At 49.9% G+C, this 72,089-nt stretch overlaps 3 protein-coding genes across 6 annotated transcripts in view; all 3 read right to left on the bottom strand.

Moving 5' to 3' along the window:
- Positions 1-17,798, bottom strand: part of mapk8ip1b (mitogen-activated protein kinase 8 interacting protein 1b) — a 25,221-nt gene extending 7,423 nt beyond the window's left edge. For 2 of the 3 annotated variants that reach the window (XM_068314691.1, XM_068314680.1), the window contains exons 1-11: positions 17,599-17,798; positions 14,136-14,247; positions 11,057-11,314; positions 6,510-6,591; positions 4,380-5,483; positions 1,265-1,340; positions 1,018-1,190; positions 806-909; positions 604-720; positions 296-366; positions 1-88 (exon numbers count right to left, since the gene is read on the bottom strand). The exon at positions 1-88 is cut by the window's left edge and continues 11 nt beyond it. In XM_068314691.1, the coding sequence (XP_068170792.1) occupies positions 1-88; positions 296-366; positions 604-720; positions 806-909; positions 1,018-1,190; positions 1,265-1,340; positions 4,380-5,483; positions 6,510-6,591; positions 11,057-11,314; positions 14,136-14,247; positions 17,599-17,675 (2,262 nt within the window). In that variant the 5' untranslated portion in view covers positions 17,676-17,798. Of the gene's footprint in view, positions 89-295; positions 367-603; positions 721-805; positions 910-1,017; positions 1,191-1,264; positions 1,341-4,379; positions 5,484-6,509; positions 6,592-11,056; positions 11,315-14,135; positions 14,248-16,103; positions 16,157-17,598 lie in introns of those variants that run through there. The other variant, XM_068314699.1, reaches the window with a different exon arrangement.
- A 916-nt stretch (positions 17,799-18,714) lies between these two features.
- On the bottom strand, positions 18,715-20,309 carry LOC137595004 (guanylyl cyclase-activating protein 2-like). Its single transcript, XM_068314752.1, has 4 exons — positions 20,109-20,309; positions 19,877-20,026; positions 19,029-19,140; positions 18,715-18,941 (listed from the first exon to the last, which is right to left on the bottom strand). Exons 1-4 carry the CDS (start codon positions 20,307-20,309, stop codon positions 18,790-18,792), a joined length of 615 nt encoding a protein of 204 aa, XP_068170853.1. The 3' UTR covers positions 18,715-18,789.
- Positions 20,310-33,276: 12,967 nt separating this feature from the next.
- On the bottom strand, positions 33,277-59,274 carry mpped2a (metallophosphoesterase domain containing 2a). Of its 2 annotated transcripts, none has more exons than XM_068312450.1 (7): positions 58,871-59,274; positions 57,060-57,290; positions 49,977-50,158; positions 48,221-48,446; positions 38,279-38,394; positions 37,332-37,445; positions 33,277-33,534 (listed from the first exon to the last, which is right to left on the bottom strand). In XM_068312450.1, the coding sequence occupies exons 2-7, from the start codon at positions 57,203-57,205 to the stop codon at positions 33,416-33,418; spliced, it is 903 nt and encodes a 300-aa protein (XP_068168551.1). In that variant the 5' UTR covers positions 57,206-57,290; positions 58,871-59,274; the 3' UTR covers positions 33,277-33,415. The 2 variants fall into 2 exon arrangements, with proteins under 2 accessions (XP_068168551.1, XP_068168561.1); XM_068312460.1 differs by lacking the exon at positions 58,871-59,274 and adding an exon at positions 57,836-58,762.
- Between the last annotated feature and the right edge of the window lie 12,815 nt (positions 59,275-72,089).

Here is a 72,089-nt window from a genome sequence, read left to right as displayed (position 1 = left end):
GGCTACAGGTTTGGTGGAGTTTTCAGACACGAACACATGGCAAGCAAATCTGTGGTCGGCTGGATGCTTCGTGATGAAACCGAAGTATCTGTAAACACACAGAGAAGCGTCAACATCGTCTGAACGTGTCCCGAACCGGTTTGTTCCAGTTTGTTCTGGAGGATCCTGGGTGGATCTCCAGCCTCATGTTGACTTGGACTCAAGTTGGAACCAAGAGGGATCACCGGTTGTCAGGAACCCCCACTTTACACCACCTCCCCCCCTACAGGAAGTTATTAACTCCAGTGTTACTCACTTGCTATTTTTGGGATGGTAGCCGCAGAAGGAGACGTTCTTTAACTGGAAGAAGTGGTTGCACTCGTTACTCTGAACAGAAGAGAGAAGACATTACAACAATGAATCAAGGATGTAGGAAACCACTGGGAGCACAAGGTCCAGACGTGTCCTACAGACAGACCAGTCACCACTGGGGTAAACCATGAAACTACACCAGGTGACCTCCACCACCTAAACATCTGCCTGTAGTTCCCACCTCCGGCCACAGGATGGCAACAGGCTGCAGTGAACGTCCTCCCATCAGATGAGGGACGTTCTGGTTCTTACTCTGTCGAAGGAGAAGTAGTCCTCTTGGACCGACAGCTTGATGCCTTTGACGCTGATCTCCAGGACGCAGGAGGACGGCGGGTTGTACTTCACCGTCATCCGTCGGTTGGTGGCGATCTGCGAAACAGCTCAGTTTGAACCTCACCTCACTTCTCTCTGTTACCATGACAACCTGGTAGCGACTGGGTGAGGAATGTGTTACCTTCTGCATGGCTGCACACAGAACGTCATTTCCTTTGTGGAAGGGAACCTGGACGGACCCCAGGAACTTCAGCCGGTATCGGTCCATCCACTCGCTGGTCTTCACTGGACAGGGAAGAACCGACCAAACGAAGAAACGCTTGAACACCAGAGACGTGAAGAACCCTTCAGGTTCAGGTTCTCCTCGTCTCACTGATGGTGGCGTGGCGTTACCTGACTGGACCTCCAGGTCCTTGGTCACCTCCACCGCGTAGTACGCTGGGAAGATCCCGTGGGCGCCGGTTCGCATGTTGTAGCCCTCGTACCAGAAGTCCTCCGACTGGACCTCCACCAGCAGAGGGTCGTCCACCTCCAGCTCCAGCTCGTCGTCATGGCGAGGGACGAACCTGTCCAGACAAAAGCTTATCTGTAAGAGACCTGAAGTGTCTCCTACAGAGTCGACACCCGACCTGCAGCTCACCTGTAGACGGCCCGGTGGCTCTGGTCCTTCTCCTCGCCGTTGATGATGCAAGAAAACAAGCCGAAGGACTCGGCACCTGGAGAAGCAGACATACGTCAGGGAGAAGCTCCAGGAGCCCCCAGAAACAGTGTGACCAGACAAAACCGACGGGGACTGAGTCTCTGGAAACCCTGAGACGCCACGCCCTCCATCAGGGGCCACGCCCACATACAGGACGATACAAGTAGTCCTCAAGATACCAACATCCATAGGTATGGACAAATGTGCTACCGTCCTGCAGTTCCCCTCTCTGCCATTGACATTACTTTAGCATTTAGAGCAGTAATGACTACTTCTTCCTCTCCTCTGGGCTTTTCCCTTCAGGGTCTCCACAGCCAATCAGTGTCCTCCATCTAACCCTGTCTTCTGCATCCTCTTCTCTCACACCAACTACCTTCATGTCCTCTTTCACTGCATCCATAAACCTCCTCTTTGGTCTTCCTCTAGGCCTCCTGCCTGGCAGTTCAGAACTCAGCATCCTTCTACCAATATATTCACTATCTCTCCTCTGGACATGTCCAAACCATCTCAGTCTGGCCTCTCTGACTTTATCTCCAGAACCTCTAACATGTGCTGTCCCTCTGATGTACTCATTCCTGATCCTATCCATCCTGGTCACTCCCAGAGAGAACCTCAGCATCTTCATCTCTGCTACCTCCAGCTCTGTCTCCTGTCTTTTCCTCAGTGACACTGTCTCTAGACCAAACAACATCGCTGGTCTCACCACAGTTTTGTACACCTTTCCTTTCATTTTAGCTGAAACTCTTCTATCACACATCACACCTGACACTTTCCTCCACCCGTTCCATCCTGCCTGGACACGCTTCTTCACCTCTTTTCCACACTCTCCATCGCTCTGGACTGTTGACCCTAAGTACTTCACACCTACACACACCTCACCACTGTCTTACAGTCCTCATACATGTCCTGCACCGCTCTAACATACTTCTCTGCCACTCCAGACTTCCTCATACAATACCACAGTTCCTCTCTGGACACCCTGTCATCAGCTTTCTCCAGATCTACAAAAACACAATGCAGCTCCCTCTGGCCTTCTCTGTACTTCTCTATCAACATCCTCAAAGCAAATACTGCATCTGTAGTACTCTTTTTTGGCATGAAACCATACTGCTGCTCACAAATGTTCACTTCTGCCCTTAGTCTAGCTTCCACTACTCTCTCCCATAACTTCATTGTATGGCTCATCAGCTTTATTCCTCTGTAGTTGCCACAACTCTGCACATCTCCCTTGTTCTTAAAAATGGGCACCAGCACACTTCTCCTCCATTCCTCAGGCATCTTCTCACTATCTAAGATCCTGTTGAACAACCCAGTCAGAAACTCTACTGCCACCTCTCCTAGACACTTCCATACCTCTACAGGTATATCATCAGGACCGACTGCCTTTCCACTCTTCATCCTCTTCAATGCCCTCCTCACTTCATCCTGACTAATCTTTGCTACATCCTGGTCCACAACAGTCACCTCTTCTAGTCTTTGTTCTCTCTCATTTTCCACGTTCATCAACTCTTCAAAGTACTCTTTCCATCTTCCCATCACACTACTGGCACCTGTCAATAGACTTCCATCCCTATCCTTAATCACCCTAACCTGCTGCACGTCCTTCCCATCTCTGTCTCTCTGTCTTGCCAACCTGTATAGATCAGTCTCTCCCTCCTTACTGTCCAACCTAGCATACAAGTCATCATAAGCTTCTTGTTTGGCCTTTGCTACCTCTACCTTCACCTTACGCTGCATCTCCCTGTACTCCTGTCTACTCTCCTCAGTCCTCTCAGTGTCCCACTTCCTCTTGGCTAACCTCTTTCTCTGTATACACTCCTGTACCTCCTCATTCCACCACCAAGTCTCCTTATCTACTTTCCTTCCAGATGACACACCAAGTACTCTCCTACCTGTCTCCCTGATCACATTAGCTGTAGTTGTCCAGTCATCTGGAAGCACCTCCTGACCACCCAGAGCCTGTCTTAACTCCTTCCTAAAAGTCCTGCAACACTCTTCCTTTTTCAGCTTCCACCATTTCGTCTTCTGCTCTGCCTTTGTCCTCTTCATCTTCCTCACCACCAGAGTCATCCTACACACCACCATCCTATGCTGTTTGGCTACACTCTCACCTACCACTACTTTACAGTCACTGATCTCCTTCAGGTTACACCGTCTACACCAGATGTAGTCTACCTGTGTGCTCCTACCGCCACTCTTATAGGTCACTCTATGTTCCTGCCTCTTCTGGAAGAAAGTATTCACTACAGCCATTTCCATCCTTTTTGCAAAGTCAACCACCATCTGTCCTTCTGCGTTCCTCTCCTGGATACCAAACCTGCCCATCACCTCCTCATCACCTCTGTTTCCTGCACCAACATGTCCATTGAAGTCTGCTCCAATGACAACTCTCTCACTTCTAGGTATGCTCTGCATCACTTCATCAAAGTCCAACCAGAATTTCTCCTTCTCCTCCAGCTCACATCCTACCTGTGGAGCATACCCACTAACAACATTGAACATCACACCTTCTATTTCTAGCTTCAGACTCATCACTCTATCTGACACTCTTTTTACCTCCAGGACATTCCTAACAAACTCCTCCTTCAAGATAACTCCTCCTCCATTTCTCTTCCCATCTACACCATGATAGAACAACTTGAACCCTGCTCCTAAACTTTGGCAAATGATTTGGCAAAAGTTTTACGCCGGATGCCCTTCCTGACGCAACCCTCTTTATTTATCCGGGCTTGGGACCGGCACAATAAGACACTGGCTTGTGTCCTCTTGCGGCTACATTTTACAGTAGTAATTACATTACTGTAGTACTTAGAGTACTGATGACCTTACTGTAGTACTTAGAGTACTGATGACATTACTGTAGTACTTAGAGTACTGATGACATTACTGTAGTATTTAGAGTACTGATGACATTACTGTAGTACTTAGAGTACTGATGACATTACTGTAGTACTTAGAGTACTGATACATGTATACGTCCTCAGATGGAGTTTACAGATTGAATTTTAACAGCTCGCGTCTGATTGGTGGAGCTGCCCCCCCGGCGGTGACTCACTGGTGGACCTGGAGCGTCCGTTCATGAAGACGTTGAGGAACTTCTTGGAGAAGTGGGGGTCGGCGTCGGGGGTGGAGTCTCCAGAGAGACACGCCGTAGCTTCTCTCCTGACTCCGCCCACCCGCGTGCCCTCCTCCTCCTCCTCCTCTTCCTCGTCAAACTCCTCCCCCGCGGCGGAGGCGTAGGGCGAGGAGACGCAGTTGTCGTAGAGGGTGGGGGAGTCGCTGTCGCTGGTGGGGGGGTAGCAGCGCCTGAGGCTGACCAGCTCCAGCTGGGCGTGTTCGTCCACCACCAGCGTGTACTTCACCGCGTCGTACGAGAGCCCGCTGGCGTCCGCGCTAGCCGACGTCCTGAGTGGCGCTCTGGCTCCGCCCCCCTTCCCTCCGCCCTTCCTCATCCGCCCCCCCGTCGGGAAACGCTCCACGTCCTCGTCCTCCCCGCAGTAGTTGTCATCCGTGGCGTCCACGTACTCCACCGACGACCCCGCCCTCAGCGTGGCTCCGCCCCCCGACCCCTCCCCTTTCAGGCTGAGGTCCAATGCGAGGGCGGGGCGGGCTGAGAGCGACACGCCCGGCGGCGTGATGAGGGACTCCACGCAGGAGGCGTAGGATGGCGGGGGGGCGTAGACCTCATCCTCCTCGCAGATGGAGGGGTTCGTCCGGTCTGGGAGGGGCTGGTAAGGGGGCGGGGCCTCGGTGTCCGAGCTGATGGACATGCGGCCCTGCTCCGTCTGCTGGGACAGGAAGGGGCGGTCCTGGGCGCTGGGGGGCCCCGGGGGGTCGAGGGGGCGCTGCACGGGGGTCAGGTAGATCTCCTCGGTGGGCTCCAGGTGCACGTCGGTGTGGTAGCGGATCCTCTCCCGGTGGGGGGCCACGCCGTCCGCCTTCCCGGGGGGGTACAGGGGGGCCGGCGTGTAATTCTGTGGGGGCGGCGGCGCAGGAGGCTTCTCTTGAGGTCTGGATTGGGACGCGGCCCCAGTGGACGAGTGGGCGTGTCTGCAGGGGGCGTCGGTCGACGTCCCCCGGTCTTTGGTCTGAGCGCCGCCCCCCTGCCCCTTGTCCTCGTCGCTGAGGCAACGGTGTTCCCGTGGGGGCGTGAGCTCACCTGGACACGGACAGGAACACGCAGACACGCAAAGGTGCGTTAGCATAAGACCTCAGGGTTAGCATAAAACCTTAGTGTTAGCATAAAATATTTGGGTTAGCATAAAACCTTTGGGTTAGCATAAAATCTGAACTACAGCCAACGTTACAGCTAATGCAACAGCTAATGCGACAGTTAACGCTACAGCTAACAATACAGTTCATGCTACAGCTAATACTACAGCTGACACTACAGCTAATACTACAGCTAATACTACAGCTAACGCTACAGCTAATACTACAGCTAACGCTACAGGTACCGCTACAGCTTATGCTACAGTTAATGTACAGCTAATGCTACAGCTAACGCTACAGCTAATACTACAACTAATTTTACAGCTAACACTACAGCTAATGCGACAGCTAATGGTACAGCTAACTACAGTTTACTCTACAGCTAATTCTATAGCTAACGCTACAGCTAACGCTACAGCTAACGCTACAGCTAACTATAGTTTATTCTACAGCTAACGCAGCAGCTAACACTACAGCTAACTATGGTTCATTCTATAGCTAATGCTACAGCTAACGCTACAGCTAACTATAGTTTATTCTACAGGTAACGCTACAGCTAACGCTACAGCTAACTATAGTTTATTCTACAGGTAACGCTACAGCTAACGCTACAGCTAACGCTACAGCTAACTATAGTTTATTCTACAGCTAATGCTACAGCTAAATATAGTTTATTCTACAACTAATGCTACAGCTAACTATAGTTTATTCTACAGTTAATGCTACAGCTAACTATAGTTTATTCTACAGCTAATGCTACAGCTAATGCTACAGCTAATGCTACAGCTACCCTACACTAAGCTGTCACGCTGCCCCAGAATGCATCCTGTCACCCTCAAATCCCTCTGATGTTAGATCAGCTGCGTGGGTTCAGAGACGACAGGCCGGCCTGGACCAGTTTCACTGAGATTCCGATCCAGATCCAGACCCGGATCCAGATCCAGATCCAGATCCGGTCTGGAGGTGGACTCACCCGTCTTCAGGGGCGACGACGATCCAGAGACCTTCTCCTGCCAGCTGAACTTCTTCCCAAAGGAGTTGTTGTTCAGTGTGTCCTGTTGGAACGAGAGGACAGAACAGAGAGATGGGAAAGATGACACACACACACACACACACACACACACACACACACACACACACACAGACACACACACACACACACACACACACACACAGAGCTTTCATTCTGTTCAATGAGCTGGGATTCTTTTGTCTGGACACCCGGGTGGGAATTTAAAGGGAACCAGACCTCTGGGCACTGGGAACACACACACACACACACACACACACACACACACACACACACACACACACACACACACACACACACACACACACACACACACACACACACACACACACACACACACACACACACACACACACACACACACACACACACACACACACACACACACACACACTTGTGTATTTTACACTTTTAAAGTCATTTTTAGGTCTTTTTAAGTCTGCAGCGACCTCAAACTCTTTTGGTCACACGGGGCGGTCACATGACTCATCCAGTCATGCCCCCTCCCACCCCCCCCAGGGCAGCAGACCAGAGGAGATCTGAACTGATGGGGGGGGGGCTTAGGAACTCCTGTCGTGACTCGTAGATTATCATCAGACTTCCCCGTCTCTATGACTCCAGGCAGAGACGGGCTGTTGCCGTGGCGACAGGGAATCAGCTGATGGTGAACAGATGCTCACACTGCCCCCGGTGGAGGAAGGGAGTCGGGTCTGAGCGTCTTCATCACGAGGATGATCTGCCGTCCAGCTGACGTCCCTCGTGTCAGACGGCAGCTCATTGGTTCACAGAACCCACTGAGGGGAGAACCTGTTACCATGACAACCACGTGGGACCGGCTGCAGAAGAGGACCCCCCCACCCGGCATTGGGGTGGAACCCGACCTGATATCAGTAGAACCCAACATGGAGGAAACGGACCAGAATACAAAGCTGTGAAGATCCCTCATCAGGATCTGAATCCATCCAGCAGCTTCAGGGACACTTGAGAGATCATTTACCAGACCAGACTAATCCAACCCAGACCAATCCAACCCAGACCAGACCAATCCCACCCAGACCAATCCAACCCAGACCAGACCAATCCAACCCAGACCGATCCAACCCAGACCAGACCAATCCAACCCAGATCAATCCAACCCAGACCAGACCAATCCAACCCAGACCAATCCAACCCAGACCAGGCCAGACCAATCCCAGACCAATCCAACCCAGACCAGACTAATCCAACCAAGACCAATCCAACCCAGACCAGACCAATCCAACCCAGACCAGTCAAACCCAACCCAGACCAATCCAACCCAGACCAGACCAATCCAACCCAGACCAATCCAATCCAACCCAGACCAGACCAATCCAACCCAGACCAGACCAGATCAATCTATCCCAGACCAGACCAATACAACCCAGACCAGACCAGACTAATCCAACTAAGACCAATCCAACCCAGACCAGACCAGACCGATCCAACCCAGACCAGACCAATCCAACCCAGACCAATCCAACCCAGACCAGACCAATCCAACCCAGACCAATCCAACCCAGACCAGACCAGACTAATCCAACCCAGACCGATCCAACCCAGACCAGACCAATCCAACCCAGACCAATCCAACCCAGACCAGACCAGACCAATCAAACCCAGATCAATCCAACCCAACCCAGACCAATCCAACCCAGACCAGACCAATCCAACCCAGACCAGACCAATCCAACCCAGACCAGATCAATCCATCCCAGACCAGACCAATCCAACCCAGACCAGACCATACTAATCCAACCAAGACCAGACCAATCCAACCAAGACCAGACCAATCCAACCAAGACCAGACCAATCCAACCCAGACCAGACCAATCCAACCCAGACCAGACCAATCCAACCCAGACCAATCCAACCCAGACCAGACCAGACTAATCCAACCCAGACCGATCCAACCCAGACCAGACCAATCCAACCCAGACCAATCCAACCCAGACGAGACCAGACTAATCCAACCAAGACCAATCCAACCCAGACCAGACCAGACCAATCTAACCCAGATCAATCCAACCCAACCCAGACCAATCCAACCCAGACCAGACCAATCCAACCCAGACCAATCCAATCCAACCCAGACCAGACCAATCCAACCCAGACCAGATCAATCCATCCCAGACCAGACCAATCCAACCCAGACCAGACCATACTAATCCAACCAAGACCAGACCAATCCAACCAAGACCAGACCAATCCAACCCAGACCAGACCAATCCAGATCAATCCATCCCAGACCAGATCAATCCATCCCAGACCAGATCAATCCATCCCAGACCAGATCAATCCATCCCAGACCAATACAACCCAGACTAGACCAATCCTACCCAGACCAGAACAATCCAGAACAAACCAAGTCGGACCAGACCAATACAATCCAGACCAATCCAACACCAGACCAGACCAATCCAACCCAGACCAATCCAACCCAGACCAATCCAATCCAACCCAGACCAGACCAATCCAACCCAGACCAGATCAATCCATCCCAGACCAATACAACCCAGACCAGACCAATACAACCCAGACCAGACCAATACAACCCAGACCAGATCAATCCAGAACAAACCAGACCAATCCAACCCAGATCAATCCACACCAGACCAATCCAACCCAGACCAGACCATCCATCCCAGACCAGACCAGACCCATTAACACCAATCCAACCCAGACAAAACCAATCTGGTCTGGTCAGATCAAACCAGACCAGACCAATCCAACACAGACCAGACCAATCCAACACAGACCAGATCAATCCATCCCAGACCAGATCAATCCATCCCAGACCAGACCAGACCAATACAACCCAGACCAGACCAATCCACACCAATCCAACCCAGACCAGACAAGACCAATCTGGTCTGGTCAGATCAAACCAGACCAGACCAATCCAATCCAGACCAGACCAATCCAATCCAGACCATTCCAACCCAGACCAGACCAGACTAATCCAACCCAGACCAGACCAGACTAATCCAACCCAGACCAATCCAACCCAGACCAGACCAAACTAATCCAACCCCAACCAGACCAATCCAACCCAGACCAAACCACACCAGACCAATCCAACCCAGACCAGACCAATCCAGACCAGACCAATCCAGACCAGATCAGACCAATCCAGACTAGCTCAAACCACACCAGATCAATACAACCCATACCAAAACAGACCAGATTGAACTAGAACAGACCAATCCAACCCAGACCAGATCAAACCAAACCAGACTGAAATAGACCAGAGCAATCTAAACCAAACTAGACCAGATCTATCCAGGCCAAACAGCTGAATAATTTTCACAGCTCAAACAGCCTTCATTAAAGTGCTGACTGAGTTGAAACTGGGTTTCGGTTCCGTACTGTTTGGTTTTGTTGCTTCACGTGTTTCACAGTTCAAAGGAGACTGGAGGAAATCTTGACGGGTTAATATTAGAATTTCTTTTTCTGGATGAAAAACATCCACAGAGACAGAAACACATCAACAACACAAAGGTTTGCAGCAATTATGTCCTTTATACGTCTAGTTCTGACAGCTCTCACACACACACACACACACACACACACACACACACACACACACACACACACACACACACACTAGAACAAGGCTTGTTTCCACCTCACAGGAGCTGTGGATAAAGATAGCGCTGCTCGACTGATCACGTCGACAGCTCCCACTGGGAGTGTGTGTGTGTGTGTGTGTGTGTGTGTGTGTGTGTGTGTGTGTGTGTGTGTGTGAGAGCTGTCAGAACTAGACGTATAAAGGACATAATTGCTGTATGTGTGTATAACAGGCGTGTCACAGACGTGTTCCTCTGCTCAGCCTAGAAAACACACCAACACGTGTAATTCAGACCAAACCTTTTCAGCAGTGTGAACAGGTCCGATCTGGTTTGATTCTGGATTCGGTGGTCACATGTTTCACCAGCCAATCAGCTCACAGCAGAGTCAGCTGTTCAGACTCTAGCTCTAGTGATCCACACGATGTCACACACGTTAACTCTGACCTCGTCCATCTGATAAAAACAAGTAGGGAGTCGTCGCCATGGACACAACATCCCATCCCAGCCCCTCGGATGTGGAAACCCCCCCCCCCCCCAACGTGAATCTGGATTCTGACGTATCAGTGCCGTCGTGACACTTGATCACAGGATGTTCACACGACTGTTACCATGACAACACAGACGGCTGCCTCCCACGGTGATGAATCAGAATCAGATCAGAACACACACACACACACACACACACACACACACACACACACACACACACACACACACCCGCCCCGCAGGGCGTCGACAATACAGCTACTGTCCTCTAGAGACAAGGTGATGTCACGCGGCGGCGGTGATGTCACGCGGCGGCAGTGATGTCACGCGGCGGCGGTGATGATGTCATGTTTACGTGTCAAAGCGTGACGACATCAGAACGCCGTGGGGCGAGGTCGGAGGTCATCCGTCTACCTGTGTGCGCGGCACGATGGGGAAGAGGTTAAGGGTCGTGGGTCTCTTGGGCCTGTAGGTATCCATGGTAACAGGGGCAGCGGGGTCCTTCAGCAGCGGCGGCGTAGCGACGGCGGACGCCTTGCAGGACTCTCTGTCGCCGCGGTAACTGTCAGCTCCGTCAATGAGTTCCAAATGCAGCATCTCCGCCCGCAGCTGGCCCACGGCACCAAGCTCCGCCCTCCCTGACACGCCATTGGTTCCCCGTCTCACATGGGCCTGTAAGGATTGGAGGAGACGCAGCATCAGATGAGGCAGAGAAAGAGTGTGTGTGTGTGTGTGTGTGTGTGTGTGTGTGTGTGTGTGTGTGTGTGTGTGTGTGTGTGTGTGTGTGTGTGTGTGTGTGTGTGTGTGTGTGTGTGTGTGAGATGTGGAGAGCCAGCCAGCCAATCAGAGGAGGAAGAGGAGGAGGATGAAGCTGAGAGCCAAATGTTGTCGGATGTTGTCTGGTTGGATGTTTTTTTAGTTCTGTTGGATGTTTACTTCTGTTGGATGTTGTGCAGTTCCGTCGGATGTTGCGTAGTTCCGTTGGATGTTGTGTAGTTTCGTCGAATGTTGTCTGGTTCTGTCGGATGTTGTGCAGTTCCGTTGGATGTAGTCTCATTCTGTCGGATGTTGTTGAGTTCCGTCGGATGTTGTCTGGTTCTGTCGGATGTTGTCTGGTTCTGTCGGATGTTGTCTGGTTATGTCGGATGTAGTGTAGTTCTGTCGGATGTTGCGTAGTTCTGTCGGATGTTGCGTAGTTCTGTCGGATGTTTTCTGATTCCGTCGGATGTTGTCTGATTCCATCGGATGTTGTCTGATTCCGTCGGATGTTGTCTGATTCCGTCGGATGTTGTCTGATTCCGTCGGATGTTGTCTGATTCCGTCGGATGTTGTCTAATTCCGTCGGATGTTGTCTAATTCCGTCGGATGTTGTCTGGTTCCGTCGGATGTTGTCTGATTCCGTCAGATGTTGTCTGATTCCGTCGGATGTTGAGTTCCATCGGATTTTGTCTGGTTCCGTCGGATGTTGTGCAGTTCTGTCGGATGTTGCCTGGTTCTGTCCGATGTTTTTTAGTTCTGTTGGATGTTTACTTCTGTTGGATGTTTACTTCTGTTGGATGTTTACTTCTGTCGGATGTTTACTTCTGTCGGATGTTGTCTAGTTGCGTCGGATGTTGTCTAGTTCCATCGGATGTTGCGCAGTTCTGTCGGATGTCGCGTAATTCCGTCGGATGTTGCGTAATTCTGTCGGAAGTTGTCTAGTTCCGTCGGATGTTGTCTAGTTCCGTCCTATGTCTTTCTAGTTCTGTCGGATGTTGTCTGGTTTTGTTGGATGTTGCATAGTCTTGTAGGATGTTTCGCAGTTCTGTCGGATGTTGCGCAGTTCTGTCGGATGTTGCGTAATTTTGTCGGATGTTGTCTAGTTCCGTAAGATGTTGTCTAGTTCTGTTGGATGTTCTCTAGTTCCGTCGGATGTTCTATAGTTCCGTCGGATGTTTTCTAGTTCTGTCGGATGTTGTCTGGTTCAGTCAGATGTTGTCTGGTTTTGTTGGATGTTATTTACTTCTATTGGATGTTTACTTCTGTCGGATGTTTATTTCTGTTGGATGTTTACTTCTGTCGGATGTTTACTTCTGTCGGATGTTATTCACTTCGTTCGGATCTTTACTTCTGTCGGATGTTGTCTGGTTTTGTCGGATGTTGTCTGGGTCTGTTGGATGTTTTTTAGTTCTGTTGGATGTCTACTTCCTTCGGATGTTGTCTACTTCCGTCGGATGTTGTCTACTTCCGTTGGATGTTGTCTACTTCCGTCGGATGTTGTCTAGTTCCGTCGGATGTTGTCTAGTTCCGTCGGATGTTGTCTAGCTCCGTCGGATGTTGTCTTGTTCTGTCGGCTGTTGTCTGGTTTTGTTGGATGTTTTTTAGTTCTGTCGGATGTTGTGCTTCTGTGGGATGTTTACTTCTGTCGGATGTCTACTTCTGTCGGATGTCTACTTCCGTCGGATGTTGTCTAGTTCCGTCGGATGTTGTCTAGTTCCGTCGGATGTTGTCTAGCTCCGTCGGATGTTGTCTTGTTCTGTCGGCTGTTGTCTGGTTTTGTTGGATGTTTTTTAGTTCTGTCGGATGTTGTGCTTCTTTGGGATGTTTACTTCTGTGGGATGTTTACTTCTGTCGGATGTCTACTTCTGTCGGATGTCTACTTCTGTCAGATGTTGTTTAATCCTGTCGGATGTTGTCTAGTTCCGTCGGATGATGTGTAGTACTGTTGGATGTTGTTTAGTCCTGTCGGATGTTGTTTAATCCTGTCGGATGTTGTCTAATTCCGTCGAATTATGTCTACTTCCGTCGGATGATGTCTACTTCCGTCGGATGTTCTCTAGTTCCGTCGGATGTGTTCTAGTTCCGTCGAATGATGTCTAGTTCCGTCGGATGATGTGTAGTACTGTTGGATGTTGTTTAGTCCTGTCGGATGTTGTTTAATCCTGTCGGATGTTGTCTAGTTCCGTCGGATGATGTCTAGTTCCATCGGATGATGTCTAGTTCCGTCGGATGTTCTCTAGTTCCGTCGGATGATGTGTAGTACTGTCGGATGATGTGTAGTACTGTCGGATGATGTGTAGTACTGTCGGATGATGTGTAGTACTGTCGGATGATGTGTAGTACTGTCGGATGTTGTTTAATCCTGTCGGATGTTGTTTAATCCTGTCGGATGTTGTTTAGTTCTGTCGGATGTTGTTTAGTTCTGTCGGATGTTGTTTAGTTCTGTCGGATGTTGTTTAATCCTGTCGGATGTTGTTTAGTTCTGTCGGATGTTGTTTAGTTCTGTCGGATGTTGTTTAGTTCTGTCGGATGTTGTTTAGTTCTGTCGGATGTTGTTTAGTACTGTCGGATGTTGTTTAGTACTGTCGGATGTTGTTTAGTACTGTCGGATGTTGTTTAGTTCTGTCGGACGCTCCTACAGCGTGGGCGTGGCCCTTGACTTGATTAGTTTAGCGTTAGTGTTAGCGTTAGCATCCAGAACAGGAAGTCCTGATCCTGACGACGCGGCGCTCACCTTCAGGTCCGGCCCGTTGCAGTTGAGGCTCCGCCCATGCTCGTCGGTGATCTCTGTGACCTCTGATAGGTCGTCGTCCTCAAACCCGTCCAGGCTGATGTCGTGGGTCAACCTGGAGGAAGAGGAGGATTGTGGGAAAAGAGAAGGAAGAGGTTATTCCCTCAGAAGCCAGCAGGGGGCGACCAGCGACGGGATAGGTGGGGCTCTTGTCCTACTGGGGGGTGTGGTCAAACGTTAATGCTCCGCCTCCTGACAGTTGATACATGATGATCATGTTGTTAGCAGTGCTAGCATCCTCCTGTTGATGCATCACCACGGTAACGCTCAGCCTGTCCGTGTTAGCATCACATGACAGAGGATGCTAACAGGACGCTAATGTAAACAAGAAACGAACAAAGATCGTATTCCTGGTTGTATGGATGTCAGATGCACACACACACACACACACACACACACACACACACACACACACACACACACACACACACACACAGATGTGCTGACTCAGCAGACCCCCAGGGTCAGCCTGACCTCGACCCTGGGGGCCGGACAACAGCCAGACGTGTCCACGGGGGCGGGGCCATCATCATCATCATCATCACCGGGGGCGCTGACCCCACCCAGTCGGGACAAGGCCCTCCCCTTTTTGCACTATCAAGATGGCAGCCACAGCCCACCTTTGGGTCGTTTTGGCACCGCCTTCTGACCACGCCCCCCAAGACACACAGGCTTTTACTTCTGCATTGATGTCATGCATCACATGACCAACAAGATCACATGACCTGATCACAAGTTTTATGTTTGAAGCCAACCTCCAACCCATGACATCACTGGTGAATGCTGCACTCTCATTGGTCAAGGGTTCCACCAATAACACCTGTCGGACCCCCCACAAACGCATCACAAGTCTGACCCCCCCAAAATAATTCTGGAGGAAAGTTCAATTGTTAGGGTAGGGGGGGTTAGGATGATGGATGATGGATGATGGATGAATGATGGATGGATGATTGATAGATGGATGAAGGATGGATGATGGATGGATGGACAGATGGATGAAGGATGGATGATGGATGGATGAATGGACAGATGAAGGATGGATGATGGATGGATGATTGATAGATGGATGAAGGATGGATGATGGATGGATGAATGGACAGATGAAGGATGGATGATGGATGGATGATTGATGTTTCATGAAAACTCACATTGCTTCTGTTCAAACTTCTGCTTCTGCTAACACGCTTAGCTACACGCTTAGCTACACGCTTAGCTAACACGCTTAGCTACACGCTTAGCTACACGCTTAGCTAACACGCTTAGCTAACACGCTTAGCTACACGCTTAGCTACACGCTTAGCTACACGCTTAGCTACACGCTTAGCTAACACGCTTAGCTACACGCTTAGCTACACGCTTAGCTAACACGCTTAGCTACACGCTTAGCTACACGCTTAGCTAACACGCTTAGCTTTTATTAGCATGTGTGCTAACAAGTCGTTTACAGGAAACAGGAAGTGTGAAGGTGAACCCACAATAAATTCAACAGACAATCAGCAGGATTCAGACTCCGCCCCCAACCCCAGTGTCCCCACCCACCACACGTCTCTGACTCCACCCCCAACTCCAATGTCCACACCTCTGACTCCGCCCTCCAACACCAGCAAGGACGGGACCAGGTCCAGGACGGGACCGGGTCCAGGACGGGACCGGGTCCAGGACGGGACCTCCCCCCCCCTGCTGTCCCTGGGTTGTCGTCGTCATGGAAACCAGCCTGAAGGACCACTAACGTCCTCCAGAAACCTTGGTCTGTCTTCACTGGAACAAACAACCCCCCCCTGTGAAGGGCATCGTCCCCCCCCAGAGCCGGTAGACACACGGACACAGATGTAGCGTGAAACATGTAGCATGTAGCGTGTAGCATGTAGCGTTAGCCGCTAAGCGAAGACAAGGTCAGGAGAGAGAACATACCATCGCTCCCACTGGTCCTCCATCCAGCCCTGCGCCTCCCCTCCAGACTCCATCCTGACAGGAAGGAGCAGAGAGGAGGAGGAGGGAGGGGGCAGAGGGGGAGGAGCCAGCAGGAGAGGGAGGGAGGGGGCAGAGGGGGAGGAGCCAGCAGGAGGAGGGAAGCATCGACCAAGAAGGAGGCATCTGATTCGCCGCTGCTCATCCAACGGAGGGGGGGGGGTCGGATGTAGGGGGAAGGGAGGGGTGTGATTCAGAGCGAGTGGGACACTGAGGCGGGGGGGTTGTAGGATCAATTCCCCCCCCCCTGATGTTTACTACGCCCTGTAGGCATCAGATTCATCACGCCGCCGCAGGAAGTGTGGAGTTAGCAAAACGCCACGGCGTCCCCACGGGGGTGGGGGTGGGGACAGGGGACTCCTCCCCCCTCCAGCTCCGATCGATTGGCTGAAACTCAACCTTCTTGTTTTGGATGAGGTTTGATTTCCAAATAAGATTCGAATGATCATAAATAATTAATAGATGATAGAACAGAAAAACAAATGATTTTGTCTCTGGTGTAGTTCACTGGTGCTGCCACAGGGGGCGCTACCACCACTGGTTCCGGTCTGCTCGAGTCTCTGGTGGAGAATAAACACTAAATAATCCTGTGGTTTCTGTTTGAATAGAGAAAGATGGAGGCAGCACGCCCCCCCCCCCAGTGATTGATTATTGATTTTTCACTGATCGATCATAAATATGGCTGAATGCAGGAAGACATCAAATCAATAAAGAAACTGTTAAGAAACACATAAAACTGTTGTTTCCTGCTGTCCTGAATGCAGCCGTTGCTTCCAGACTACATTTCCCACAATGCACCGCAGGATTACTGCAATCCCACATCGTGCAAAACACAAACCTGTGACTCCAGCAAAGGGGATCTCCCGCCCCCTGGCGGCGCTGGGGGGTAATGCAGTTTAAGAGACCGAAGCGACATGACATGACGTAGAGCCAGCAACATGTATGACGACATGACGTCACAACACCTCGAACCAACAGGAACGACTTTAACCCCTGAACCACACAGAGGGGAAGACCTGATCCTGATCCTGGTTCTTGTCCCGGTCAGGTCCCTGCCCCCCCCCCCCACTCCACTGGAGATAAAGGAGATGAGTGTGTGACGTCACAGCGGGGGGGCGAGAGGAAAAAAGCTCTTCCGTGGATTCCTGTTAATAACAAGACCCGGTCCGGTCCGACCAGACCCGACCCGGTCCGACCAGACCCGACCCGGTCCGACCAGACCCGGTCCGGTCCGACCAGACCCGACCCGGTCCGGGGCTGATGGTCGTTGATGGCGCGCGACATGCCCCCCCCCGGACCGGACACACCCAAACACCGGAGGCTCGGCGCTGCGCGGCGGCAGCGCCGGTGTCCCGGAGCGGCTTCACCGGCCGCCTCCGAGCGGGGGGAGGGGTGGGGGGAGGCCGGGGAAACACCGGACGAACACCGGAGCTCTTACCGGAAGCCGGCCGGGGGCTTCACCTGGACGCGGCGGCCGCGGGGGGGGCTGGCTTTCCGCTTCTCTCTGTCCGCCATGCCGCCGTTAAACCTCCGCCACCGGCTGCGAACCGACACCTGCCGGTCCACCGATGGCGCGACGGGGCGGTGCCTTCACGGGCGGTGGGAAATGTGGGGATCCTGCACCCGTTACCGGACAGTCTCCATCACGGTTCGTTTAGAACCGGAAGTGGTGTTTGAATAAAGCTTTATTTGTTTTAACAAACTGACGTTTAAATAAAGGTTGGTTTAAATCTGAGGATGACGTCATGACCGTTACCATAACAACATGGACACCCAGAGACGCACAGGTTTTATTGTCGTTCCATGAATGGGACTTCCTGTTCGTGTGACCCCGCCCCTTCGAGCTTTGACGTCATCGAGTCCCATTAACACGTAAATACACATAAACCTCATTGGCTGGTCCAGGCCCCCCCCCCCCCATCAGCAGCACCTGTGAGGGGAGGGGGGGGTCCGAGGGGAGCCTGAAGGCAGCAGCGCCCCCCCCTCCCCCAGGGAGGAAAGTGTTGTTAAAGCTGTCAGGTCACGTGTTCAACATGAGTCAGCTGTCACTTCATTTCCTGAAGGAACCACTAGAGGGCGACTCGTCCCCTACAGGCTCCGCCCCCGCCAGCTCCGGTCACGTGACGACTCGTTCAGGTCAAACATGTAAAAAAAAAACTAGCATGTTGACGTTCATCCATCATTTAGCATCGGTTACGTAGCAGATTAGCACGATGCTAACGCTGAGTAGATTTTGTTTGTTCTAATTTCACTTCAGAAAAAATAAAAATCATATTTATACAAACAGATAATTGTTTTAGCTGTTAGCTCATCGCTAAACCCAACAGCGCCCCCTAGGGGTCTCCACAGAGACTCAGTTCTTCAGAGCACCATATGAGGAGGACCATCAGACATGGATCATCATACAGGTGGGGGGGCCGTGATCCCCCTGACTCCCCTGGACCTGAAACCCGACACCTGTGGAGTCTGATAGGCTCCGCCTCCAGATTCATGACTTTTTATTAAAAAATAAATATTTTGACAACTTTTATAAAAGCGTTCATGAGGCGCCACAGGTCGAGTCCCGGTGAGGAGTTCTGACGCCGGCTTTCTGCAGGTCCGTCTGGTTCTGCTCTGGTCCTGGGGGGCCTCAGCTCCCCCAGGGGTCTCTGGGGCCCATCAGCTTCCTGTCACACAGGTACTTCTGGACCCACCTGCTGGGGTTGACGTCCAGGCGGAGGAAGCTCTGCAGCCAGGGGCTCTTCTGGGCCCCCTGGACGAACTCCTCCAGCGTGATCTGACCTGCAGAGGGGGAGCGGGAGGGGCCCGTTATCGGGGGCCACGGCTCGACCAATCAGACGGTCTGGACGACGTGACTGGTTAGCTTACCGTCGCTGTTTAAGTCCACCTCCTGAAAGATGCGGTCACACACCTCGTCGGTGGAGAGGCTCCTCACCCCCGAGTCGTCGTTGATGTTTCCTCTCTTTATCCTGTGGATGATCTGAAGGACAGGGCGACGCCCAGTGACCCCGCTGTGACCCCGCTGTGACCCGGTGTGACCCGGTGTGACCTCCTGCAGGCCGAAATGGCTCCAAGACCATCACTTCCTGCGTTTGTTCAAGTCTTAACATTCAATCTAACATTACCCCGTTAGCATGCTAACATGCTAATCTCAGATACTCAACATAGCAGATTATTCCAGTAGCATTTGAACATTATAAGCTTGAATTTGCAGTCAATGCTAATGTTAGCATTACAGCAATAGCATGTTAACATGTTAAACTCAACATAGCAAATTATTCAAACAAGTACGAGCATTTGAACATTATGAGCTTGAAAGTGCAGTCAAGCTAATGTTAGCACTACAACGTTAGCATGCTAACATGCTTAACTCAGATACTCAACATACCAGATTACCACACACTGGTAGTGGCATTTTAAGATTAGCTTGAATGTGCAGTCAAGCTAATGTTAGCATTACCGCATTAGCGTGCTAACATGCTATACTCAGATACACAACATAGCAGATTGTTCCAGCAGCATTTGAACATTATAAGCTTGAATGTGAAGTCAAGCTAATGCTAGCATTTAGCTCAAACTCCACTCTGCATAAGACAGAGCTGCTATCTTAGAGCTGCTAGCTTAGATTTACATATTCTAATGCTTCATCGTTAGAGTGCGACCTTTAACCTTCTCGAACAGCCGTTCCAGCGCGTGGAGAACCAAACCCTGGTTACCTTGACGATCTTCAGGAGTTCCTGTCGGTCCAGACGTCCGTTGTCGTCGCTGTCAAACACCTTGAAGGACCACCGCAGCTTGTCCTCCAGTCGTCCTCTCAGGACCAGGTTGATGGCAGCGACGTACTCCAGGAAGTCCATGGTGTTGTCCTGGAACGGGACGCCGTCACAGACCCACAGGGTGAACCAGGACCAACACAAGCAGACGGGTTGGACTGGTTCTGGAGCTCACCTGGTTCATGTCGAAGGCCCTGAAGATGCAGTCCATGTACTGGGACTCGGGCGTGTCGCCCTGGACGCCGAACATCCTCTTGAACTCGTGGAGGTAGAGCGACCCGCTGGGACACTCGGTGATGAAGGACCTGTAGAGGTCCTGGATGCTGTCCATCTCCAGCTCCTCCTCCTGGGCTTGAACCTGCTGGTTCTGACCCATCCTAGACCTGACGACTCCCCCCACCGGAGCAACCCCCCAGGCAGAAAAGACTAAACTCGTGATTCTGACTGAGATCAGGTGAAATCCTCATTCTGCCCTGGAGTCACGTCCTGAACGCCGTTGGGACGCCGTCGCTCTGCCTGGTCTTCACGGTTGCCGTGGACGCTCTGAGGTCGGGTCAGGGGTCTGCAGCCGAGCGGAGGGGAATAACCGACTCATGTGACCCAAAGCCAGAAGGTTATTTCAGGAGGAAATCCTCAGACCTGAGCCCGTAATCTACGCACCTGATCCCACCCTGAACCCTCGGTGACCCGGGGTCGCTCCTGACAGGAGAGCCTGCCCTCACGGGGCAGAGGTCATCGCTCCGGTCAGAGCTAATCCCCTTATTCAACTGAAGCGGCTAACGCTAACCAGCAGGTGAGTCCTGGTTCAGTTACCTGATTTAACACCTGAACCGAACCTTTTGTTTCACGTCTTTAAAAAAGAACATCAACCGTTTCTAAAATCCGTTTCTGACATCATCGGTTTCTTTATTTGGACCCCCACCCCAACCCCCCAGGTTGGTTTGATGGATCCTGGTCCTTTGGATCAAATCACTGGTACAAATGATGTGATCATCACTGGAATCAAACCAAGCTTTGTACCAACACACATGTTGTCCAGAGGACAGGGAACACCAGGACTCTGGAGCAACAAGGGAGTTCTCTGAGGGACCTGGAGATAACTATGGGTCAGACCAGATGGAGACATGGACACCTGGACCAACACCTGGACCAACACCTGGACCAACACCTGGACCAACACCTGGACCAACACCTGGACCAACACCTGGACCAACACCCAGACCAACACCTTGGCCAACACCTGGACCAACACCTGGACCAACACCTGGACCAACACCTGGACCAACACCTGGGCCAACACCTGGACCAACACCTGGACCAACACCCAGACCAACACCTGGACCAACACCCGGACCAACACCTGGACCAACACCTGGTCCAACACCTGGACCAACACCTGGACCAACACCTGGACCAACACCTGGACCAACACCTGCAGGATCTTCATCAGAACAAAGGGGCTTTCTCCAGACCAGATGAAAACAATGGTGATCAGGAGTGCAGAGGAGTTGGTGAAATACGATCAATAAAGGTGTAGTTACTACAGCACAGATCAATACAACAGAATCACTTCAGTAGTGGAGCTCTACACCGATCAATGATTCTATAGAACGGTTGAAAAAAATCAACATCATCAATGTCAGAAACATGGATTAATGAAGGAAAACATGATTTGTGATTGGAGGGGTAACATCAGACCGTACCGATCCTGTCGATATGTGTTCATATAATGGAACGTGTAACTGTTGGAGGGACCGACAAACGTTCTATCGTGGACACTCCGAGGTGCACCTTCAATGAATGGCCTACTTCAAAACGTTTTCACATATGAGGTGTTTTTGAGACAATGAAAAGCTTTCCGGTGTAGAAAACATAGTCATTCTGCTGAGGTCAATCAATCAATCAATCAATCAAGTTTTATTTATATAGCGCTTAATCATGACAGCAGAGGTGAACGTGATCATTATATTCTGGTGGAGAACGCTGTGAGGTCACCTTCCTGTTTGACCTGTTAACACACCTTGTTGTTCCAGGAAGAAATGTAGCCGCAAGAGGACACAAGCCAGTGTCTTATTGTGCCGGTCCCAAGCCTGGATAAATACCGAGGGTTGCGTCAGGAAGGGCATCCGGTGTAAAACTTTTGCCAAATCAAAGATGTGAATCAAACCTATGACTTCCATACCGGATCGGTCGAGGCCCGGGTTAACAACGACCGCCATCGGCGCTGTTGACCTACAGGACGCCGGTGGAAATTGGATTACTATTGGTCGAAGAAAGAGAAGAGGAACACCAAGAGTATAGGACTGAGAGTAGGGACGATGAATGTTGGAACTATGACAGGAAAAGGTAGAGAGTTGGTTGACATGATGCAGAGAAGGAAGGTAGACATACTGTGTGTCCAGGAGACCAGGTGGAAAGGTAGCAAGGCTAGAAGTTTAGGAGCAGAGTTCAAGTTGTTCTATCATGGTGTAGATGGGAAGAGAAATGGAGGAGGAGTTATCTTGAAGGAGGAGTTTGTTAGGAATGTCCTGGAGGTAAAAAGAGTGTCAGATAGAGTGATGAGTCTGAAGCTAGAAATAGAAGGTGTGATGTTCAATGTTGTTAGTGGGTATGCTCCACAGGTAGGATGTGAGCTGGAGGAGAAGGAGAAATTCTGGTCGGACCTTGATGAAGTGATGCAGAGCATGCCTAGAAGAGAGAGAGTTGTCATTGGAGCAGACTTCAATGGACATGTTGGTGCAGGAAACAGAGGTGATGAAGAGGTGATGGGCAGGTTTGGTATCCAGGAGAGGAACGCAGAAGGACAGATGGTAGTTGACTTTGTAAAAAGGATGGAAATGGCTGTAGTGAATACTTTCTTCCAGAAGAGGCAGGAACATAGGGTGACCTATAAGAGTGGAGGTAGGAGCACACAGGTAGACTACATCTGGTGTAGACGGTGTAACCTGAAGGAGATCAGTGACTGTAAAGTAGTGGTAGGTGAGAGTGTAGCCAAACAGCATAGGATGGTGGTGTGTAGGATGACTCTGGTGGTGAGGAAGATCAAGAGGACAAAGGCAGAGCAGAAGACGAAATGGTGGAAGCTGAAAAAGGAAGAGTGTTGCATGACTTTTAGGAAGGAGTTCAGACAGGATCTGGGTGGTCAGGAGGTGCTTCCAGATGACTGGACAACTACAGCTAATGTGATCAGGGAGACAGGTAGGAGAGTACTTGGTGTGTCATCTGGAAGGAAAGTAGATAAGGAGACTTGGTGGTGGAATGAGGAGGTACAGGAGTGTATACAGAGAAAGAGGTTAGCTAAGAGGAAGTGGGACACTGAGAGGACTGAGGAGAGTAGACAGGAGTACAGGGAGATGCAGCGTAAGGTGAAGGTAGAGGTAGCAAAGGCCAATCAAGAAGCTTATGATGACTTGTATGCTAGGTTGGACAGTAAGGAGGGAGAGACTGATCTATACCGGTTGGCAAGACAGAGAGACAGAGATGGGAAGGACGTGCAGCAGGTTAGGGTGATTAAGGATAGGGATGGAAGTCTATTGACAGGTGCCAGTAGTGTGATGGGAAGATGGAAAGAGTACTTTGAAGAGTTGATGAACGTGGAAAATGAGAGAGAACAAAGACTAGAAGAGGTGACTGTTGTGGACCAGGAAGTAGCAAAGATTAGTCAGGATGAAGTGAGGAGGGCATTGAAGAGGATGAAGAGTGGAAAGGCAGTCGGTCCTGATGATATACCTGTAGAGGTATGGAGTGTCTAGGAGAGGTGGCAGTAGAGTTTCTGACTGGGTTGTTCAACAGGATCTTAGATAGTGAGAAGATGCCTGAGGAATGGAGGAGAAGTGTGCTGGTGCCCATTTTTAAGAACAAGGGAGATGTGCAGAGTTGTGGCAACTACAGAGGAATAAAGCTGATGAGCCATACAATGAAGTTATGGGAAAGAGTAGTTGGAGCTAGACTAAGGGCAGAAGTGAACATCTGTGAGCAGCAGTATGGTTTCATGTCAAAACAGAGTACCACAGATGTAGTATTTGCTTTGAGGATGTTGATAGAGAAGTACAGAGAAGGTCAGAGGGAGCTGCATTGTGTTTTTGTAGATCTGGAGAAAGCTGATGACAGGGTGTCCAGAGAGGAACTGTGGTATTGTATGAGGAAGTCTGGAGTGGCAGAGAAGTATGTTAGAGCGGTGCAGGACATGTATGAGGACTGTAAGACAGTGGTGAGGTGTGTGTAGGTGTGACAGAGGAGTTCAAGGTGGAGGTGGGACTGCATCAGGGACCAGGTCTGAGTCCCTTCTTGTTGCTATGGTGATGGACAGGCTGACAGACGAGGTTAGACAGGAATCTCCATGGACTATGACGTTTGCAGATGACATTGTGATCTGATGGGAGAGCAGGGAACAGGTGGAGGAGAAGCTAGAGAGGTGGAGGTTTGTCCTGGAAAGGAGAGGAATGAAGGTTAGCCGCAGTAAGACAGAGTACATGTGTGTGAATGAGAGGGACCCAAGTGGAAGAGTGAGGTTACAGGGAGAAGAGATCAAGAAGGTGGAGGATTTGAAGTACTTAGGCTCAACAGTCCAGAGCAATGGAGAGTGTGGAAAAGAGGTGAAGAAGCGTGTCCAGGCAGGATGGAACGGGTGGAGGAAAGTGTCAGGTGTGATGTGTGATAGAAGAGTTTCAGCTAAAATGAAAGGAAAGGTGTACAAAACTGTGGTGAGACCAGCGATGTTGTTTGGTCTAGAGACAGTGTCACTGAGGAAAAGACAGGAGACAGAGCTGGAGGTAGCAGAGATGAAGATGCTGAGGTTCTCTCTGGGAGTGACCAGGATGGATAGGATCAGGAATGAGTACATCAGAGGGACAGCACATGTTAGAGGTTGTGGAGATAAAGTCAGAGAGGCCAGACTGAGATGGTTTGGACATGTCCAGAGGAGAGATAGTGAATATATTGGTAGAAGGATGCTGAGTTCTGAACTGCCAGGCAGGAGGCCTAGAGGAAGACCAAAGAGGAGGTTTATGGATGTAGTGAAAGAGGACATGAAGGTAGTTGGTGTGAGAGAAGAGGATGAGAAGACAGGGTTAGATGGAGGACACTGATTGGCTGTGGAGAAGTTGTTCCAGGAAGAATGTAAACATGGTTATGCTAATGATGCTATGCTAATATCTGGACGTGGATCAGAGTATGAACGTCTGTCAGAATGTCAGAACTGCTTGAGAACATTTAACGTCTGAGTTGTCTGACAACACAACAAGAGATGTTCGTTGGTTCTGGGGGAATCTCACAAACCTAATGTCTTCTACCCGTCAGCCCTGTATTATGGGATGTTGTTGATGTTGTAAATGTGATGAAGGAGTGATCTCATTAAGTGAGTAGGAAACCCCACCAGCATTACCAAAGTAATCCTGACGCCACTAATCTCCTCCCGTAAAGTGGAGCGCTGGGTTTCCATTGGGTTATAAAAAGCCCCTAAGACTTTAACCCCCCCCTCCCCACTGGGCAGTAAACCCCAAGCGCTGTTAGGTCCTGACCAGCCATGGGGCAAACACAGCAAACAGAGAAGAGCCAGGAAATGGATGTCAAAGCCCTTCAGGACATGTACGAGAGGTTGGTCCCGGAGTGGACGAGGACCAGCCCCCCCATCACGGACATGAGTCCGTCGGCGTGGAGACGCTTCAGGTCAGAGTCTCTTCACATCCGTAGTACTGTAGTCCGGTCCGTCCTCACTGGAAACCGTTCACCGTCTCAGTGAAGACCAGATGGTTTGAGTCACGTTTAAATCCATCCACTGGACTCGTAGGAGGTTCCTGAAGACGTTTCTCCTCTCGTCCAGGAGGTTCTCCAGTTCTGGTGGTGGTCGGTGTTTCCTCAGCTTCTGACCTCCTTGGATGAGAAGTGAAACGTCTTCAAGAAACCTTCTGCAAACAACTCCGGAGCTCCTGGAACTCATTCTATTTGTTGCTGTCTGTCCCTCTGTCTCCATCCAGAGCATCGACCGGCTGAAGAAAGGCTGGAGGACAGAAGCAGGAGCGTCCCAGCTCTCGGTGGGGGGGTTGTGGATCGCCTGCTGGCGGCCGTAGACAGCGATGGAGACGGTAATCCTGCGTCCACATCAGCCTGGAGGAGTCCCTCTAAGGGGCCCAGCAGGACCCCCGGCTGCTCAGCATGTTGAAGCTGGACCTGGACCCTGCTGGATGGGTGCTGGACCAGCAGGGCTTTCTTTCTGGTCTGGTTCTGAATCATGTTTAGTCTTAAATGAGTGGATTCTCTCCTCCACGTCTGTCCATGAGTCACTCTTGTGGAGATGCTTGCCTCGGTCACATGACTACAGTATTTCCACACACTGGGGGGCACCTCAAAGCCTTATATATAGAACCACATAGATGGTGTGACGTCACGAGGACGCTGCTAATAAAGTTGATACAAACTGATCACCTTCATTATTAGTTAGAATAAACGTTTGTCGCTGGTCGTTTTATTTTGCTGGATGCAATTCCAGGACACGACCACCAGAGGGGGCAGCAGCGACGAGATGATGAAGGAATTCAACTCTTCAGCTTCATTCACTGAGTCGATTGATTATTGATTACACACACACACACACACACACACACACACACACACACACACACACACACACACAGACACACAGAGACACACACACACACACACACACACACACACACACACAGACACACACACACACACACACACACACACACACACACACACACACACAGACACACACACACACACACACACACAGACACACACAGACACACACACACACACACACACACACACAAACACACACACACACACACACACAGACACACACAGACACACACACACAGACACACAGAGACACACACACACACACACACACACACACACACACACACACACACACACAGACACACACACACACACACACACACACACACAGACACACACACACACACACACACACACACACAGACACACACACACACACACAGACACACACACACACACACACACACAGACACACACAGACACACACACACACACAGACACACACAGACACACACACACACACACACACACACACAGACACAGACACACACACACACACACACGTGCTTGCAGCACATCGCCAGCAGGTGGCGCCATTGTTCAGTCCATGTTCCCGTCATCAGGAGCCAATCAGCCGTCAGCAGGAAGTCATAGCGGGGAGGAGGAAGTGGGGTGGGGGTTAATACGTGTAACGTCTGACCCCCGCCTCTGGGGGTCGTGAGCGGCGGACGATGAAGGAAGCGGCGCCGTCCAACACTAACACGTCCAGGATGTGGATGACGGAGGGCAGGGAGCGCCGGTCGCCCGCCGCCGGCCAATCACGTCGCTGGAGACGAGCAGGTTTGTTCTGTTGCCGTGGGAGACGCCGCTCGTCCCGTTTCTTCATCATGGGGGAATCAGATGTTAATTAGCGGCGCCCCCTGCTGGGCTCACGCTAAGCCCCGCCTCCCCAGAGATGGCCCCCCGCTGGTGGAACTTCATAACGCTAATAAAGAGGGGCCCCGGGGGGCCCGGCGCCGCTGGACTCCTTAAACAAGGAGGAGGCGTCGCCCTCCCCTTCATCACATCCAGGAAGTTTACCGTAGACAAAACTCCGCCCTGATTCACTGCAGCTAGCAGCCGCTAGCCGCTAGCAGCTGCTGATGGATGTTGGGGTCAAAGGTCGAGGATGCCGTCGGATGTCGACCTGAACATCACAACCGTCTGAGATGAAGCAGTCCCTCCTGCCCCCCCCCACCACCGCAGCGTCCCCCCCCCTCAGGGAGTTCAACGGCGGGGTCACGGTCTGCGTTTGTACCCGGGTACCTGTGGGACCAGAGGTCAAAGGTCGGCCCTGAGCAGCGCAGACGATCAGAGTGAAGGTCACCAACAGAAACACGCCTGACCTGCTGATGGGGGCCCGGCGGGGGGGTCGGGGGAGGGGGGACCTGCTGATGCTAACAGGGGTCGTGGGGTCATGGTGTCAGAATGAACCTGTTTTAGAGGGGGGGGGCGGCTGAGCACCGAGATGAAAGATTTACGAGTTGAAACCAGGAGAGCGGCGTGAGGCGTTCAGGCGTCGCTCACAGATCAGGAAAAACCAGCGCCGCTTCAGGAACGGCAGCTCCTCCCCCCTCTGGATCCCGTCCTGTGATTGGATCAGACCCCAAGGAGAGTCCGTCGCCGCCCCCGTCGGAGGCTTTGTTAACGCCCATCGTGAGACAAACTGATCAGCATCATGTTAGCATGTCGCTAACAGCAGTTAGCGGCTAACTGGACCCGTCTGTGTCGGCTCGTCTCCACGCGGCGGGACACGCCGGCGGGACACGCCGGCGGCGAGCCGCAGCGCTCCCGTCCGACGCTCGGATGCTGCTGGAGTCCGATGACGGATGTGAGACGGAATGGAATCCGACCGACGATCAATATTGACGATCGATACGGGGGGGCCGTTTGACCGCCGGTTCAAAACGACTCCGTCAACGAGTGTGTGTGTGTGTGTGTGTGTGTGTGTGTGTGTGTGTGTGTGTAGTGTAGCATGTATCATCCACATCTTGCTAGCTAGCATTAGCATGCTAACCCGCGTGGATTCTGAAGGTGCTGTGGTGTCGGAGGCGTCTTGAACGCCCCCCCACCCCCCACCCCCCAGCCAGTTGCCATGGCAATGGCAGAAGCTTCCAGACGAGGAGGATGAAAGGTTCTCCTTGAAGACCAACTGAATGAGAACGAGTCTGATCGAAGAACCGGACCGGATCGAACCGGATCGACCCAAACCGGATCGACCCAAACCGGATCGACCCAAACCGGATCGACCCAAACCGGATCAAACCAAACCGGATCGAACCAAACCGGATCAAACCAAACCGGATCAAACCGAACCGCATCAAACCACACCGGATTGACCCAAACCAGATCAAACCGAACCGGATCAAACCAAACCGGATCAAACCGAACCGGATCGACCCAAACCGGATCAAACCGAACCGCATCAAATCACACCGGATTGACCCAAACCGGATCAAACCGAACCGGATCAAACCGAACCGGATCAAACCAAACCGGATCAAACCGAACCGGATCGACCCAAACCGGATCAAACCGAACCGGATCGACCCAAACCGGATCAAACCAAACCGGATCAAACCAAACCGGATCAAACCGAACCGGATCAAACCAAACCGGATCAAACCGAACCGGATCGACCCAAACCGGATCAAACCAAACCGGATCAAACCGAACCGGATCTACCCAAACCGGATCAAACCAAACCGGATCAAACCAAACCGGATCAAACCGAACCGGATCAAACCGAACCGGATCAAACCGAACCGGATCAAACCGAACCGGATCAAACCGAACCAGATCAAACCAAACCGGATCAAACCGAACCGGATCAAACCGAACCGGATCGACCCAAACCGGATCAAACCAAACCGGATCAAACCACACCGGATCGACCCAAACCGGATCAAACCAAACCGGATCAAACCGAACCGGATCAAACCGAACCAGATCAAACCAAACCGGATCAAACCGAACCGGATCAAACCGAACCGGATCAAACCAAACCGGATCAAACCGAACCGGATCAAACCACACCGGTACACCAGACCCATTGGTCCTACACCCACTGGTGAATCTCCTGCTGCAGAACCACCAGCAGGACGGGGTGGGGGTGGGGGTGGGCGGCTGCAGCAGCTCATTCATCAAGTCATTAGAGGGGGTGGCTCCTGTGGTATTTCAGCCTGTCCATCAGTGGAGGAGAGTCCCAGAGGAGGACCCCCCCATCTCACCCCCCCCCCCCCCACACACACACACACACTGCCCCCTCTCCCCCCTGACGCACAGTCTGACTTCTATTTCTCCCCCTTCTTCCTCTCGTCTATCACAGCGTCTCTCCCACTTTATCTCCCACCTCTACTGCACACACACACACACACACACACACACACACACAGTCACGCACACACACACACACACACACACACAGTCACGCACACACACACACACACACACACACACACACACACACACACACACACACACACACACACTCACACACACACACGTCTAAAACGACTATTGACGTTTCAATTGGGTGTTTTTCTGCTCCTCGCTGATGCGTCCCAGCAGGACGACGCCCACATGTCAGTGGGCCGGACAGGGGCGGAGCCTGTGGTCTGAGGCGGCGGCGAGGCGTCAAGATGATGCATCACCATGGATCAGTAAAACCAAAACAAGTTAGACTGGACCTGTCCAGGTCCTGGTTCTGATCCTAGTCCTGGTTCTGGTTCTGATCCTAGTCCTGGTTCTGATCCTGGTTCTGGTTCTGATCCTAGTCCTGGTTCTGATCCTAGTCCTGGTTCTGATCCTGGTTCTGGTTCCGCTGCTCCTCATAGAGGATGAAAAGTTTCATCATCTTCATCATCATCAGTTTGATCTTCATCTTCAGGTGTTTTACCTGTGAGGTAAACAGGAAACACCTGGAGGGAGTGACAGACACGCCCCCAGAGGCGGGCACAGGACACGCCCCTCCACCAGAGGCCTGTTAGCTCAGAGGTCAAAGGTCAACCTGAGAGCAGACCCCTCTGATCCCGTTTCAACCGGGTCCTCCTCACGTCTGCAGGTTAGCTCCCTGCGGCTAATTAGCCGGTTGCATAGCAACAAGAGCAGTGATGTGAAGTCCCACGGCCCCTGAAGGCCCCACGCTTCATTGGGTCTGGACGGGTACCGTGGCGACGCCCGTCGTGAGGTCGGTTGGGATCCATCGACCACCTTCACTGCTACACCTGTTGGAGGCGGAGCTGGAGGAGGAGCTGAGAAGAGCTGGAGGCGGAGCTGATGAACGAAACGCCAGCAGATTGGAGGAGAACAGACCGGATGATGAAACGAGAATTCTGACAGCACAGCATTAGCCTCGGATGCTAATCATCTCACAGATAATCACACAGTCACCGGGTCAGGAGGTTAGCGCGCCGCTAATGCTAATCAGCTGTGAGCCGTTAACCTGCCAGAATAATGGGAAATAATTACAAAAGCTAATTCATTAGCATCGAACGCGTCAATTCAATTAGCTCTGATTTACACGTAGCGTAGCCACCTGTTAGCAGACGACACGTAGCGTAGCCGCCTGTATGCAGACGGCATATGTAGCATAGCCACTTGTTAGCAGACGACACATGTAGCATAGCCATCTGTTAGCAGACAACACATAGCGTAGCCACCTGGTAGCAGACGACACATGTAGCGTAGCCATCTGTTAGCAGACAACACATAGCGTAGCCACCTGGTAGCAGACGACACATGTAGCGTAGCCACCTGGTAGCAGACAACACATAGCGTAGCCACCTGGTAGCAGACGACACATGTAGCGTAGCCATCTGTTAGCAGACGACACAAAGCGTAGCCACCTGGTAGCAGATGAGGCATGTAGCATAGCCACCTGTTAGCAGACACACGTAGCATAGCCAACTATATTTAATTTTACTGATTGGTGTGTTAGCTTAGCTTAGTACTAGCATGTAGAGTAATCTTATGCAAATGCGTTTACTGTCGGCTTGTTAGCATGTTCATATTCATCAGATTAGCATCTTCCTGGTGTTAACAGGCGCTAGTTAGCGTGTGACACGTAGCACAGGGCTCACGCACACGCAGCAACGTTAGCATGGAAACGGCGCGGCTGCTGCTCATCCGACACCGGCGCTAATACGATTAGACTGGATTATGGTAATGTGGGGGGGTCAGGGGGGCTTTTCTGCTCTCGTTTCGGGGGCTGGTTAATTGGTTGGGTTGCTTTGATGTGGAGGCGATGAGAGGAGGGGGGTGGTGGGAACAGCGGGTGGAGGCGGGGCTTAAAACTCCAGCCGGTTTATCTCCAGTGTGCTGGAATCAGTGGCGGCGGCGATGAAGGAAACCCGAGGAAAGACGCCTCGATTACAGATGAGTAAACAGGAAGTACAAAGATTAGGCCGACACCCACTTCCTTTCATCCCCACGTAAATCCAGGATCAGTTTCTGGTTCATTGATCAGGAACAGACGTTTGAACGGGAAAAGAATCACGGACCTGCTCAAGTATAGAATTAAAATCATTAATTTAAAGGAGCCGCCCACCAGGGCGTGGCCTGGGCGTGGCCTGGGCGTGGCCAAGGCGCTCCGGCGACGCCTTCCTATCTTGGTCTTATTTTTACGTTTTATCATCGTTCCAGACAAACAGAATAAACCCGACTGTTTGGGATGAAAAAACAAAAACGTTTTTAGTTTAAAACCACGCCTCACCGTCACCATGGCAACAAAACAAACAAAGCATCTCTTTGGATACCGATGACATCACACACACCTGGAAGATTAAAAAACACCAAACAAACGACTTTGTCAGTAAAAATCTTGCAATTTATTTGCATATAAAGGCAGCTAAATATATCACAACCAATGCAAAAGAGAGAACTAACATTTCCATGACGGGTACAATCAGAGAGGAAGAGGAGGAGGAAGAGGAGGAGGAAGAGGAGGAGGAGGAGGAGGAGGAGGAAGAGCATTTACAGCGCCGAGCTCAGACAACTATGGCAACGTTTTTTTTGTGCTAGCAAGGTTGCATCGACACAGTGCAAAATGAGAAGGAAGCAACACAAACACAGATTCACACCTTAAAGGACGTCCGCCTGTCGGAGGGCACCTGAACGCATCGCGGCTCAGACAGGAAGTAGTTCAGTACGGATGCTTTACAGCATGGAGATAGAATATTTATAGACTTTATTTATACATTTTTTTCCAAATCAGGGCAGAAATTTGTAGGCGGAGTCAACAAAAATGTGGGCCGTCGACCCCGACTCAGGTGGGGGGGCTGACAATTAATAAATAAAGACTCGTCTCTGAGCTCGCAGAGAGGTGGTGGGGAGGAGGTGTGGGGGGGCTCTAGCCGAGAACATTAAAGCTAGTTTAAGGCAGCGTCCCTGTCAGCCAATCAGAAAACAGCTTAACAAAATAAAAGCGCTAAAAACACAGAAAACATGAAAACGTGGATCCGACGTCCGGCTAATGCAAACAAAACCAAAAGAATTGTACAAATTCACAAAGCATTTATTTATCTTACAGTCTGAACAATATTTATCAAGAGCAAAGATTGTGTAACCACACCCCCCCACCCCGCCCCGCCCCCCCAGGGAGAATACCAGCATCTTCATCATTGGTAGAACGATATTAACAATATTAATGAAGGAAACCAGAACCGTTGGCACGAGCAGAAAAAAAACCTACCAGTATTCTCCTTTAACCTGGCCCCCCCATCAAACCCCGCCCCTTCCCACCCCTAGCCCCGCCCCCTCAGTCTCTGGTCAGTCTCAACAGGTTGAAGGAGACCAAAAGTTTGCAAAGAAACACGTACATTTTTTTTCTTATCTCGACATATTTATAGAAAAAGTAGTTTATCCTGCCTGTGGCCCCGCCCCCGCCCCCCCCCGCTGGTCTCAGGAGCTGGAGGGGGTGGGCAGGTCGAACACGATGGGGGGGTTGGTGGGCTGGAAGCTGACGGTGCAGGTGGAGGCGTTGATGAAGGTGGTGTAGCCGTCGGTCATGATGCCGTAGCCTGAGACGGAAACACGGCAGGAAGTCAGTAAAGGGTTAACACGTTTCTATGGTAACCGGACAAAAATTATATCAAAGTAAATAACAACAAATAAATAAAGGTCAGGTGTACAGGATAAGAGGCAGAGAATAGTCCACCTTAAAAAGCTCTGAGAAACGCGTGACGTCATGACATGTAGCTGTCACCTGTGTCACATCTATCACCTGTGTCACATCTATCACCTGTGTCACATCCATCACCTGTGTCACATCCATCACCTGTGTCACATCCATCACCTGTGTCACATCTATCACCTGTGTCACATCCATCACCTGTGTCACATCCATCACCTGTGTCACATCCATCACCTGTGTCACATCTATCACCTGTGTCACATCTATCACCTGTGTCACATCAATCACCTGTGTCACATCCATCACCTGTGTCACATCTATCACCTGTGTCACATCCATCACCTGTGTCACATCTATCACCTGTGTCACCTGTGTCACATCTATCACCTGTGTCACATCTATCACCTGTGTCACATCCATCACCTGTGTCACATCTATCACCTGTGTCACATCCATCACCTGTGTCACATCTATCACCTGTGTCACATCCATCACCTGTGTCACATCCATCACCTGTGTCACATCCATCACCTGTGTCACATCCATCACCTGTGTCACATCCATCACCTATGTAACATTTATCACCTGTGTCACATCCATCACCTGTGTCACATCCATCACCTGTGTCACATCCATCACCTGTGTCACATCCATCACCTGTGTCACATCTATCACCTGTGTCACCTGTGTCACATCTATCACCTGTGTCACATCTATCACCTGTGTCACATCCATCACCTGTGTCAATCCATCAGCTGTGTCACATCTATCACCTGTGTCACATCCATCACCTGTGTCACATCCATCACCTGTGTCACATCCATCACCTGTGTCACATCCATCACCTGTGTCACATCCATCACCTATGTAACATTTATCACCTGTGTCACATCCATCACCTGTGTCACATCCATCACCTGTGTCACATCCATCACCTGTGTCACATCTATCACCTGTGTCACATCCATCACCTGTGTCACATCTATCACCTGTGTCACATCCATCACCTGTGTCACATCTATCACCTGTGTCACCTGTGTCACATCTATCACCTGTGTCACATCCATCACCTGTGTCACATCCATCACCTGTGTCACATCTATCACCTGTGTCACATCTATCACCTGTGTCACATCTATCACCTGTGTCACATCCATCACCTGTGTCACATCTATCACCTGTGTCACATCTATCACCTGTGTCACATCTATCACCTGTGTCAACTGTGCCACATCTATCACCTGTGTCACCTGTGTCACATCTATCACCTGTGTCACATCCATCACCTGTGTCACATCTATCACCTGTGTCAATCCATCACCTGTGTCAATCCATCACCTGTGTCACATCCATCACCTGTGTCACATCCATCACCTGTGTCACATCTATCACCTGTGTCACATCTATCACCTGTGTCACATTTATCACCTGTGTCACATCTATCACCTGTGTCAACTGTGCCACATCTATCACCTGTGTCACCTGTGTCACATCTATCACCTGTGTAACATCTATCACCTGTGTCACATCTATCACCTGTGTCACATCTGTCACCTGTGTCACATCTGTCACCTGTGTCACATCTATCACCTGTGTCACATCTATCACCTGTGTCACATCCATCACCTGTGTCACATCTATCACCTGTGTCAATCCATCACCTGTGTCACATCCATCACCTGTGTCACATCCATCACCTGTGTCACATCTATCACCTGTGTCACATCTATCACCTGTGTCACATCTATCACCTGTGTCACATTTATCATCGGTGTCAGATTTATCACCTGTGTCACATCTATCACCTGTGTCACATCCATCACCTGTGTCACATCTATCACCTGTGCCACATCTATCACCTGTGTCACATCCATCACTTGTGTCACATCCATCACCTGTGTCACATCTATCACCTGTGTCACATCTATCAACTGTGTCACATCTATCACCTGTGTCACATCTATCACCTGTGTCAACTGTGCCACATCTATCACCTGTGTCACCTGTGTCACATCTATCACCTGTGTAACATCTATCACCTGTGTCACATCTGTCACCTGTGTCACCTCTATCACCTATGTAACATCTATCACCTGTGTCACATCCATCACCTGTGTCACATCCATCACCTGCGTCACATCCATCACCTGTGTCACATCCATCACCTGTGTCACATCTATCACCTGTGTCACATCCATCACCTGTGTAACATCTATCACCTGTGTCACCTGTGTCACATCTATCACCTGTGTCACATCTATCACCTGTGTCGCATCTATCACCTGTGTCGCCTGTGTAACAATCCATCACCTGTGTCACATCTATCACCTGTGTCACATCCATCACCTGTGTCACATCCATCACCTGTGTCACATCTATCACCTGTGTCAATCCATCACCTGTGTCACATCCATCACCTGTGTCACATCCATCACCGGTATCACATCTATCACCTGTGTCACATCCATCACCGGTATCACATCTATCACCTGTGTCACATTTATCACCCGTGTCAGATTTATCACCTGTGTCACATCTATCACCTGTGTCACATCCATCACCTGTGTCACATCTATCACCTGTGCCACATCTATCACCTGTGTCACATCCATCACCTGTGTCACATCCATCACCTGTGTCACATCTATCACCTGTGTCACATCTATCACCTGTGTCACATCTATCACCTGTGTCAACTGTGCCACATCTATCACCTGTGTCACCTGTGTCACATCTATCACCTGTGTAACATCTATCACCTGTGTCACATCTATCACCTGTGTCACATCTGTCACCTGTGTCACATCTATCACCTGTGTCACCTCTATCACCTATGTAACATCTATCACCTGTGTCACATCCATCACCTGTGTCACATCCATCACCTGTGTCACATCCATCACCTGTGTCACATCCATCACCTGTGTCACATCTATCACCTGTGTCACATCTATCACCTGTGTCACATCCATCACCTGTGTAACATCTATCACCTGTGTCACCTGTGTCACATCTATCACCTGTGTAACATCTATCACCTGTGTCACATCTATCACCTGTGTCGCCTGTGTAACAATCCATCACCTGTGTAACATCTATCACCTGTGTCACATCTATCACCTGTGTCACATCTATCACCTTTGTCACATCTATCACCTGTGTAACATCTATCACCTGTGTCACATCTATCACCTGTGTAACATCTATCACCCTTTGTAACATCCATCAACTGTGTCAAATTTATCACCTGTGTCACATTTATCACCTGTGTAACATCTATCACCTGTGTCACATCTATCACCTGTGTAACATCTATCACCTGTGTCACATCTATCACCTGTGTAACATCTATCACCTGTGTAACATCCATCAACTGTGTCAAATTTATCACCTGTGTCACATTTATCACCTGTGTAACACCTATCACCTGTTTCACCTCTATCACCTGTGTCACATTTATCACCTATGTAACATCTATCACCTGTGTAACATTTATCACCTGTGTAACACCTATCACCTGTTTCACCTCTATCACCTGTGTCACATCTATCACCTGTGTAACATCTATCACCGGTGTCACTTGGACAGTCACTGTTAGCTAAAACAGCTCCTGCCCTGTGCCCCTGTGGGGCGGTGTGAGGCACAGGTGCTAACAGGAAGTGATGTCAGGACCAGCTGACGTACCTTCATGAATTCCCCCGAAGGCGTGGAGTTTGGGCCGGACCCTCTTCTGGACCGTGTTGAGCAGCTCCACACACCCCACCCTCTGCAGCTCCTTAGGAACCCAGTCCCTGAAGCCTGGGGGGGACACAGGTGTGTTTACCAGCCCCGCCCTACTATGCCCCGCCCTCAATGCCCCGCCCAAATCAAGTTTCGGTTCAATCAAACAACGGACGGAGAAAACGAGATTAGCTGGAACGACTCCGTGATTATGAAAACCAATAGTCATTACTGAATGTCTGGATAACACACACACACACACACGTACACACACACACACACACACACACACGTACACACACACACACACACACGTACACACACACACACACACACACACACGTACACACACACACAGACACACACCACACACACACACACACACAGACACACACACACACACACAGACACACACACACAGACACACACACACACACCCACACACACAGACACACGTTTACACACACACACACACACACACACATACACACGTTTACACACACACACACACACACACACACACACACACACACACACATACACACGTTTACACACACACACACACGCATACCACACACACACACAAACACACACAGACACACGTACACACACGTACACACGTACACACACACACACACACGTTTACACACACACACACACGCATACCACACACACACACAAACACACACACACACACACACGTACACACGTACACACACGTACACACACAGACACACGTTTACACACACACACACACACACGTTTACACACACACACACACAAACACACACACACACACGTACACACACACACACACACACACACACACACCCTGCAGTAACATCCGATCTAGACTATAATGAGGCTCGTTAGGCGAGCGACGGAGGCCTGTGATTGGCTCATTGGCTCACCGAGGGGGGGTCCGTGGGTCATCAGGATGTCGATGCCTTCAGGGACCAGGTTCCACTTGTCCAGCAGGGACTGCCCCCGGGGCAGGTTGAACCCCCAGCCGTTAAACCACGGGGTCCTGCAGAGACGCCACATGATCAGAGACAGATGTAATGATCCACCCGACCACCGGGGGCGCTGACAGGATATGACATCATCAGACACCAGAGACCTCGTCTGTGAAAAACTCTGCTACTCATTTACACCACAGGAAGTCTTTTATTTTGAAAAACAGCCTGCGGTCACATGACAACACGGGTTAAACACGCCAACGACACGTTTACAAATTCCACCGCCCTCAATAAAACATTTTAGTGGTACAATGATGGATGAGTGATGGATGAATGATGGATGAGTGATGGATGAGTGATGGATGAATGATGGATGAGTGATGGATGAGTGATGGATGAGTGATGGATGAGTGATGGATGAGTGATGGATGAGGGATGGATGAGTGATGGATGATTGATGGATGAGTGATGGATGAGGGATGGATGAGTGATGGATGATTGATGGATGAGGGATGGATGAGTGATGGATGAGTGATGGATGAATGATGGATGAGTGATGGATGAATGATGGATGAGTGATGGATGAGGGATGGATGAGTGATGGATGATTGATGGATGAGTGATGGATGAGGGATGGATGATTGATGGATGAGGGATGGATGAGTGATGGATGAGTGATGGATGAGGGATGGATGAGTGATGGATGATTGATGGATGAGGGATGGATGAGTGATGGATGAGTGATGGATGAGGGATGGATGCAGACATAACGCTGTGATGTTGCGATGGGGGCGGGGCTTTGGGACCTCGTCAAACATCAGTAACCTTTGTTCATGCGGGGGGGGGCTAACCAGACCCCCCCGATCTGGTCCTTCTGAAGCATCCCTTAGAAAACGAACCGTCTGACTTCAGGTCGGCGGGGGGAGGAGCTTCCTGAGCCGTGGGGTCTAGCGCCCCCCCAGGATCGATCTGGTGCCGTTCCCCCCCCCCCAGACTGAGAAACGAGCAGCCAATCAGGAGGCAGCGAGGCTGATTAATGAAAACTAATCACACAGATACAGCTAATGGACGCCTAATGGATCACCACCGCCACCGCAGAGGGGGCGGAGCTTCAGCCCGCAGTGGGGGGCGGAGCTTCAGCCTGGAGAGCATCTATCTGGATCTGCTAACAGATTGGGACGCGGCCCGAAAACGTCCCGACGGCAGAAACACAAAGCTGGGCGTCGGCTCAGCTTCCTGTTCCACCCCCCCCAAGACATCCGTCATGGGGGGGCCCTACCCCCCCAATACGGGTGGATCCGGAGCCCAAAGGTCCTGCCTGAGAGGGGTGGGACGCCGCCACAACGGCCCCATTGTTGCCCCCGCCGGTAAAATATACCTTCATGCAAGTGTATTAGTTACCCCCCCCCCCCCCCCCACAAGATTAATGACATCCTGGTCCCATAAAGGACAGATTGTTTCCTCTGTGTGTGTCTGTGTGTGTGACACACACACACACAGACACACACACAGACACACACACACACACACACACACACACAGACACACACACACACACACACAGACACACACACACACACACAGACACACGCACACACACACACACACACACACACACACAGACACACAGACACACAGACACACAGACACACACACAGACACACACACACACACACACACACACACACACACACACACACACACACACAGACACACACACACACAGACACACACACACAGACACACACACACACACACACAGACACACACAGACACACAGACACACACACACACACACACACAGACACACACACACACACACACAGACACAGACACACACACACACACACACACACACACACACACACACACACACACACACACACACACACACACACACACAGACACACGCACACACACACACACACACACAGACACACAGACACACACACACACAGACACACACACACACAGACACACACACACACAGACACACACACACACACACACACACACACACACACACACACACACACACAGACACACACACACACAGACACACACACACAGACACACACAGACACACACAGACACACACAGACACACAGACACACACACACACACACACACACACAGACACACACACACACACACACACACACACACACACACACACACACACACAGACACACACACACAGACACACACACACACACACACAGACACACACAGACACAGACACACACACACACACACACACACACACACACACACACAGACACACACACACACACACACACACACACACACACACACACACACACACACACACACACACACACACACACACAGTGTTCAAACACACTCCAGAGCCAAGCGTGTGTCAGGTGAAGGATGACCCAGATGCATCGTGGGAAACCCGTTGGACTAGAGGAGGCAGCGGGTGAGGGGGGGTGGCGGGGGGGCAGGCGATCCATGGTGTCTGACCTCTGAGTCAGACTGGCCCCGGGGTCACGGGGGGGCGGGGCTCTAATTGATCAACCTGTCAGAGCCAATGAGGAGGGCCGTGTTAATGGGAGTTTTATAAGCCCCACGGGGGCAGCACCTGACACACACTCAGACCAGTGTGTGTGTGTGTGTGTGTGTGTGTGTGTGTCTGTGTGTGTGTGTCTGTGTGTGTGTGTGTGTGTGTGTGTGTGTGTGTGTGTGTGTGTGTAGCTTATTAAATGGAACCAAGTGCGTTTGACAAATGGCCTCTCAACACCAAGGCCACCTTAGCAAACTTTGGGGACGAGGTAGAAACCACAAGGGTGAAGATGTGTGTGTGTGTGTCTGTGTGTGTGTGTGTGTGTGTCTGTGTCTGTGTGTGTGTGTGTGTGTGTGTGTGTGTGTGTGTGTGTGTGTGTCCAGCACTAATAACCTATGCCCGGTGACTGATGGAGTGTGGAATGGATTAATCTCCTGCTGCCAAACGTGGAGGCGCTAAGGGTTAGCCTGCAGCCTTTAGCCTCCTGAGGGGGGGCCACGCCCCCGTTCACACGCCCCCCTCCCGCCCCCCCTCCAGGGCTCACCCCCTCACCGGGTGCAGGTTGACCTCCAGGACTCCGGCATAAAACAAGTGCGGCGTCAGCCGGCGGACACGGTGCTGCTGGCAGAGGACAGAGGCACCTGATTGGACAGAGAGGAAGGGCGTGGGAAGGGCGGGACCTTTTGATGTCACAGCTGGATGCCCCACCCCAACCCTTCAAGAACCCCCCAACAACCCCCTTCAAACTCAAACCAGGACGGTTTTTTATTCACAATTTAGTTTTTGTTGTGTTGTTGTTGTTTTTTTACTTATTTATTTATTTTTAGCTATTTATTTATTTATTTATTATTTATTTTTTATTCACGTTTTTTATATCTATATCACAACACACAGCTGATGCACCAGGGGGCGTGGCCTGTGTCAGAGCCGAGGGGTGTGGCCAGAACACGGGTCCTGAAGAGGATTAACAGAAGGGTTCCATCCAGAGAAGGATCCGTCATTAAAACAGGCATCAGACTCGCTTCCACGGGGAGGCGGGGCTTAAGTATTTAACTCCGTCCTGATTGGCCGCTGCAGCCTGTGGCGTTTGATTGGGCGTCTGTCTGTTAGCCGCTAAAACACTCGACTTTCCTGCCGTTGTTGCTCCTTCAAACCGGTCGGTTTCCCGTCGGATGAAGAGCAGACCATCGTCAGCAAAGCGACGACGTGAACCAGGTTGTGTTAGGACCTGGTCCCCCCCCCCCCGACATGACTCCAAACAACCCTTCATCTGGGGTCAAAGGTCGAGGACAGGGGTGTTCAAAGCAAGAGGAAAGGTCAGGGGGTCGTTCCTGGTTATTGTCTCCGCCTCCAGAGCACGGTTGCCGGGGCGCCGAGGCAACAATGGTGCCGGGAACACACAGGAGCCAGCATTGTTCGCCCCACGGGCGTCCACACAAAGCGCCCGAACAGAACCCAAGGCCGACCGGGGGGGGGCCTCACAAAGGAGCGCAGGATGCTGACAAACACCCTCCATCGTTAAGCGGGGGCGGGACGAGAAGCGGATGAAACCTGCGGCGTCTCGCCGACGGCTCAGCCTCTTCGTCACGCGCTGCACCTGTGTGCGCGGACCCCCCCGCGCCGCTGCCTCAGCGCGGCGGGCGGAGATAAGCCCCCATCCCGTCCTCGCCGCTGACGCTGTGAGGGGTCAGCAGGAAGGACAGGAAGTGCAGCGCGGCGACGTGAATGCTATCGCCGCCGAGCAGGAAGCTGCCCGTGTTTGTGTCGCTGTCGGCGCTGATGGATGGCTCCCCGAGGACACGCCCCCCTCGCCGCTCCCACCGAGACGGGGGGGGGGGGGGTGAGCCTCACTGGGACAACGGCTGGCGTTAGCCTGGAGCCTTTAGCGGTAAAAATGTTACCCAATTTAACAGACAGATCTTTTAGTTAATTTCAATTCTTTCTTTTTATATTTAAATTTAATTTCTAAATGTATTTTAAATTTTTAAATTTATTTAAATTGCTATTTTTTATTTTTATACTTTTATTTAATTTTCCTACGAAACTCTTAGTTTCTTATTATTTTTATTAATTTTATTTATTGTTAAATTTATTTAAACTTTTTAAATTTGTTTAAATTGCTATTTTTAATTTTTTTAATTTCCAGACTTTTATTTAATTTTCCTAGGTAACTCAAATTTTTTTTAGTTTATTTTAAAATGTTTTATTATTTTTACGAATGTTTTGTAATGACATCATCTATGACATTCAAAGGGCCCCGCCCCTTCTCCCTGCTGTGGACCAATCCCTTCGACACACCTGATCCCTTCTGCCTGAACCAATGACCCGTCCCCGTCCAGCGTGGGACGAGCGCCTGCTAACACATGCTAGCTGTCTGCCTACCACGTGCTCGCCTGCCCCCTCGTTTGCCTCATCATCACAGAGGCTAACCCGCGGCGCCATTAGCGGCTAACACGCAGCTCCGCCGCTAAAGGGCAACGTTCCATTAATTCTGCAGGTACAAAGGAAGAAACGGTTTCAGGGCGCGTTTAGCGGCGCTAGCGCTCAGCCTCTTTGTGGGGGGGGGGCTGGGGGGGCTCCAGTGTGTTTACACAGAGCTGGTATTAATAACGGAGCCACTTAGCATTCAGCGGCGCCGGCCTCAGCTTGTTTGCTTCACAGGTCATTAAATTGATGCCGCAGCGCTAACGTTCATTACAGCGGCGCAGCGGTCGGGGCTCCGCCTCCAATCCCCCGCCAGAATCCGGCACCGCCTTCCTCTTCCTCATCCCTGGACACTCTAACGCTAATGCTAAGACAGCTACACGTGGGGCGTAGTCAGCAAAGACCACCCACGATGAGGCTTCTCTCTAGCTCCGCCCCAAAGTCAAAGAACCACACCCCCACGGAGGAGGAGGTCGAAATGCCATGGAAACCAACCACAGGAAGTAGTCAGGTGCTCCTCTGGGGGCGGGGCCACAGGTGGGACCATCAGGAGCAAAGGAGGACCGGCCCCCCAGGGGAGAGGGCAGCCCAGACATCTGTGGTCCAGACCGGGTCAGGAGTCGTCCTCGGGGTCAGAGGTCACGTCCGAGAGTGAATTAACCCCCCCCCTTCCAAACACAAGTTCTGTGCTTTCAAGAGGACAACAGCCCCCCCCCCCCCCCCCCGCGTTATCCAATCAATGACAAGAATAGAGCCAGGAGAACGAGGGGGGGGGGGGGGGGCGTCTATAGAGAAGTGACCTTCAGAGCCCGTTCAACAGGCTGGCAGCAGCGGGGGCCGCTGGGGGGTCACGGCGCTGCTACCCCCTGGAACAGGAAGTCGCGTTGACCTTTGAACCGCCTCTCAGACACGAGTGGACCCCACCTTCAAACGGCGCCGAGGAGCAGCTGGGGGGGGCCGAGAGGCGGCGCTGTAGTTTCACCAGCGCCACCTTCAGGCTGGAGGACCACGCTACAACACGCTATACACACACACACACACACACACACACACACACACACACACAGCATCCGTCACCTGACAACCAGGTGACAAACCCACCAGTGGGCGGAGCAACATATTTATCACTACTGTGTTTTCACTTTAGGACAGGAGGCGGAGCTCAGCGACCCTCGTGCTGTCAGGCAGCTGTAAAGCGTCGTGATTGGATGAGACAAGATGGCTCAGTGATTCAATGTGGCTAATGCTAATGCTAACTTTTTTGACCCGATCTAAAGCTGAAACAAATTCTTGTTTGTATGAATAAATTAAGCTTCTATTTTATCTGATATGATGAAATTTCTGTGTAAAACTTTCAAATGAAAATAAACTAATTTTTCATGTTCCTTTGATGTTTTCATCACATTTTAATATTTTTTATTATTAACATTTTGTTTTAATGAGCTTTAGGTTCTCTGACACACATTATGATTGAATTTTAATGATGAGTTTCTACAAAACCACGTTTCTCTTGACAGGAACTGATGACATCACAGAGGTGTGTGTGTGTGTGTGTGTGTGTGTGTGTGTGTGTGTGTGTGTGTGGGCACACAGCCAACACACTGAGGTGACTTCAGGGTGACGGAGCTAAAAGCGACCGACACGACGGTCGGATGCGAGCGACGCAAACAAACATCCGACAGGAAGTCACTTTCACTCACCACCATTTCTAACGATGCAACAAGATCAATGATATTGATTTGATTTAAAATCAGTTGAGATTGTTTTGTTAATCTGCATCTAATCCACATCAGATTAAACCTGAACAAACCAGCTGTTCTTCATCCTGACATGACGTCATCATCCTCACCTGATCAATCCATTCACTGATTGATCGAATGAGGAAACAAGACTAATAAACACCTTATAGTAATTTTAATAAATTTAGAATTTTATTTTAATTTATTTTAAAAATTTACTTTTTAATCCATTTAAATTTTTATTTTAATTTTTTTTACGTTTTAATTTAAGAGAATTAAAAAAAACATTTTAAAATGTTTATTCAATTTTCCTACAAAACTTGAATTTTACGTACATGAAGTGTTATAAAATAAAGAAAATTGAATTTAGTTTTCTTTATTTTGTGTTGCATTTAATGTAAATCTTACAATTCCAGCTGTTTATAAAAACTGACTTTTTTGGGGTGGAATCCCCTGAAGAACACTTTTCGTGTGTGATTATTATATCATTATAAGATTTAACGATGACTAATAAAGAAATAAAACTCAGTTTTTCTAAATGTCAGATTCTTTTCTTATAATTTATTTGAAGAATTTTCATTTTAATTTTACGGCTGAGAATAATTTACAGCTTCTTGTCTCAACCTTTAAAAAGTCACATGATCTCATGAGAAAAACAAACCTCCAATCAGCTCATCATCACACACACACACACACACACACACACACACACACACACACACACACACACACACACACACACACACACACACACACACACACACACACACCTGACCTTTACAGTGAAAAATGAATACATGAATAAAACTCAAACCTGCAAACGACAGATCTGCATTTGGCCCCCAGCCCCCCCACTTTGGAGTCAAATGGGGCAGTTTGATTTAATCTGCCCCCCAGGGAGCCCCCCCACACCCCACACACACACTGATGACATTTGGTGGATGGAAAACGACGGAGAGACGAAGACGAGAAGAAAGAAGAGATGAGGAAGAGGGGGGCCAACAGTTTGACCTTTGACCTGTGAGTGCAGTGGCGACTAAGTCTCCAAACAGGTTAATCCCTGGGGGGGGGGTGTTATCGGAGTCGATAGCAGAATTCCTGCATCGGAGCAGCCGTCAGTTATTCATGATGTCATCAAAAGGGGCGTGGCCACACCACCGTAAACTATGAACTCAGTTGTTTGGGTAGTTGACGTGACAACCAGCAAACCTTTGACACCCCCAAAAGTGCCACGCCCCCAAAAACCATGACATCACAGCCCAGCCGCACACATCCGACAGAGGGAACCACGTGGCGACAAACGTTTTTATTACTTCTTACAGTTTAATTAGATCATGAATAAATAATCAATAAACAATAAATAATAAATAAATAATAAAATACATAATAAATAAAAGAGGAAGCAGTAAATAAACGAGACGCAAGTTAAAATTCATGAGTTCTCCAGACGGAGAAACACACCCGTCAGGAGACCTTCAGCTCCTGAAGAGGGCTGATTGACACGTGTGTGTGTGTGTGTGTGTGTGTGTGTGTGTGTGTGTGTGTGTGTGTGTGTGTGTGTGTGTGTGTGTGTGTCTGTGTGTGCGTGCGTGCGTGCGTGCGTGCGTGCGTGCGTGCGTGCGTGCGTGTGTGTGTGTGTGTGTGTGTGTGTGTGTGTGTGTGTGTGTCTGTGTGTGTGTGTGTGTGTGTGTCTGTGTGTGTGTGTCTGTGTGTGTGTGTGTGTGTGTGTGTGTCTTTCACAGTCGACTGATTTCATTCCGACTCGGAAGAGATTCAGAAAATTTCAAGGATGCAGAAAACAGAAATTAAATGTTAGTTTAAAAAACATCAGAAATAATTATTAAATTAAATTAATTTAAATTAAATTAAATGAGATTTAGACCAACTGGAATTATAGAAACCAAAATTATAAAATTAAAATTTGCTCCTTTGGGTCATAAAATCGAACAATCTATAAACAAGTGGTTTCTGATTTTCTTCAGGTAAGATTTTTTAAGACTGATTAATATTCAAAGTATTGATTTTGAGGATAATTAACGACAAAAATAATCATGGGTTTGATCAATGAGGAAAACAATCTTTTTTAATTTATCCCTTTGTCCTTCATTCAGTTGTTCATTTAGAAAATATATTGAACTGAATCGGATCAGCTGATCAGAGTCCAACTCAGAGGAAATCAGACCAGCATCTGTGGACCGGGACGAAGACCGGGGGGGGGGGCAGCAGGACGGAGGGAGGAAGGATGGAGGGCACCCTCCTCTTCCTCCTGCTGCTCTTATGTCTGAGGAATTCTGGGTAACGGCCCCGCCGCTGCCTCTGAAGTTAGGCCACGCCCCCTGCTAATTATAGCGCTAACGGATGGGGGCGGGGCCAAGAGTTACTTCAGAGCTGTGAGAACCAGATGAAGCCGGATGGAGGTCGTTCCCACGGCGACCGTCAGCTTATGGCGAGGCGAGGTCGCGTATGAGCATCAGACAGCAGCAGGGCTGCGTTCTGATTGGACGAAACACGCCCAGATAAAACCCTGGACTCCTATTGTCCACTGATGGTTTAAAATCAAACATTCCTATTGGTCGATACATGTTCAATTGAAATACTTGATACCTATTGGACGAAACATATAACAATAACAATAACTCAAATGCTGGATTCTTATTGGTCAATGAGGAGTGATGACAGATGAGAATCAATGGTGACCTGATCGATCAGCATCTGCCTCTGATTGGCTCTGATTGGCGTCTGCTTGAGCCAATCACACGTGACTGTGGGCGTGTCTGGGAACAACAGGAAGTGTGTGTTCTGTTGGTCCGACTCCATCAGCTGATCTCTGACGCTTCACTTTCCCACCCCCGTGTGTGAAAACCAACACAGCCAACACACACCTGCTTCACACACACACACACACACACACACCCATCACCCCCCCCCCCGAGGGCGTGTCCCGGTAACACGCGTATCACTTAACCCCGTGTCAAACACAGGTGTAACGTGAGGCGGGCAGCCGGCCTCACAAAGGGGGGGGGGCACTGGGAATGAACCCAGCATTTCAGAGAGGCCCCTCCCTGAGGAACGACACGGGACAGGATGGGGGGGGGCACACCTTCACCTCAGGGACAAACAAAGACAGAACGGCGCTGCAGCGCGAGCTGAACCGTGTGTGTGTGTGTGTGTGTGTGTGTGTGTGTGTGTGTGTGTGTGTCTCACCAGGGCGCCCCGTAGATCCTGAAGCCCTTGACGGTGACGTCAGAGTCCTGCAGGTACACGGCGTTGGTGAGCAGCGCCTGCACGTTGTCGAAGTCCTCGGGCTTGAGCTTGGACACGGAGGGGAAGCGGTAGTAGTCCTGCTTCACCAGCTCCGCCATGAAGTCCTTGTCGAACGTCAGCTCGTGGTTCCCCGCGATCACCACCTTCACCTCGTAGGGGAGGCCGCCTGCGGGGGGAGGGGGGGTCAGCCGAGGGGGCGGAGCTCCGCTGCACGCTCCACACGCGGAGCTTAGTGTGATCGTCTCGTGCTTTAATTCTGTACTAATCTGATTTTATTTTGTAGTATTCTTTGCATGCTTTTATTTTGTAGTACTCTTTGCGTGCTCTTATTTTCTAGTACTCTGCTTTTATTTTGTAGTACTGTCTGCTTTTATTTTGTAGTACTCTGCTTTTATTTTGTAGTAACCTTTGTATGCTTTTATTTTGTAGTACTCTTTTATTTTGTATCACTCTGCTTTTATTTTGTAGTACTCTGCATGTTTTTATTTTGTAGTACTCTGCATGCTTTTATTTTGTAGCACTCTGCTTTTATTTTGTAGTACTCTGCTTTTATTTTGTAGTACTCTGCATGTTTTTATTTTGTAGTACTCTGCATGTTTTTATTTTGTACTACTCTGCATGTTTTTATTTTGTAGTACTCTGCTTTTATTTTGTAGTACTCTGCTTTTATTTTGTAGTACTCTGCATGCTTTTATTTTTTAGTACTCTGCATGCTTTTATTTTGTAGTACTCTGCATGTTTTTATTTTGTCATCTTGTTTGAGACTCTCCTTCTATAAAGTGTTTTGACACGTCTGCTGATGTGATGAAGCACTTTACAATTAAAAGCTGATCAATCCATTGATCGACTGATCGATCGATCGATAGATGTGTTTTATTTCTGATCAGATCAGAGATCCTCTCCGGGTCAGACGCTCCACTCTGGAGCTCCTCTGACCACACAGGCTGTTGTGTCCCTACAGAAGGTCAACCTAATGTTTGATGTCCCCCAACACACACTCACACACTCACACACACCCACACACACACACACACACACTAACCCCCCCGACCCCCCAGCACAGATCAGGACCTGAGAGAAACTCCAGATAAATGGAGGAGAATCTCCTGACTCCGGGGCGTCAGAGGTTACAACCACCGCTGACAGCCCCACTTGACCCCCCCGGGGCAGCAGACGTGGGGGGGCAGGAGATCTTGACCCAGAACTAAATGGACGGGAGCCTCCATCACATTGCCCCCCCCTCAGGACAGCCTTTCCTTCTCCTTCTCTCTGTATTTTTAGCGCTGCAGGTTCGTTTGTATGCAGCGTTAGTGGAACCGTCGCCACGGCAGCATCACCCCCCCGCCCCAACGCGCAGCAGCCCCCCCGCCCCCCCCACCAAGACCTCATCATTTAGAAGTGGGACGAGTCGACGTGCGTTTGTTTAGTGATTAATAATCTGATTATCTATAAACGGATTAACTCTGCTGCTAATGAGGCGCTGGACGCCGCACATGCTAACGCGCTAGCTGAGCATCTGAACACACACACACACACACACACACACACACACACGCGCTGAACTGAAGTGTCCAGTTTAACCTCTGACCTCCTACTCGTTTAACCTTTGCCCTCTCCTTCTGGCTGCAGGCTGTGTGTGTGTGTGTGTGTGTGTGTGTGTGTGTGTGTGTGTGTGTGTGTGTGTGTGCGCCCCCACCCAGCCAGTCGTTGAACTTCTTGACCTCTGAGGGCAGGCCCAGCTCGGTGAAGTCTCCGGTGTGCAGCAGCACGTCGCCGTACGGCATCTGGATGCCGTCGGTGCGCGAGTGTGTGTCCGACACACACACGAACCGGGTGTGTCCCGCCGGCTTGGGGGTGTCGTAAGGGATGGGGTCCACCCTGGAAAGAGAGGGGGGAGACGGGACTTAATACTCCTGCAAATTGGAAAAAAGTTAAACATGAAGCCACGTGATTGGTCAGAACCCACGCAGGTCGCGTGTAATTGTTGTGTGTGGGAGGACGTTCACTCGCCGCCGTGGCCTTTTGGAAAAACACACCAGCAGACGGGGTCAAAGGTCGTGGCCCAGGTTCACTCCAGATAAGGAGGCCGCCGCGTCTTCTTAAAGCGACGGCTCGCCGTGATGGATCGCTGCGCCGGGAAACCGCCGGGAACGTGTCCAGATAACCAGATGCTATCGGATGCTATCGGACGCTACGGCGCGTGTCCCTACCCCCCCATCCATCACCGGCCCCTGGGACAGCACTGCAACGTCTGAGGGGCCCTGAACGCCTCTTCAAATGAACCGCTAAGCAAACAGGAAGCAGGCGACTTGGTGGAACCAACTGCTCGTGCTAACTGACGCTAACTGGTGCTAAGTAGTGCTAACTGATGCTAATCCATCAGGTTGATGATCTGATTGCTGTGATTAACGAAACGGTTCTGCTCCATAAACATTTTTTTGTTTATGTTTACATTAATAAACACTTCAATGTTTGTTTACTCCTGTTTACAACATGAATAAATAAACAGTTTAATGTTTGTTTACTCCTGTTTACAACATGAATAAATAAACAGTTTAATGTTTGTTTACTCCTGTTTACAACATGAATAAATAAACAGTTTAATGTTTGTTTACTTCTGTTTATAACATGAATAAACAGTTTGTTTGTTTACTCCTGTTTACAACATGAATAAATAAACAGTTGTGTGCGTTCACGTTTGCCGATGATGTCGTAAAAATAACGACTCTGAAACGAGTCCTCAAAAGTCTGACGATGACATCATCAAAACATTAGCCAATCACTGACGTTGTCAAAAACTGACTCCGCCCTCAACTGAGTCTGATTGGATCACTTTAGCCGCACTAAACGACAGAAGCTAGGACCTTAGCGACCACCATGCTAACAGATGCTAACAGGCCTTCCATCGCTCGTCCGTCTTTGACTCCTCCAGGAGAAACATCACAACACAAAGCTGCTGTTTCTCCGCCTCAGACCACTGCATTGCCCCCCCCCCCACCACCACCACCAACACACACACACACTGCCCCCCCCCCACGGTGCAATACCATTTCTCTGAGAGCAGAGGAGGCGTCTCTTATCTTCTGCAATTCAGCTGTCTGCGCTAATTCAATAAACTTTAGAGGCACAAAATGAACAGAGGAGTAACGGGTGGGGGGGGGCACTAGGAGGGGTGGGGGTGGGGGGGCTGAGAACACAGATTCTGAGAGATTTGAATCCACAGGGGGAGAAAAATGAAGAAATGCGTGTAAAATAAAAAGCTTTCAAACAGGAAAGAAAGACTGATGGCGTTCATCTCCCCTCCCCCGCTGCCCCCCCACCCCCGACTCCATTAGTTCAGGCAGGGTGCATCCTCCTCCTCCCCCCTCCCTCGACGGCACACGAAGCTGGAGCTGGAACGGCGGCGACGACGTCGGATAAACCTTCTGCTAATTCCCCTTTCATTAATGGCCCCGCCCCTAATCGGGCCACCGCCCATCCGCCCAGCGGGGGGGGGGGTTAAAACAGATTCAGAACGAATTCTGAATTAATTTATGTAAATTTATTAAAAGCTGATTTAGACACAAAAAATAAAATAATGTGAATAATAAGAACAGAGTCACTCCAGCTGCAGATCAAACACATTCCATCAGTCGCAAATTATTCAGAGTTTCTGATTTTAAACCTAATTTCTGTTGTAGATTATTCCCTGTATTTTTCCTTTCTCTTAATAAACATGTTAAAATTAGAACCATCTTTTCCCCGGTGTTCAAACGAGTGTTTTAGCCATTCTTTTTTTACAGTGCAGCGGTTGAGTGGAGCTGAACCGGGAACAGAAGACAGAACAGATCCGTTTTGTACTCATTTTAGGAATCAGTGATTTCAGGAGAATTAAGAGGTGGTGTCTCAGACTTCATGTCACCTCCAGAAAGCAGTGCATCATGGGATGTGCTTCAAGAAAAATGTGTGCATCCCAACATGACGTTAATGCATCCCAACAGTAGTAACAGAACATACAGTAGAAGAGACACAAGCACTGAGTTTAGGGGACAGATCAATATAAAAACTGAACAAACTGTTCATTTAAATGATTTTAATAATATCGTAAATTTAATAAAAAGAAAAAAAAAGAGTAAAATTATATACAGTATTACCTTTATAAAGCGTTAAAGCCTGGTAGTCATTTTAAAAAAACAGTTTAAAAATAAGTAAAGATGTAATACAGTTTCTTTTTTAACTCTTCACTCAATAGTTTACCTTTAATTCATATTTTCTCCTGTGGACACTGAACCAAGAACCTTCACACACATTTAGTAATGTCTGTAGTAATATATGTAGTAATACCTGTAGTAATACATGTAGTAATACCTGTAGTAATACATGTAGTAATATCTGTAGTAATACCTGTAGTAATACCTGTAGTAACATCTGTAGTATAATCTGTAGTAATATCTGTGGTAATACCTGTAGTAATACCTGTAGTAATATCTGTGGTAACATCTGTGGTAACCTGTGGTAATACCTGTGGTAATACCTGTAATTATACCTGTGGTAATATCTGTAATAATACCTGTAGTAATACCTGTAGTAATACCTGTAGTAATATCTGTGGTAATACCTGTGGTAATATCTGTAATAATACCTGTAATAATATCTGTGGAAATACCTGTGGAAATACCTGTGGTAATATCTGTAGTAATACCTGTGGTAATATCTGTAGTAATACCTGTGGTAATACCTGTGGTAATATCTTCAGTAATACCTGTGGTAATACCTGTAGTAATATCTGTAGTATTATGTGTAGTATTATCTGTAGTAATACCTGTAGTAATATCTGTAGTAATATACAGTGTATGTGGTAATATCTGTAGTATTATCTGTAGTAATATCTGTAGTAATATCTGTAGCAATATACAGTGAATGTAGTATTATCTATAGTATTATCTTTAGTAACATCTGTAGTAATATACAGTGTATGTAGTAATATCTGTAGTAATACCTGTAGTAACATCTGTAGTAATATCTGTAGTAATACCTGTAGTAACACCTGTAGTAATATCTGTCTCTGTTTCTTCATTAACATTTGATTGTTTTTTATTGATTGTCATTTGATTTTTGTCCAATTTTTGCATCTTTTTCAGAAGCATGGTGAAAATCAATCAATCAATCAATCACCCTTTATTAGTCTATCTCAGCAGCAGACGTTCCAAAGCGCTTTAACAGACAGTCAAACCCAACAGGACAAGTCACACAGGTGAGTCACACAGGTGAGTGTCGTGACGACAAACTCAGGTGAGATCAAAACATAGTGGAGATTTCCAGGTGTGAAATGTAAGAGGAGGAATGGAACCACATTTTGTAGAGTGTAGGTTAAAGGTGCTGATGGTGTCAGAGAATGTGCTTCAGACGTGGAGACGCCCCAAACCAGGTGCCTGGTGTCGACACCTCAAGGCCAACGTGTGAAAACCTTCCAGCGCCTTAAATCCTGGAGGAAAAGGTTCACTTTTCACTTTTATTTCTCTGGTTGTTAAATATTAAATTCATCAAATCTCTTCCTGATTTCCATCAAACTAAACCAGAGACTCTGACTCGTTCTGCAGCGACACAGGAAGTGACATCATCATCATCATCATCAGAGGCCAGACCCCACATCAAAAGGGCTTCCATCACAGCGGACCTGTCTAACGTCCGCCATCACCTGACCCCCCCACAGCGCCCGGCCGGGACGGCACCATCACCAGGGGTTCTCCTGTTACAACAGGAGCAACGGGAGGTGGGGGGGGTCTAAAACAGGAAATGACATAATAACCACGCCCCCTGAATGGTTCTGATGAAGTTTAAATCAACAGTTTTTTATTTTAAATGATTTTTTTCAAATCAGATCAGAACTTTCTTCAGACACGGCCCTGACTCGGCTACGCACCCGTTCTCGCACGAGAACACTGCCCCCTGTTGTTTCAGGCGGTACTGCGCCGTTTCCTGATAATTCAACGCTTTAATGCGGAACGTGGAAAACAGTAAAAACGTCACCGAACCCGAAGCAGAAAAAATATTAGTCCACATAAACTAGAACTAAAAAAATAACCTGTTTACTGAAAAAAACAGAATAATAGAGAATAAAACATAAAGGAATTACATTTTGGAAACGCATCCATGAAAAAAATCTAATCTGTTAATTAAGATCATAAATGCGATTTTTAACATTTACACATTTTTTATAATGCTTTATTTGACTGAATATTTTTGCTTAAACAATCACAAATCAGATTCCTTTATTGATCCAATAGGGGAAATTGATTACTTTTTTCAACTGCTCTGTTTCAAATAAAAAACAGAGAATTTAGACTTAAGAAAGAACACAAGTGGAGTTCTGGATAAATAAGAGAATAAACAGAATAACAGATTTATTCCACCTCCTTCCTCTGATGGGTCGAACCTCGATTGTCACTGATAATCAATATCTGATCATTTTAATAACGGTCAGTCTCTCATTTAGACACAGACGTTATTCTTTATTGGAATTGTAAATTTTATATGTTTGATTTTTGGTGTATTGATCAGGACTTTTTTTTTTTAAGTCAGAATTTTCTTACAATTTTAAAGAGCAAATTTAAAAAGGAGTAAAATCCCTGCTGATGGAATCATTCAGTAGAAACTAAAAGCTGCAGTTTGGGACATTTACTGCCGACCCCGTCCCTCCGTATCCCGACCCCCGTCGGTCTAAACCGTCCCCCCGTCTGACCCACATCCCGGTCAAATTGGATTTGAGGCCGTTGGCGTCCCGACTGGAAGCATCTGGTCTGAGTCGCCGCGGCTGCAGGAAGAAAAACATCGACGGCGAGGAAAAATAAACCAGTCTGTCGCTCGTGTGTGTGTGTGTGTGTGTGTGTGTGTGTAGGTGTGTGTGTGTGTGTAGGTGTGTGTGTGTGTGTGTAGGTGTGTGTAGGTGTGTGTGTGTGTGTCTGTGTGTGTAGGTGTGTGTGTGTCTGTGTGTGTGTGTGTCTGTGTGTGTGTGTGTGTCTGTGTGTGTGTGTGTGTGTGTGTGTGTAGGTGTGTGTGTGTCTGTGTGTGTGTGTGTGTGTGTGTGTAGGTGTGTGTGTGTGTGTGTGTAGGTGTGTGTGTGTGTGTGTGTGTGTGTGTGTGTGTGTGTGTAGGTGTGTGTGTGTGTGTCTGTGTGTGTAGGTGTGTGTGTGTGTGTAGGTGTGTGTGTGTGTGTGTGTGTGTAGGTGTGTGTAGGTGTGTGTGTAGGTGTGTGTTTGTGTCTGTGTGTGTGTGTGTGTGTGTGTGTAGGTGTGTGTGTCTGTGTGTGTGTGTGTCTGTAGGTGTGTGTGTCTGTAGGTGTGTGTGTGTGTAGGTGTGTGTGTGTATGTAGGTGTGTGTGTCTGTGTGTGTGTGTGTCTGTGTGTGTGTGTGTCTGTGTGTGTGTGTGTCTGTGTGTAGGTGTGTGTGTAGGTGTGTGTGTGTGTCTGTGTGTGTGTGTGTGTGTAGGTGTGTGTGTGTGTAGGTGTGTCTGTGTGTCTGTGTGTGTGTGTGTCTGTCTCTATGTGTGTGTGTGTGTGTGTGTGTGTGTAGGTGTGTGTGTGTGTGTGTGTGTGTGTGTGTGTGTGTGTGTGTGTGTGTGTGTGTGTGTGTGTGTGTGTGTGCTGTCCTCCATCACAGAATCTAAATATTCTGTCTGGGGGGGAAAAACATTAGACTGGGGTTGGATTTCAAAAGGCAAACGCCCCCCCTCACCCCCCCCCCTCATTTAACCTCACGTCTAAACGGCGTGCATACAGAGCGACACCCCCCTTACCCCCCACCCCCCAGAAAAAGTGGGATCATTATCTCTCCAATATAAACACGCTTTACTTTCCCAGAACAGACGAGTTCTATAAGCACTTAAATGGGGGGGGGCATGGGGGGGTAAAACACTGGAGGCTCTATGGGGGCAGGAGACGGCGTAACGTTTAACACACAGCAGCTAACAGAGCTGTTTACTTGTTTACTTCGTTTGTTTGTTGTTGGGTTTAAGACACGCCCTCTCCTTTACTCCCTTTATTTCCGTTTTATTCTCTCCTCCATCTCTTATTAATTAAAACGCGGCTAATTAACGACTTTTTTACGACTTTGTCCTCACTCTGTTGTTTATTTGCTCGTAAACGGACCATGATGCACCTCTGCCAACAGGAAGCCTCTGTTTAACAGGTATTTCATTTTAACGCTACGTTTTCATCCTGACCCCGCCTCCATCCTGACCCCGCCTCCTGCCTGACCCCGCCTCCATCCTGACCCCACCTCCATCCTGACCCCGCCTCCTGCCTGACGTCAGCTGGTTCCTCGTTGTGGGTTCCATCCTCCTGACACTTTAACGAACATCTTCTGTCCTGAAGCATCTCTACCCTCTGGGGTCAACCTGGACTTGATCAGTGATCATGATGTGACCCCCCTGGACCCAGTCAGACCAGGACACGCAGGAAGAACCGCATTCAGACACAGAGCAGAGAAACAGTTCTCTTTGGATAAAAACGTCTCAACCCCAACGAGAGACAACCTTTAAACACACAGTAGTGTGTGTGTGTGTGTGTGTGTGTGTGTGTGTGTGTGTGTGTGTGTGTGTGTGTGTGTGTGTGTGTGTCCCAAGCAGAATCCTCAGCCAATTAAATTAAAGCATAAATGAAGACCCCCCCCCCCTACCCCCCCCATCAATAAAAGATCCTGATTGGCTGTCCACCAACACAACCGCCTCCAGTCCAGTCTGGACAGACAAACCGTTACAGGAGGTGAAGACAGCCGCCTCAGCGGCCGGGGGGGGACTCACATGTGGACGTGGGGGGGCTGGAAGCGGCTCTGGTTGATGTTGTAGTGGGTGAAGGCCTGGGTGGGGTTGGAGCTGTACTCGTCCACCGTGATGCTGGCTTTACCGTGAGCCATCCTCCCGCCGGTCGCTCCGGCAACGCCGTTCATTCACCGGGAGCAACAGCCAACCGCGTGACGGGCATCCTTCACCGCCACGGGCGGGGGGCGGGGTCAGCGGGGGGCGGCGACCACTCTGTAGAGACAACACACCAGTCTGTAGACACACAGCAGTCTGTGGACACACACACACACACAGCAGTCTGTGGACACACACACACACACACACACACCAGTCTGTAGACACACACACACACACACACACACACACACACACACACACACCAGTCTGTAGACACACACACACACACACACACACACACACACACACACACACACACAGACACAGACACAGACACACACACACACACACACACACACACACAGACACACCAGTCTGTAGACACACACACACACACACACACACACACACACACACACAGACACAGACACAGACACACACACACACACACACACACACACACAGACACACCAGTCTGTAGACACACACACACACACACACACACACACATACACACACACACACACACACATACACACACACACACACACCAGTCTGTAGACACACACACACACACACACACACACACACACACACACACACACACACACACACACACACACTCCTGAACCAGATTCCAGTAGAAACACCTGAAGCACCTGAAACATGGATTCCACCGTTTCACACACACATCCTGTCACCGAGGGAATCAAACCAACACCAACCCGGACCCGTCAGGCAGACTCAGAGGAACCAGGAGACGCTCAGACCGGTTCTGAAGAACTGGTCCCCCGTCTGAACGCACCAGGATCAGGATCGGTCCTCCTGGAGCCGCTGGAACACACCGAACCACCTCCCCGGACCAGGGAGAACCCTCTCCTGTCTGACCCCCGTCTGCTGTGTGGCTGGAGAGCTAAAACCCTCCAGTCGTTGCGTCATAAACAAACTGCCCCTCAATGGGAGGTGTCCTATTTCTATACCGTTAATCTGGGTCAGCTGGTTCCGCTCCCCGGGGCGTGACGTCACGGACACAATTCACTACCAATAAGTTTAGAAAGTAACTCCTCGACCCTCCCCGGATAAGTTCTGCCCTTGCCCCTGGGGGGTCCGGACGCTCCCCGGCTCCTCCGGACCCTGACAGGCGGCCGCCGCTCCACCGCCTCCGCGGTGGGGCCGCTCTGCTCTCTGCAGCCGCACGCGGCGGCACCGCGGCAGCGTCTCCGCGCCGCGCCGCGTCCGCCTCCACCGCGCGGCTACAGTAGCTAGCTCCCTAGCCTAGCTTGCTAGAACCTTCCCCGGCTCCGGGGCTCCTCGCGGGCTGCGGCTCCGCTCCGAGCCGCCTCTTACGCGGCGGGGCGCGGACACACGCACCGGTGCTGACGGTAACTTCAGCTCCGGTGAGCGCGGGGGGGGTGGTGCGAATCCACTGACCCCCGTCTGATACCGACGCGTTCCCGCCGCGCGGAGGCAGAAAGGTCGGCGCGATCCTGAACTCTGCTCCCGGGATAATGGACGCCCCGTCGGCGGCCGGCGGCCGGCGGCGCCGCGCTGCCCTCCTGCTCGTCCCCGTTAACTGACGAGCCACCTTTAACCGACGGCTTTGTGTCAGGACTCTTCCTCCCCCGTCGCCCCCGCTCCTCCTCCCCCTCCGCCCTCCCCCGGTTCCCCGAGCGGAGCGGAAACGGTGCTCTTACCTTCGTCGTGTGGGGCTTTTGTGCGTTTTTATCCGGCCGGAGAGCGAGCGTCGGGTCGGGGTCACCCCTCTACGCGGCGGCGGCGGGACGCGGGTCCATGCGGCAGCAACAGGGGAGCGGGAAAGGCTCGCGGGCGGTCCGTCCCGGAGGTTGCGGCAGTCCGCGCGCGCGGGGCAGAACCTTCGACCCGGCGGGACCTCGCGGGCTCCTGTGGCGGGAAGGCAGACACCCGAGCGGGAGGAGGGAGCCAGCCGCAGCGGGGAGGAGACGCACCGGCGGACGGCGGCTCAGGGACACGCTCTCGCCGGCGGAGGGGAGCCGGAGTGCAGTGAGTCGGAGCTGCCGCTGGGGTCAGAGAGCAGAGAGGGAGCACGAGCGAGCACAACCCCCGCCACCTCCCGCGCGCGCGCGCCCGAGCAGGCGGCCGCGCGCGCGCGGAGAAGCGCAGGGGGTTGAGGGGGAAGGGGGGGGGGACGGGCGCGCTCGCGAGGTCCGGTGATACCTTTGGTGCTGCGTTCACCTGGCGTCGGAAAGTACACACTCCGGGAGGGGGGAGGGGAGGGGGGGTTCTTCGACTCTGTTGACAAAAATTATCTTTAATTCAGTTTAAATGAAAGCACAAGTTGTACAGTTTTTTATTTTGTTATTTTAATGTTATTTACTGTTTTAACCCCCCAGGAGTGTTACGTGTTCTCTCTAAAAACATTATAAAGCGTTCATTCGTGTTTCATTGGTTAATAAATGAGGGTTTTTACGGTGTCAGTGTTGTATCCTCCTCATCCTCCTGACCTGTCTGGTAAATATTCTGTATAACATCTACAACATCGTTACGTTCAGTCTGATGCGTTCAGATGAACGAGGAGGACGAGTAACGCCAGTGAGGGGATCTGACCCCCTGGGGGCTGTGTTGGGGAATCCTCACCAACCACCAGCTGTTAATGAGGCTTTCTCATCATCAGGTTTCCTTCAGCTGAGGCCTCACCGTGTGGCCATAAGAAGGTCATCGATTCCAATCTCAGGAGCTCTCATGCACTATTCACTATTCACTATTCAGCGGCGCCTCCAACGCCTTCCTGACTCCCTCGATTTAAAGCCAGAAACACGCTGAAACAGATTTCCTCAGTCACGGTGGGATTGAAATGACGATCCGTTGGATGAATTTTTAAACCGGTGCGTTTGAGAGAAGTGGGGCGCCTGAACGTCACACACGGGGAGCAACAGCAAACTTCAGCTTCAGACGGAAACACGGGATTAATACAGCTCACATGTTGACCTGGAAAGTTACCTCAGATCACAGATGTGTGAGGAAGGAAGGAAGGAAGGAAGGAAGGAAGGAAGGAAGGAAGGAAGGAAAGAAGGAAGGAAGGAAGGAAGGAAGGAGGGAAGGAAGGAAGGAGGGAGGGAAGGAAGGAGGGAGGAAGGAAGGAAAGGGGGAAGGAAGGAAGGAAGGAAGGAAGGAAGGAAGGAGGGAAGGAAGGAAGGAAGGAAGGAGGGAAGGAAGGAAGGAAGGAAAGGGGGAAGGAAGGAAGGAAGGGGGAAGGAGGGAAGGAAGGAAGGAAGGAAAGAAGGAAGGAAGGAAGGAAGGAGGGAAGGAAGGAAGGAAGGAGGGAGGGAAGGAAGGAAGGAAAGGGGGAAGGAAGGAAGGAAGGGGGAAGGAGGGAAGGAAGGAAGGAGGGAAGGAAGGAAGGAAGGAGGGAAGGAAGGAAGGAAGGAAGGAAAGAAGGAAGGAAGGAAGGAAGGAAGGAAGGGGGAAGGAAGGAAGGAAGGAAGGAGGGAAGGAAGGAAGGAGGGAAGGGGGAAGGAAGGAAGGAGGGAAGGAAGGAAGGAAGGAAGGAGGGAAGGAAGGAAGGAAAGAAGGAAGGAAGGGGGAAGGAGGGAAGGAAGGGGGAAGGAAGGAAGGAAGGAAGGAAGGAAAGAAGGAAGGAAGGAAGGGGGAAGGAGGGAAGGAAGGAAGGAGGGAAGGAAGGAAGGAAGGAGGGAAGGAGGGAAGGAAGGAAGGAAGGAGGGAAGGAAGGAAGGAGGGAAGGGGGAAGGGGGAAGGAGGGAAGGAAGGAAGGAAGGAAGGAAGGAGGGAAGGAAGGAAGGAAGGAAAGGGGGAAGGAAGGAAGGAAGGGGGAAGGAAGGAAGGAGGGAAGGAAGGAAGGAAGGAGGGAGGGAAGGAAGGAAGGAAAGGGGGAAGGAAGGAAGGAAGGGGGAAGGAGGGAAGGAAGGAAGGAGGGAAGGAAGGAAGGAAGGAAGGAGGGAAGGAAGGAAGGAAGGAAAGAAGGAAGGAAGGAAGGAAGGGGGAAGGAAGGAAGGAAGGAAGGAAGGAGGGAAGGAAGGAAGGAGGGAAGGAAGGAGGGAAGGGGGAAGGAAGGAAGGAGGGAAGGAAGGAAGGAAGGAAGGAGGGAAGGAAGGAAGGAAAGAAGGAAGGAAGGGGGAAGGAGGGAAGGAAGGGGGAAGGAAGGAAGGAAGGAAGGAAGGAAAGAAGGAAGGAAGGAAGGGGGAAGGAGGGAAGGAAGGAAGGAGGGAAGGAAGGAAGGAAGGAGGGAAGGAGGGAAGGAAGGAAGGAAGGAAGGAGGGAAGGAAGGAAGGAGGGAAGGGGGAAGGGGGAAGGAGGGAAGGAGGGAAGGAAGGAAGGAAGGAAGGAAGGAGGGAAGGAGGGAAAGAAGGAGGGAAGGAAGGAAGGAAGGAAGGAGGGAAGGGGGAAGGAAGGAAGGAAGGAAGGAAGGGGGAAGGAAGGAAGGGGGAAGGAGGGAAGGGGGAAGGAGGGAAGGAAGGAAGGAGGGAAGGAAGGAAGGAAGGAAGGAAGGAGGGAAGGAAGGAAGGAAAGAAGGAAGGAGGGAAGGAAGGAAGGAGGGAATGAAGGAAGGAGGGAAGGAAGGAAGGAGGGAAGGAAGGAAGGAAGGAAGGAAGGAGGGAAGGAAGGAAGGAAGGAAGGAGGGAAGGAAGGAAGGAAGGAAGGAAGGAAGGAAGGAAGGAAGGAGGGAGTTGTCCTTGACGTTTAAACACACGCCCTCCTCTGCTCTCACAGGTAAACAGTTCTAATGAGGACCTCTGGGAGTCCGACCAAACCTGAAATGGGCCAGATTCGATTCCAGAGCCGATTCCACGAGTCTGATGGATGTACAAACAGCATCCGACCGTCAGGGTTTAACCCCATCGGATGTACAAACAGCATCCGACCGTCAGGGTTTAACCCCATCGGATGTACAAACAGCATCCGACCGTCCTGTTTGGTTCATCCGACTCAGAACACAACCGTCTCCACCCTCCGCTGGACTTCAGCGACGAATCAAATCAGTCAGGAAGACAGAATTGATTTGTCGGGGCGACGGCGTACCTCTGAACGCGCTGATGGGGTTTCTGATGAGCGGCGCCGGCGGTGGGGGAGGGGGGCACTCCGTAATGGACTCCCCCACATTTACATGAGGATTCCGTTCGGCGCCACGACAGAGCGGCGACTCATTTCCATTTGGTTTACTCTTGTCTGTGCAGAGGGAAGGCTTTGTTTTAGCTAGCCAGCGGCGGCTAACGGGTTGATTTGCAAAGAAAGGCGTTTCCGTTAGCTAGCCAGTGGTTGCTAACGGGTTGACTTTCAGAGAGAAGACGTTTCCATGAGGTAGCCGTCGGCGGCTAACAAGTTGCAGAGATAAGCATTTCTATTAGCTAGCTGGCGACGGCTAACGGGTCGATGTGCAGAAAGAAGGCGTTTCCGTGAGCTAGCTAGCGGCGGCTAACAGGTTGATGTGCAGAAAGAAGGCGTTTCCGTGAGCTAGCTAGCGGCGGCTAACAGGTTGATGTGCAGAGAAAGGCGTTTCCATTATCTAGCCGGCGGCGGCTAACAGGTTGATGTGCAGAGAAAGGCGTTTCCATTATCTAGCCGGCGGCGGCTAACGGGTCGATGTGCAAAGAAAGGCGTTTCCGTTAGCTAGCCAGTGGTTGCTAACGGGTTGACTTTCAGAGAGAAGACGTTTCTATGAGGTAGCCGTCGGCGGCTAACAAGTTGCAGAGATAAGCATTTCTATTAGCTAGCTGGCGACGGCTAACGGGTCGATGTGCAGAAAGAAGGCGTTTCCGTGAGCTAGCTAGCGGCGGCTAACAGGTTGATATGCAGAGAAAGGCGTTTCCATTAGCTAGCCGGCGGCGGCTAACAGGTTGATGTGCAGAGAAAGGCGTTTCCATTAGCTAGCTAGCGGCGGCTAACGGGTCGATGTGCAGAGAAAGGCGTTTCCATTATCTAGCCGGCGGCGGCTAACGGGTCGATGTGCCCAGGTTTAAACGTTGGACCAGCGTTTGTGGAGTCGTCTGATGATGGAGGATCAAATGTCAGGCAGAACCGTCTCCAGCATGAATGTTTCATCCGTCGCGGCGGCGGCGCCGCTAACGTTCACGCACTAGAGATGTAAATGTTATGCAGAGCGTTAGCAACACTCTATATTTCATGACCTTCTATCAAAGAGGTGAAACGCCTTCCATCCCAATAAGGCTGGAATGAAACAGATTTAATGGTGGGAGACGGGGGGGGGTGCGAGCAGGCAGAGGGTGATATTCACTTAACCCCCCGGCTGGGGCGACGCGGCGACTCCGACCTGCACAGATTGACGCCGCCGCCGCGTGGACGAATCAGGTGGAGGCCCGAGCGTCTCCGAGTTGTTCAAATGTTAATGTCATTCAGATTTATGGGCGGCGGTGGAAGAGCGGCAGGTCTGGGGGGGGCCGATACTGTTTATGTCATTGAAATGCACCCAGACTAAAGTGGGGGCCCCTGGGGGCCGCCAGCCGCCGGGTGAGGACGCTGCTGAATGCAAACGCCAGGATTCAAACGTCAACCGTCTCTAGCGTTTCGTGGCTACGTTTGTTAGCATTAGGAGGGGAGGGGCGGAGTCAGAGCGTAACAGTGTGTCGTAACTCCGCCTCCTCCCCGCGAGCGGCGTCGACCTCTATCTTTAAAACTCAGTCAAATTCATCAGAAACAATAAAACAGTCCTTTAATTTCCCTCTGAGATCCAAATTCAAACTGCATTCACTGCTGACTACCCCCCCCACACACACACCTCCTACCCCCCCACACACCTCTTATCCCCCCCACACACACCTCCTATCCTCCCCACACACACACCTCCCACCCATCCCCCCCTCGTGTGTGTGAAGTGGTCAATACTGAATAAATCAGGGGAACCCGTCTCCATGTGGCTGATCAGGCATTAAATCAGGTTAATTGATTTGCGGCGGTTCAGAGGAGGACAATCAGCGGCGGCGCCTCCAGGTGACCTGAACACCTGCAGCCGTTAGCCGTTAGCCTGCTGTCAGACACACCAGAGGCCTGTACCATAAAGCTGGATTACGGCTTAGCCAGATAACTTAACCCTGGCTTTTCGGTACCATAAAGGTGGCTGATTTTCTATCGGGCTACGTTGTCGCGGTAACCTATGCTGAACACCTAACCTGCTCCGGAGCAGGGTAAGTTCAGGGTAAGATCAGCAGGTATAACAGCCCCACCTACTGACCAATCAGAGCTCAGCCCCACCTACTGACCAATCAGAGCTCAGCAGGTATAACAGCCCCACCTACTGACCAATCAGAGCTCAGCAGGTATAACAGCCCCACCTACTGACCAATCAGAGCTCAGCGGCCATGTTTTCCCAGAGATCCTTGCTCCATTTGGCAGCTGCAACTGTGTTGCTTTTTGCCTGGATTATTGATTTGTATTGATCGTATTTATTAATTATTATTGTTTGCTCCTCCGTTGTGAAATATGCGTCTCGGGCCGGTTTGTTGCATGTTTGTGATTGGTCGCATGCAGCAAACTCCGCCCTTTTTATGTGAGCGCGCACAGATCTAGAGTGGACAAGTCTGGATTGAATTAGTGAGTTGATAGCCGGATTTATGGAACCGCAAATCCGGAGGGCGGATGTCTGGGTAAGTGAAGCCAGATAAGGAAGAGGAAGCCTGACTAGGTTAATCCAGCTTCATGGGACAGGACTCTGGAGTTTGTTTACACAACCCAGCTGCTTGTTTACAGACAACACAACAACATACTACTGTTTACACGACAACACATGTTTGTTTACGAGACAATACTTGTTGATCTACCAGTTTTGTTTACATTACAGTTTTTGTTTACACGGTATGTTTTGTTTATTTAAGCGACAACAGTTTTGTTTGTTTACATGTATTAGTTTACACAACAACAACACTACCTGGGGACTTGAACGCACCCCCGGCACCAGTGTGGAATCAGAGCTCCTCTCAAAGCGATGACATCACAGCCTGCCCCGCCCTCCTTCAGTGACAGACGACACAAACATCAGATGTTTGTTTGTTTGTTTGTTTGTTTGTTTGTTTGTTTGAGCGGCTGACTACACGTGTAGCTGTGCTGAATCACCAGGGAGATTCTATTTTCTGTGATCTTTTTAAATGGTGACAGCGCCAACTAGTGGTGTGGGTCAGGTGGTTCACCTGCATTCCAGCTGTCCATTTATTGCTGCTGTCATACCGACTCTGGCCACCAGGGTGGACGGATTAACAATGTACGAGTCGACTGTCCATCACTTCCTGGATTCTAAAATATATTCCCATGACTGTTCTCTGAACATGAGATTATTTCTCCTGGATGTTTCTGCTAGCAGCATTTAAGCTAGCTACGCCTCTGCAGCTACATCCATGCATGACCAACACCTTCACGCGTGTGTGTGTGTGTGTGTGTGTGTGTGTGTGTGTGAGTGTGTGTGTGTGCGCGTCAGGTACAGTCAGGGAACTGTTTCATCGTTTTGTTCCCTGCTGTGAGAGTTGATGGGGTTTCCCACCGAGGACGTGTGAAATGATCCCGCCAAGTGATTTGCATGTGTGTGTGTGTGTGTGTGAGTGTGTGTGAGTGTGTGTGTGTATGTGTGTGTGTGTGTGTTTGTGTGACTGTGTGTGTGAGAGAGTGTGTGTGTGTGTGTGTTACATGTATGCTTGAACAGTCTGATTGAAAACTCAGCGACACAGCTTCACGCTGGTTCTCGTTTTACCTCCACGGCTTCAGGACCCGTTTGACTATCATGTGACTCACTGGTTCTCAACTCACCTCCTGTCCTACAGCGGCCCGGAGAGAGTAGAACCTCAGATTATAATCCAGTAGAACCTCAGATTATAACACAGTAGAACCTCAGATTATAATCCAGTAGAACCTCAGATTATAACACAGTAGAACCTCAGATTATAACACAGTAGAACATCATATTAAAACCAGTAGAACCTCAGATTATAATACAAAAGAACCTCAGATTATAATCCAGTATAACACAGAATTTCAGATTATAATCCAGTAGAACCTCAGATTATAATCCAGTAGAACCTCAGATTATAATCCAATAGAACCTCAGATTATAATCCAGTAGAACCTCAGATTATAATCCAGTAGAACCTCAGATTATAATACAGTACCAACACCAACACGTTGTAAAGAACGAGTAACGTCATTCAATTATTTTTTCTAGTTCCGGGGTTATTTTTCGTGGTCGTAGAGCGTCTACGCCATCACTGTCGCCACAACAGACTCCGCCCAAGAAAGATGTCACAGATCTGGATATGCCACGCCCTCAAGCTAAAAAGATTGACGCTCAGGGCCCCGGTACCGGTACCGGTACTACAACCTTTGCTAACTTTATTAGCAACACCTTCCCAGGTTGAAGACAGCCAATCAAAAACGCCCGTTGTTTCGGCGGGCCGGCCCCCGGCCCCCGGGCCCAACGTGGGCTCCAGGTGATGGATGTGGGGATAAAGATGTCGGCTCCTCCGCCGTGGATCTCCCGGCGCCGCCGGCGTGGAGCGTCTTCCTGTCGCGGCGTGTTTTATCTTCTGTCAGCGCCGCGCCGCTCGCCCGTGATTTACCGCCTCGCCGCCGCTTCATCGCCACAGCGAGGAAGACTCTACGGGTGTGTGACGCCAGGAACATCAGTTTAGGTCGAATAATGTCCCAGAAATGTTAATTTAATCGATCCCGGGGGGGGGGGGGCATAGAGTGACTTTGCCGAGCGAGGATGACTCCGGTCTGGTTTGGATGAGGAAGAGGAAACACTTCCTGTGATGAACGACTTCAGCCCACTTCATTAGGATGAAGGACGGGGGGGGGTTCTGGTTTCACTGAAATGACTCTCACTGGGAGGGGCGGGGGGAAGTGTGTGTGGGCGGGGCTTCAGGAGCCAATAACGTGAGATTTTATTTACCCCAGAGGCAAAAAAATGACATAAACCTGGTTTTTAGAAACTCATTCAAAAAATCTCTCGTAAATAAAATCGATATGAAAATCATTGAAATAAAATACGAAAACAAATTTAATTCAAAATTTAGTGAAAAATATTTCAAACCAACTGAAAAAAGAAGAATGAAATAATGAATAATGAATAAATCCACTCACAGGTCAGACATGAAACAGAATGGAGGCGTTTGATCAGCTGACGTCTGCTGGTCTGAGGGGGGGCTCTCACCCCCCCACGCCCAAAACCCCCCACGACCTCTCAGTGACCCCGCAAACCTGGATCAGGATGGGATTGGTTCAATCAGTGACAGAAGGGCCACTGAGGACACGCCCCCAAATTTAGAGAACTCATTTCTGACCCAAGCCCCGCCCACAAATGGAACGTCATCAAAAGCCCTTCACAAACAAACAAATAAACAAACAAACAAAAAGCAAGCCGACAAACAAACAACATCTTTTTAAGACAACTTGAAACAAACAAACAAACAAACAGGACACACCCCCAAATTTATAGAACCAGTTTCTGACCCAAGCCCCGCCCACAATCAGAACGTCATCAGAGACCTTCACAACCAACCAACCAACCAACCAACCAACCAACCAACCAACCAACCAACCAACAAATCAACCAACCAACAAACCAACCAACCAACCAACCAACAAATCAACCAACCAACAAACCAACCAACCAGCCAAACAAACAACCAAACAAACAACCAAATGACCGAATGAACAACCAAACAACAAACCAAACAAACAAACAAACAAAGAAACAAACAAATAAACAAACAAATAAACAGAGGACGCCTGTTTGAGACAAAGGACACGCCCCCAAATTTTTAGAACCAGTTTCTGACCCAAGCCCCACCCACAAACAGAACGTCATCAGAGACCTTCACAACCAACCAACAAACCAACCAACCAACCAACCAAACAAACAAACAAACAAACAAACAAACAACCAACCAACCAAACAAACAAACAAACAACCAGCGGAGCTGGTCCGTCCAGGTGGGGTCTTCAGGGGCGTGTCGTCGGGGGCGTGTCCTCACACACGTGTTGCGTGTCCTGCGTGGCGTGCTGTAGCCAAACGTGTTCTGCTGGCGTTTCCACACAACACGCGTGTTTACGGCGCACACGGCGGCATGAACCCTTCCTCCACGGACGTTGCCCCGCCCCCACGAAGGAGATTACTCAAATTTATGCAAAGCCTGTAAATGATTTATCCGACGCCGCCGGAGCGCGAGGGCGAGCGACACACCGCCAGCTCCCTCTCCCCCCTGATGGAATCTGATGGCGGCGAAACGAGAACGGCGACGGCGGCTCCTTTGTGGCGGCGGCGCGTTGAGGACTCGCTCCTGGCCTTGGGTCGTGTTCAGAGCTCTTAACGCTCCGCGTCTCGCCTTCAACCACAAGCAAATCACACGCGTGTGCGTGTTCTCCGCGCCGCAATGCATTATAGGAAGTGGGAGTTCTTTATCAGCGAGGATAAAAGGCAAAAATGTGTTTGAGCTCTTCCCACCCCCCCTCACCCGATCCCCCCACCCCACCCCCAAGGATCCGACGTGGGGCCGGTTATGCACTATTCATAAAGACGCTGTGTGGAGAAAAATGGGCCCATTATTCCCCAGCAGTAATGGGATATATTTGTTTTGTGGCCCTGAGTGTAGCGGCGTGTCGGAGTGTGTCCACACACACACACACACACACACACACACACACACACACACACACAAATGCAGGAACAGATTCAAAGGAGGAAACGGTTGAAGATGATAAAATAAAGTAAGAGTTATTTCAGGATGGAGTCCTCAACTAACAAACACAACTGGTTCAGAGGTTGTTCATAAATTGAATTGTTCGTAAATCTGTAGTAATTAGATTTCACTCTGTAATCTCCATCTGAGGTAATTCAATGTCATTACTACTGTAAATACTACAGTAATGTCATTACTACTGTAAATACTAAAGTAATGCTATTACTACTGTAAATACTAAAGTAATGTCATTACTACTGTAAATACTAAAGTAATGTTATTACTAGTGTAAATACTAAAGTAATGTTACTACTACTGTAAATACTAAAGTAATGTCATTACTACTCTAAATACTAAAGTAATGTTATTACTACTGTAAATACTACAGTAATGTCATTACTACTCTAAATACTAAAGTAATGTCATTACTACTCTAAATACTAAAGTAATGTTATTACTACTGTAAATACTAAAGTAATGTTATTACTACTCTAAATACTAAAGTAATGTTACTACTACTGTAAATACTAAAGTAATGTCATTACTACTGTAAATACTAAAGTAATGTTACTACTACTGTAAATACTAAAGTAATGTCATTACTACTGTAAATACTACAGTAATGTCATTACTACTCTAAATACTAAAGTAATGTTATTACTACTGTAAATACTAAAGTAATGTTATTACTACTCTAAATACTAAAGTAATGTTACTACTACTGTAAATACTAAAGTAATGTTATTACTACTGTAAATACTAAAGTAATGTTACTACTACTGTAAATACTAAAGTAATGTTATTACTACTCTAAATACTAAAGTAATGTTACTACTACTGTAAATACTAAAGTAATGTTATTACTACTGTAAATACTAAAGTAATGTTACTACTACTGTAAATACTAAAGTAATGTCATTACTGCTCTAAATACTAAAGTAATGTCATTACTACTCTGAATACTACAGTAATGTCATTACTACTCTGAATACTACAGTAATGTCATGTAATCATATTGAATACGTACGTATAGTTATCTACCGTTAAGTAGCACGTAGCGTGTAGCATGTAGCTTAGCTTTAGAGTGAAGGAGGAGTTATTGTTGGTCAGAGATCGTCACCACTATCCACACTAGCTTTAGCTTTAGCATCATGATAAACAGTAAAGAATCCAAAGCGTTTAAATGCTAACTGATTGATGCTAACATCCCTCCGTCCCTCCTGATGGTTTTGGCTCCGCCCCCCTGCCTCCTCAGGTCGGCGGTCCTGACCGGGGTGTTCTCATCCCTGCCTGAACATAGCCAACTAATGAACTATGACCACCCCACCCCACCCCGGCTCCACCTCCCATCCCTACACTGTTACCAGGTGCTGAGTCCCCCTAGTGTCCCCCCTGTCCCCCCCTGTCCCCCCGTCCCCCGGTGCTTTTAACCCTGTCCTTCAGACAGCATTGTCTGCACCAACAATGGGCTCATTGTTACCTCAAGGTGCTGCATTGTGAGGGTGTTCAGGGGGGGGGCAGAGGTGACCCTGAGACACACACACACACACACACACACACACACACACACAGACGCACACACACACACACACACACACACACACACACACACACACACACACACACTCACACACACACACACACACTCTCTGGTCTTCGGGTCACAGGGGACATGCAAGGTGGGGAGCACCAACAGCAGCGTGTGTGTGTGTGTGTGTGTGTGTGTGTGTGTGTGTGTGTGTGTGTGTGTGTGTGTGTGTGTGTTTTGGAGCCCTAGATACGGACCCTGATTGGTTGGCCCTCATCATGTGACTCCATGAAACCCCCTGATCTCAGGTCAGTCTGGATCAGAGAAACGAGCTACGTAAATCTAGCCACTCAAGCTAACAGTGTGCATGTTAGCATGTTAGCATGATAGCATCATCTCACCCCCCCCCACCTGTTGACAGTGTCATCCAACACTTGTTCCATCTTTGTGTCCACTGGGGGGCTGATAGATGACCTGTGTGCCCCCCCCCATCTCCAGGAAGAACAGACGAGTCTTTGTGGACTCATGGGGGGGGGGGGGTTAAACCACTTCCTGTGCAGACTGAAGTGGTGTGTGTGTTGGTTCACATCCAGTGTATGACTCTACAAATCGAAGCCCGGATGTGTAACCAGATGTGAACCGGATGTGAACCGGATGTAAACCAGATGTGAACCCAGATGTAAACCAGATGTGAACTGGATGTAAACCAGATGTGAACCCAGATGTAAACCCGAACCCAGATGTGACCCCGAATGTGAACCTGATGTGACCCCGTTTGCAGGATGACATGAAATAAAAGTGGGAGGGGCTTATAGTTCCACGATGCTCTTCCTTTATTTGCATTCATTATTTATTAAACCGGTTTAAAGCCGTAAATAAATGTGATCGATGCTGAAGCAACAACAAACACGATCGACCAATCAGAGACATGCAAATGTCCAAAGAGGAGGGTGTTGTCATGTGACCTCAGGGAGAGGTCGCGGGGTCACGCTGGGTGTAAAGCGTGTCGTGGGAGGAGATGAGGTCAACTACTAATTAGAGCTTTAAGACACTGGGGGGTCAGGAGGTCACATGACATCATCAGGACACATCAGTGTGTGGAGCCGACCACTGGGGGGGCAGTCCTCCTGACCTTTGACCCCTGACTTGACAGGTGATTAGCTGGTGCGGATCATGAATGTCCGACTGCATTAAGATGCTGATCTTCATCCGTGTGGCCAAACGCCGCTCTGGCGCCACGCTGGGGGTGAACCCTGTCACCATCATCGTCGCATGACAGACGCAGTGTTTACAGCATACGACCAGTCAGACAGACCATAATACTAAACCAGGACGACAACAGACAGGAAGGAGGATGAATCGCTTCCCTTCAACCAATGACAATCCATCTAGATTAAGTTCTACTTCTGCAGCGTCCAATCAGATCACAGGATTCCTGGTTTGAGGATGAATGTGATGCCGATTGGAACGCTCTCAGGTCAGGTTTCTGATCTCCACCAATCACCTGTCTTCTCCTCCTTCACTCCCTGCCCTCCTTATGCTCGTTTGCCCCGCCCACATTAGCGTTACCTGTGCCTCGTTTCCCCTCTTTAGCCCCTCCCTCATGATAAACACAAGGACGGGGGTCAGGTTTTGTTTTCTTTTACTCACCTGTCTTCTTCTTCTACACCTCCTGGATGCTTCCTCCTCACTGTGATCATTAGCCCCGCC

The sequence above is a fragment of the Antennarius striatus genome, chromosome 1 (assembly GCF_040054535.1).
Source record: "Antennarius striatus isolate MH-2024 chromosome 1, ASM4005453v1, whole genome shotgun sequence".
NCBI lineage: Eukaryota > Metazoa > Chordata > Actinopteri > Lophiiformes > Antennariidae > Antennarius > Antennarius striatus.
Note: the sequence above shows the minus strand (reverse complement) of the source record. Positions and strands in the feature narration are given on the sequence as shown.

Coding starts and splice junctions, on each gene's coding strand:
- mpped2a (XM_068312450.1), bottom strand. CDS start 57,205: ATGAACGGCGTTGCCGGAGCGACCGGCGGGAGGATGGCTCACGGTAAA. Junction 38,395..48,220: donor AGGATCTACGGGGCGCCCTG/GTGAGACACACA, acceptor GCGTCTCTGCAG/GACCCCGTGGTTTAACGGCT. Junction 37,446..38,278: donor GACCCACGGACCCCCCCTCG/GTGAGCCAATGA, acceptor TGTCCCCCCCAG/GCTTCAGGGACTGGGTTCCT.
- LOC137595004 (XM_068314752.1), bottom strand. CDS start 20,309: ATGGGTCAGAACCAGCAGGTTCAAGCCCAGGAGGAGGAGCTGGAGATG. Junction 20,027..20,108: donor GGGCCTTCGACATGAACCAG/GTGAGCTCCAGA, acceptor GTCCCGTTCCAG/GACAACACCATGGACTTCCT. Junction 19,141..19,876: donor AACTCCTGAAGATCGTCAAG/GTAACCAGGGTT, acceptor CCTGTCCTTCAG/ATCATCCACAGGATAAAGAG.